General features: G+C 40.0%; 6 protein-coding genes across 12 annotated transcripts in view; 3 read left to right on the top strand and 3 right to left on the bottom strand.

The window, feature by feature from the left end:
• Positions 1-9,251, top strand: part of ldlrb (low density lipoprotein receptor b) — a 14,717-nt gene extending 5,466 nt beyond the window's left edge. Inside the window, exons 3-18 of one of the 2 annotated variants that reach the window (XM_036000236.1) lie at positions 1-118; positions 1,032-1,409; positions 1,675-1,797; positions 2,479-2,601; positions 2,881-3,003; positions 3,153-3,281; positions 3,420-3,591; positions 3,791-4,018; positions 4,134-4,252; positions 4,387-4,526; positions 5,003-5,144; positions 5,255-5,407; positions 5,510-5,698; positions 7,354-7,428; positions 7,566-7,726; positions 7,826-9,251. The exon at positions 1-118 is cut by the window's left edge and continues 5 nt beyond it. In XM_036000236.1, the coding sequence (XP_035856129.1) occupies positions 1-118; positions 1,032-1,409; positions 1,675-1,797; positions 2,479-2,601; positions 2,881-3,003; positions 3,153-3,281; positions 3,420-3,591; positions 3,791-4,018; positions 4,134-4,252; positions 4,387-4,526; positions 5,003-5,144; positions 5,255-5,407; positions 5,510-5,698; positions 7,354-7,428; positions 7,566-7,726; positions 7,826-7,864 (2,412 nt within the window). In that variant the 3' untranslated portion in view covers positions 7,865-9,251. Of the gene's footprint in view, positions 119-1,031; positions 1,410-1,674; positions 1,798-2,478; positions 2,602-2,880; positions 3,004-3,152; positions 3,282-3,419; positions 3,592-3,790; positions 4,019-4,133; positions 4,253-4,386; positions 4,527-5,002; positions 5,145-5,254; positions 5,408-5,506; positions 5,699-7,353; positions 7,429-7,565; positions 7,727-7,825 lie in introns of both variants that reach the window. The other variant, XM_036000235.1, reaches the window with a different exon arrangement.
• A 4,788-nt stretch (positions 9,252-14,039) lies between these two features.
• On the top strand, positions 14,040-19,590 carry ap1m2 (adaptor related protein complex 1 subunit mu 2). Its single transcript, XM_031285961.2, has 12 exons — positions 14,040-14,284; positions 15,594-15,750; positions 15,931-15,998; positions 16,181-16,311; positions 16,423-16,570; positions 17,399-17,525; positions 17,642-17,784; positions 18,085-18,156; positions 18,370-18,528; positions 18,682-18,807; positions 19,142-19,217; positions 19,353-19,590. The coding sequence occupies exons 1-12, from the start codon at positions 14,243-14,245 to the stop codon at positions 19,376-19,378; spliced, it is 1,275 nt and encodes a 424-aa protein (XP_031141821.1). The 5' UTR covers positions 14,040-14,242; the 3' UTR covers positions 19,379-19,590.
• Positions 19,591-19,750: 160 nt separating this feature from the next.
• cdkn2d (cyclin-dependent kinase inhibitor 2D (p19, inhibits CDK4)) lies at positions 19,751-22,246 on the top strand. 2 transcript variants are annotated; one of them, XM_031285962.2, is made up of 3 exons: positions 19,751-20,142; positions 20,536-20,691; positions 21,297-22,246. In XM_031285962.2, exons 2-3 carry the CDS (start codon positions 20,551-20,553, stop codon positions 21,648-21,650), a joined length of 495 nt encoding a protein of 164 aa, XP_031141822.1. In that variant the 5' UTR covers positions 19,751-20,142; positions 20,536-20,550; the 3' UTR covers positions 21,651-22,246. The 2 variants fall into 2 exon arrangements, with proteins under 2 accessions (XP_031141822.1, XP_031141823.1); XM_031285963.2 differs by having other exon boundaries at positions 20,540-20,691; positions 21,297-21,650.
• Positions 22,247-26,425: 4,179 nt separating this feature from the next.
• Positions 26,426-35,401, bottom strand: si:zfos-323e3.4 (volume-regulated anion channel subunit LRRC8C). Of its 3 annotated transcripts, XM_031286005.2 has the most exons (4): positions 35,088-35,401; positions 32,856-33,014; positions 26,609-28,950; positions 26,426-26,545 (listed from the first exon to the last, which is right to left on the bottom strand). In XM_031286005.2, the coding sequence occupies exons 1-3, from the start codon at positions 35,193-35,195 to the stop codon at positions 26,656-26,658; spliced, it is 2,562 nt and encodes an 853-aa protein (XP_031141865.1). In that variant the 5' UTR covers positions 35,196-35,401; the 3' UTR covers positions 26,426-26,545; positions 26,609-26,655. The 3 variants fall into 3 exon arrangements, with proteins under 3 accessions (XP_031141865.1, XP_031141864.1, XP_031141866.1); XM_031286004.2 differs by having other exon boundaries at positions 26,426-28,950; XM_031286006.2 differs by having other exon boundaries at positions 26,426-28,950; positions 32,926-33,014; positions 35,088-35,157.
• A 2,279-nt stretch (positions 35,402-37,680) lies between these two features.
• On the bottom strand, positions 37,681-54,293 carry keap1b (kelch-like ECH-associated protein 1b). 3 transcript variants are annotated; one of them, XM_036000234.1, is made up of 8 exons: positions 54,097-54,223; positions 49,826-50,467; positions 49,315-49,794; positions 47,910-48,155; positions 45,115-45,791; positions 43,577-43,782; positions 41,728-41,904; positions 37,681-40,620 (listed from the first exon to the last, which is right to left on the bottom strand). In XM_036000234.1, exons 3-8 carry the CDS (start codon positions 49,618-49,620, stop codon positions 40,349-40,351), a joined length of 1,884 nt encoding a protein of 627 aa, XP_035856127.1. In that variant the 5' UTR covers positions 49,621-49,794; positions 49,826-50,467; positions 54,097-54,223; the 3' UTR covers positions 37,681-40,348. The 3 variants fall into 3 exon arrangements, with proteins under 3 accessions (XP_035856127.1, XP_031141681.1, XP_031141680.1); XM_031285821.2 differs by having other exon boundaries at positions 49,315-50,467; positions 54,175-54,293; XM_031285820.2 differs by having other exon boundaries at positions 49,315-50,467.
• Positions 54,294-57,414: 3,121 nt separating this feature from the next.
• s1pr5b (sphingosine-1-phosphate receptor 5b) lies at positions 57,415-61,268 on the bottom strand. The gene is made up of 2 exons (XM_031286025.2): positions 61,146-61,268; positions 57,415-59,806 (listed from the first exon to the last, which is right to left on the bottom strand). The coding sequence occupies exon 2, from the start codon at positions 59,551-59,553 to the stop codon at positions 58,324-58,326; it is 1,230 nt and encodes a 409-aa protein (XP_031141885.1). The 5' UTR covers positions 59,554-59,806; positions 61,146-61,268; the 3' UTR covers positions 57,415-58,323.
• Positions 61,269-70,474: the final 9,206 nt, after the last annotated feature.

Here is a 70,474-nt window from a genome sequence, read left to right as displayed (position 1 = left end):
AAAACATGTCTGCAGTCAGAGTACAACTGCGGCGCTCCCACCAACCAGTGTATACCAGGAGCCTGGCACTGTGACGGCAAAGCTGAATGTGACAACGGAGCTGACGAGAAAAACTGCAGTAAGTTTTATAATTATTTCACCCTTTTTACAACATGCTTAAATATCACAAACAATAAAAACTTAATAGCCAAAAACAAATTGACTTCCTGATTTTGCTTACAGAAGTAGGGTGTTATCTATAGTTAAATTAAGATAAGATAAGATACAAGTTATTGATCCTACACAGGGAAATGGAAGTGTCACAGCAGCAAAACAAAGTACAATAACAGATACATAGTGTAGATAAGTAAAGAAGAAGAATACATACTTTTAATGATGATGATTTGGAAATTACATTTTTACACTCTTGTTGTGACATTACACACAGGCAAAAATGCACACACGGGACCTAATACATGCAGGTTACCCATTAAAGGTGCCTCAAGCAGTTTGGGGGTTCGGTGCCTTGCTTAAGGGTACCTCAGCAGTGGCCAGGAGGTGAACAGGCCTCTCCAGCTACCAGTCCACACCTGTACTTGGTCCGTTCAGGGACTTGAACAGGCAACCCTCTGGTTACCAAGCCAAGTCCCTACGGACTGAGCCCCATACATTATGAGCATTTACTATACAATATAGATATTAATACACTATGTATGAATAGTTACTACTAAGTGCATAGAGATAAATATTTACAAATAAAGTGAGGAGATAAGGAAGTTTAAATAAGGTGCATGATAGTCCCACTGCAGCAGTGTTTGCAGAATTAAATACATTTATTTCACATATTGCAGCAAAAGAAACACACAAACAAACGGAAACAAATCCTGATATACAGATAATGTTTGTAAATTTGGTATTTAGAAACAAATACAAGGTTATTATAACAATAAAATAACTCCACTGTTGTTTTTGGTGTGAATTTCACATCTGATCCATTTCTAGCCTTAACATCACATTAAAGCCTCTCTTCTCCCTCTGCTGCCTCACCACAGCCTCCAAACAATGCAGAGCTGGCGAGTTTCGCTGCACCAACGGCCAGTGTGTATCCCCCACCTACGTTTGCGACGGTGACAACGACTGTTCAGACGGCTCAGATGAGGCTTCCTGCCCCAAACCCACCTGCAGCGCTCGTTCCTTTCAGTGTAACAACTCAGCGTGTGTGCTGGCCCAGTGGAGGTGCGATGGAGACAAGGACTGTGCCGATGGGTCGGACGAGTGGCCACAGAACTGTGTGGGACGGCAGCCGGAGAAGACAGCTGTGCACTGCAGCGTCCACGACTTCCAGTGTGAAGATGGGGAGTGTATCCACAGCAGCTGGAGGTGTGACGGAGGCATTGATTGCCAGGATCGATCAGACGAGGTCAACTGCAGTGAGTTGGCTTTCATGGAGTGTTCTCTTCTGCAAACCCATATTTAGTTTTTTACTTTAATAGAAAACTGAGCCTAACAGATGTAGCATATTCATGCTTGAGCATACATAATGTCCTGTTGCCATCCAGGGCCAAGATCCCCATCAAATCATGTCAGCAAGGAGTTTCTCCTTATTCTATGTAATCTTATTCCTTTTCCCATTTCTCTCGGTCTCATTTCAACGTCTCTTTCCCTTGTGTTTATCCATTTGTCTTCTTTTTCTAGGTCGTCCTACTTGTCGCCCAGATGAGTTCCAGTGTAATGACGGTGCCTGTATCCATGGCAGCCGCCAATGTGACAAAGAGCCCGACTGCAGGGACCTCAGTGATGAGATTGGCTGCCACATAGGTGACTGTTCACCCACACACTTATTGGTATACAGATTAGGGGTTTTGTGATATACCGGTTTTGACGATAACCTTGACATTTAAAAATGAAATATTGATATCATGTTAACAATACACATGCATTAATTTTGTGTAAATATTCCATTTCTTTCCGTTCTCGCTTCCTCTGCCTCCCTTAGTTCATGTGGTTGCCTTTGCACTATAGGCGATTTAATATACAACATCAAAGTAATCTATTTATTATTTTCGAATATCTCTGGAATTCTGTGTGCGTAAAAGTGCTGATCTCTGAGCCACAGGCAAGGGAATAACATGGCATTCACCCCATCCTACCAGTAGATGTGTGCTGTTTGGGTAGCAACCACCATATTAAGTAGAAAATTGTCAGTGTAATAAATAATGTGTAGATTATCCTTCACTAAACAAAGTTAAATATGAATTTGAATTTCCATAGATATTATAATAATATAATATATAATAAAATATATTGTGATTGTGAATTCTTTTGGCCACGATAATGGCGTAGTGAAAATCTGATATCGTGCCAGCCCTACAGCCCATACAGATGCTAACATATTTTCCTTAAGACCCATGGAAAAGTCGTAATGTCTTGCATGACTGCAAAGCAGTCTCCTACCATTAAATCACAGATACATTCTCACTATCTTGTTCTTCTTCACAGTAAATGTGTGTGAAGGCCCCACCAAGTTCAAGTGTCGCAGCGGAGAGTGTATCAGCATGGAGAAAGTGTGCGACAAACAGAGAGACTGCATGGACTGGTCTGATGAACCTGTCAAAGAGTGCAGTAAGTGAGGTCTTATTTTAATACTTTAAAAAGTTTCAGACCAGGAAGTGTATCAAAGTTTAGGTATACACTCAGTCTCCATTGCTGCCCGTAGAAAAAGAAAACGTGAAACCACATTAGTCTGGAAAATATGATTGGAACAGCTAGCCAAGCAGCCTCGGCTGAGTGGCCTAGATAGTTTGTGGTTTGAATGAGCTAGTTCACTGTGGACTTGAGCTACCACTAGGAAAATTGTTGTCATGAATACTGTGTAAGCTCTGTGTATCTGCATCCCCACAGACAACAATGAGTGTTTGACTGAAAATGGTGGATGCTCCCATTCCTGCAACGACCTGCAGGTTGGCTACAATTGCTCCTGCCCTGCTGGATACAGCCTGCAGCTGGACAAGAAAACTTGTAAAGGTGAGAAGAGGGAGTCTGACAATTCAAATTTAGTCTATTTTAGATGTCAGCTGTGATCAGTTTTGGATTATGGACATGTATTTTAAGAAAACAGTGAATTAGAAACGTGACTTTATTTGCCCCATGACCTTCTGCTCCTCCACCTGCAGACATTGATGAATGTGCTGAGCCGGACACTTGCAGTCAGATCTGCATCAACCTGCCCGGCAGCTACAAGTGTGATTGTGAGAAGGGCTACAAGATCAACCCTGTGAGCAAGACATGCAAGGCTGAATCAGGTAATGTTTGAAAGAAAGCCTGTCCTTACTCAGTGTACTTACTCAAGAGTAGTGTCATCTGACAACTGACAGATTTGCATGACCTAAGGTTTGTAGTGCTATCTGAATTTTTTTTCCTTTCTTTTCTGTGTCCTCCAGGCACTGTACCCACCCTCTACTTCACCATTAGACACGAGGTGAGGACGATGACGGTGGACCGCAACGAGTATGTCCGTCTGATCCCCCAGCTGAAGAACGTGGTGGCTTTAGACATTGACATGCCTAACAAGATGATCTTCTGGTCTGACCAATCTCTGAAGAAAATCTACAGGTTAGAAAGACTCTGAAACTTTATTGATCTGTTTCTCTGTCTCTGTTAAGGATGTTGTAGTAGAGGGGAGACCTCTGGTTTAAGTAAGATCTGATCATTAGGTGCTGCACCAGAAAGCCTGTAGCTATAACTGTATTTGATTTGAAAGCGATATCTGTCTCTAAAGTGAAACTCTCCACCCTTGTTTGCTTCCCGACAGCTCCAAGATAGACGTGGCCGGTAACTCCTCTTACCACACTGTAGTAATTGACAGTGGGATTGAGGCCCCAGAGGGCATTGCGGTGGATTGGATCCATGGCAATATCTACTGGACTGACAGCGTTTTGAAGACTATCTCTGTGGCAACGACAGATGGCAGCAAGAGGAAGACCCTGATCACAAATAACCTGGATAAGCCAAGAGCCATCACAGTCGACCCTGTAAATAAGTAAGTGAAAGTTTCAGACAGGTTGCAGATTAGTGAAATTGCTGAAATGTATTTTTTAAGTTTTGGATCAACTGGAGCTTTTTGTTCTCAATTTTCTATTCTGTGTCCTCTTTAGCTTTATGTACTGGACAGACTGGGGTGAGGAGGCCAAGATAGAGAAGAGTGGGTTGAATGGAGCGGATCGCGTTGCCTTGGTAACAGATAACATTGTGTGGCCCAATGGCATCACCCTGGGTAAGCAGAAAGTCATGGATGCATTGATTGGAAACCAATAACTTATATTCAAACTGCATAATGAGCACACAGTTATATTAACCAGTCAAATATTTATAATATGTCTTGGTGTGTTTCCTGCTCCCTGTGGACAGACATGGTCAACCAGCGTCTCTACTGGGTGGACGCCAAGATGCACACTCTGTCCAGCATTGATGTGAACGGGGGGACACGACACAGCCTCATTTTCAGCGAGGAAAAGCTCTCCCACCCCCTCTCTCTGACTGTCTTTGAGGTTAGTGATGAAGTCAATGTATCTCCTAATGGAAATTAAGTCATTGGAGGTTAAAAGTGTTTAAGGCTGCTGACGTTAACATATGATCTGCCTCAAATGACAAAATAATTCAAAGGAAAGGAAGGTCTGCCATATAAATATCATATAAATATAATTCTCAACTAAAATGAAATGTATCCCTCCCTGGTTTAATAATCTTAAAACACAAAATGACCATTTTTTTCAAACCAGTCAGTTTTGAAAAAAGTCATTAATCCAGTTCATGCATGGTGAGCATTATCCGGCTTAAATTGTTTAGAAGTATAAAGCCAGAGCTGAGTGTGCACTTTATTATATAGATATAAGTTTGCATCAGTGGTGCTGATTATTAATCAGTCTTTATCATTAATCCGTTTGTGTTTTTTGGAAACTAGCAAATGATGAATTAAATAAAGTAATGTTGTTAAATAATAGTATTGCATTTCTCTTTTAAACAGGAGAAAGTGTTTTGGACAGACATGACCAACAGTGCTGTTTTTAGTGCCAACCGCCTGACAGGGAAGAACATCACTCAGCTGGCGACGGACCTGGTCCAGCCAGAGGACATCGTAGTGTACCACAACCTCAAGCAGCCAATTGGTACAGAAACATCACTCGACCTTGAGAGCTATCATAACAAACAAACAAATAAACTGTTAAGGCCATATAATGATCTCTAATGCTTCTTGTACCCAACTTTCTCTCTTTAGGTACAAACTGGTGCAGAGAGAGTAACAGTATGAATGGAGGATGTGAGTTTCTGTGCCTCCCTGCCCCTCTGGTCAACCAGCACTCTCCTAAATACACCTGCGTCTGTCCTGACCACATGGCCATGGGAGCTGACATGAGGAAATGTGTGACAGGTAGGTGTCTCCTGCACATGGCACTACAGATAAATGGAAATGTAACATCAAATCATGAAAGTAATATATATATATATATATATATATTTACTTTTCCAGCAGTCTCAGTTGCCCCTCCTACCAAAAACAAAACTGGTGCACCGCTCGCACCCAAAGCTCCCACCAAGCCTGCTCCATCCAGGCTGCCTGTCCCCACCACTACTACAACTACAACCACCAGAGCTACCGAAAAACTCACAACTACCTCGTCTAGCCAGCAGAGCACAGAGGAGCCTGCCGCCACCGCTCAAGGTACAGGAAGGGGCAGTGGTGTAGTCTAATGTATTGTAGTGGGTATACATATATTGGCCAGAATCTGCCTTTGGGGTAGGGGGGCCCATATCATAGTGGGGGGTCTGGGTGTCCTCCCCCAGGGAAGTTTTGAGCATCAACGACTTCATTTCCTGTATTCAGATAAACTTTTATGCACCTATTTACGGTGAAAATACCTTTATTTAGCCTATGTGAAGAAGAAAAACACAGATGACAATTCAAAATATATAAAAAATATAATGGAAAGTATGTTGTTGTGTGTCATTGGGCATTTTTAAGTGGGTATATGGAAAGCCTGGAGCTTTTTTTAGTGTGTATACTGCGTATACCTACACCACTGAGAAGGGGTTCTGGATAACTGCAAAATTTCGAGAATTTGATTGCTTAATCGACCTTATTCTCTGGCTACTTATCAATGGTAAAAAGGGAAGTGGAGTTGAATGTGTTTTTTATCCATGCTAGTGGTGTGGCTCGAGCAAAGACACATGCTGTATTCAAAACCACCTACTACATACTCCAGACGAACATTTTTGCGATTTATTATGCAATATGCTAGGACAGGCTTAGGTTTCCGGTTTTGGAAAGCGGAGGTAAACATGTTGCTGTCTGCTATTTCAACAATGACTGGTTGTTGTGACCATTCCAGCTCTTTGCATTGTGGGACACAGTAGGCGAGGTAGATGTTTTTCCAAATCATTACAAAATTCTAGTATTTTTGGCATAGCCTACTGCCTATTTTGCTTTTGTTTGCATGTTGCATACTACATGCTACATTTTTCCCAAATTAGGCTACATACTGCTAGTGTAGTAGGCGGTTTAAAATACGTCTAATGTGTTTTGTATATGTTGAATGTTAGCATTTAGCTCAAAGCATCACTGTACCTGAGTACAGTCTCAAAGAGTAGCTAGCACAGCTGTAGTCTTATTTGAAGATTGTTTGTAGCCAGGTAATCCATAATTGATGGATTCACCAGTGAGGTAACTGGTACAATGTACTGTGAGGCATACATTTGTTGTTATGGTTACCTGCAGTTTATTTTACTTAGCATAAGGATTTCAAATTGTGGTTAAACTGTTGACAAACTATGTTCCTCACATAAACCGACACTTCCCAGCATCAGAAGTGATTACTTTAGGGCCAGTGAAATGATCATTGAACTGCTTTAAATTAAAGTGTTGCTGTACATTACATAATAAATAATAAAACAGAAAAAATTAACATTTTGGCAAATATGCCTATTCACTTTCTTGCTAAGAGTTATATGAGAGGATTAATGTCACTCTCATATATGTACAGTAGGCAAAAGGCCAACAACCGGTTATCTTAAAGACTGAAAACAGGGGGGAACTCTCTGTCCAAACAATATCAGCCTGTCAGCACCTCTAAAGCTCACAAATGAACATGTAATGTCTCAATGAGAGTGTAACAACGACAAGTTGTGGTTTTGTGTGGGACATTTTCTTGGCTTGATGCAGTGACTTCCTGTATTCTCCACTGTTTGCTAAGCTAAGCTAACCATCTTCTGGCAGTGGCTTCATACAGTATTTACCATACAGACAAGAATGGATTTGATCTTCTCATCTAACTTTAAGGAATTATATAAAGAAAACAATGTATTCTCTGTTTTTTTCAGGTAACAGATTGGCAGCCTTTCCCAAAGAAGCCCCTTCATCCCACCCTATTGCTCTCTACATCGTGTTGCCAATACGTAAGTTCCACATTTTCAGCTCTTTATGGCTCTCTGTCGAATACTCACTTACACATGCAACCTGTTTATTCTGCAATCATTTTCACTACTTTCCCTGATCTCACCAAGTGACCTTCAACTCCTCTTTTGCTCTGCAGTGGTCATGTCCCTGCTGATCTTTGGAGCAGTGTTGCTTTGGAGAAACTGGCGTTTGAAGAACACCAACACCATCCACTTTGACAATCCAGTTTACCAGAAAACCACAGAGGATGAGCTACACATCTGCAGGAACAGCTCTGAGGGCTACGTTTACCCTCAGGTATCATCACTTTGATACTTCAAAGTCACTTTATTGTTAATATAGACTGTAAGTATGTCGTTTTACACCTTGGCTTATTCAGTGTTACTCTTTTTGCAGAGGCAAATGCTAAGCATGGAGGATGTGGAGGTTGCGTGACCCAAAGATGAAGAAGACACTAGCTTTGTTTAAAGTGAATTTTTTCTGATCCAAAATGAAGCAACAAAGGCCAGTTTTTCTACTGCTGCTGATTAACCCCCCCACCCCCCCACCCCCCCACTTCTGCCCCTGTGAGCTCATTTTGTGGCTTATGCTTCTGACCTCAGCACTGTGCCGTCTAATTTGAAGAAAGAAAAAGAAGAAAAAAACTTTGAGTATGTCAATACAGAGCAGAACTGCAGGAAGCCATTTAGTCAGACCACAAAATGGTTTCAAACTGAAGAACTAATGCATGATTTCAGCAGCCAGAGCCTTGACTCATTTGAAGCTATCTGAAAAATGTCTTACTTTGCTACCAACACATCCCTCAGTATGTTGATACACACCTAACAAAAGTAACAAGTTCTGCAAGTTCAACTTGAAAAGCCTGACCTACACTGTCTTAACACTTGTGTGTGCCTTCCATCCACACTCTGGTAATTTAGCAAAGTTTATTGGATGTACATAAATGCCTTAGTGACCCTACTACCTTCCAAACCAGTTTCCGTGGTAGTTAATGTTAGAGCTTTAGCCCCAGCCAGTTATGGCCTTTATGGTTATATTGCGGCCTTCTCTTCTCCTGCGTAAAGAGTTACACATTCACTTGGCTCCCATATCAGAGCCATTTGTCTTTATCATCCATTATGTCTCAAATGTCTGAAAATGTTCTCTTATGTTATTTTTATTTTTTCATTTTGTGACCCATCTATCTACTGTAAGTGTGGAGAGTAACAGATGGTTTACATTGTAAATGAAAAAGCTGCTGATTTATTTGAAGTCAACCAAAATGAAGAAAAATGTTCTATTTTAAATGAAGACAGTTAAGTAAACAGTGATTTTAAGTGATTATTGATGTATCATAACACTGTAAATAATGTCTGTAAATATTTTGTAAACCTCTCTGAAGTTCCCTCTGTTGTTGCCTTTTTACATTTGTAAATTGTAATCAAGAAATGTATATGTGAGAGATTCTTTAATTTATTCATGGAAATATATAAGGGGAGGTTTTTGATTTTTTTTGTCATGGCTGTACAGTGATACTGTATGTTAGCACCTACCACTGTGTATTGTTTTTGTTCCAGCTAAGCCAGTCTAACCATTACATTGTACAGCTGTTATTTAAGTTATGTTATGTTTACGAAACTTGTGTGTGCAACAGTATGAGTCACTGCAGTAGGGTAGTGCTGTATGTTACAAAGAAGCTCTCTTTGTTTCTTACACGTTTCTTTTTCAGCGATAAATTACATAATTTATTTTCTGTTTCTGTGACTTTTTGCTTTCACTGTGGGATTAAGGCACATACTATAGTGTGCAAAGCACCGTCACAGCAAAATGTATGTATGGACAAGGATTGATGAGCAACATCCTGCTTGTTAATGCACATTGTTTTGTTCGCTTTTGGTTGTGTTGGTCTTTTTTTAAATAAAAGAAAAAGTCTCTTTAACACTTGTCTTTCTCTTCAATGAGGGTCGGTTCTACTATCGGGAAAAGTTGAATCATGACTGAGCTAAACTGGGGCATGTAAGAAAAAACACTGTCTCATAATCCGATCCAAGCCTGATGATTAGATTATATTACAACACAAGACATAAACTGATCTCAGCACTGAATGACAAGGCTGATTATTCTTGTTTATCATCATGTTGCCTGGAAACGTTCCCATCACTCTCCATCTACGACACAATACAAACGAAGAGTGGGTGAGTGTCATGTGTCACCATCAGACTCTCTGCTTTTGTCTAAAGAGCAGATTTGTTACAATGGATACACAATGGGTAATTTGATGTTCTTGTGCCTGAGACGACATAAACAAATGTTTGTTTTTTCTAATTTGAATCATAAACAAATGTGTTTCTTCTAATTTGAATGACCTGCTGGTTTGACTTGTTGGTTTTGTTTAAAGAGAAATACACTGAGTTTAGTTGCATTGATGTCTTGACTTTTATATCAATTCCAAATGAATAAACTCCCATGCTCCTCCTTTCATTACTAGAAACAGAGACAGTCATTTGGCTCAGTTATAGAAGCAAATGATGACTGTGCACACTGTAAAGTTATTCATTGGGAAGTATCAAGAATGACTATCCTATTTCTGCAGATTAAAGGGGAAAGATTTTGCAATTAAGACATGATTTGGTGGTTTTCATTCTGGTCATGTCATTTTAAATGACATAAACTGACCAGTTTCTTTTATATCTTTTCTTTTCATAATCCCTGACTGGAATCTCCACCTAGCATTTCATTATGTTTCTCCATTGGATGAAGAGAAATTAAACTCTAATGTAGAATTCATCACAAGTCATGCAAGAAAGAGAGATACAAGGATACTGTTTGAATAGTCCGAGATGGCCTGACACACCCATTACAGCAGAACCAGCAAACCCCTCTCACTAATGTAATAAACGTCTTCCATAATTCATGTTTAATAATGGTTCCTCTCTCTAGAATGACAGCCCCAGCAGTGCTGTCTGCCACAGTGCATCAGTGTTAAGTGAGGGCGGTCACAGAGGATGCAGTGGTGTAACATCAAGAGCAACTGGGTAGTGAATTATCAACAAGACACGCCCCCTCCTAACAGAAAAGGGAAGGTGAAACCAGTAACAAAGAGTCATTACGAAAAGCTGTTAAGTAATAATAACAAAAACTTCAGGATATAAATAATGTAAATTGATGCTTAGGTGAGTGCATGCATGAGAGAAAGACTAGAGGAACAGGATTTTGTTTGCCAGAGGTCATGGTGTGGGAAATGTTTCACCTCAAGAGAATGATCATTATCAACGTTTCTGAAAGCTCTGCTCTGATGACCCAAACTGAACTCTAAAGGACTTGTTCAAATACTTTAGAATTTAATTTTATTGCTCAAACAATGGCGATGGATAGAGTTCACTTTACTAACTTCATAATGTTTTAGAAATACATCTGTAGCTTACAGAATAAAAGCATCTTTCTTTAAAGTTACAACATAGTAGCTGAGATGACTGCAGGTAAGTCGTTTTACAATTGTTTACAACAATTTTAATATATTTTAATTCAAAATCTCTAATGACGCACACTTGGTTTTGAATAACAATGAATGAATTAAATAAGTGACTGAATGACTTAAGGATCTGTGTGTGTGACAGAGAGAGGGCTGGGTTCAGGGCCAGGCCCTGTTCAGGGACACGTTTCACTGCCATCAGCTTATTTCACTGGGAAGCTGTAGTATGTTGTCTTTCAGGGACTGGGATCCACATTCCAGCGTAAAGGACTCCACCCAACAGCATCACATCTGATGAAGGAGGAATGGTGTCTGTAGTTTTGTGCATCCACTTTACTTTTGACTGTGTTCGACATCATAATTTCAACCACTAATGGGGCTAATTGCATCTCTCCATCACTACTAGCAGCTCCATGACATGACAGTTTGCTATTCAAAACAAATTAGCCTGAGTATCATTGTGTGATATGCCCATGAGGCAAATATGCAGATACACCTGAGGCTCTGGTGATACATGACACCTGTGCCCTGCTATGCTCTCTGTCATCCGTATCCTCTCCTCACCTCACTATTTACAAATGTTCGCTGTCTTCCTATTGGCCAGCTGGCAGCCAAAGGGTGGAGTTACATCTCACACCACCGACTCGTAAGCGAAGGGGAGTGTCCTCGAAAATTGACAGGGGGGGAGAGGGTAGGAGAGAATAGATATTCCCATGTCAGGTTACCAAACAGGGCACCAACTGTCCTGATGATAAGGTAACAACAACAGGCCGGTCTCTGTCTGACAACCTGAGTGCCAAACAAGCTGAAACACACCAAGGCCGCAGGAGGCAGGAGGATATAACTGATACTTGTATTGTAAAATATCTAGCTGAGGATCTACTGTATTAGTGAAATGTTGTGAAAGTCATGAGCTCTGTTGGGTTTCCAGTATCAATTCCAAAACTAGCACTGACAGCCGTTATCGAGGCACGCATCACAGGAAATCTCATTAATATCTTTTTCGCTCCTCTGAGCCACCATGCTGAGCTCAACTGCTCTGACCCTGGCTGTATCTTTCCAATTTCAACAATAGAGTCCTTAAGTGGTACTCAGTGACTAACCAGAGGAGGTTACATAGTACAGTTCATAGCTGCCTTTCCCATGACACCACATACAGTAAGGCCATCTTTGTGTTCAGATGTTTTAAGAAACCCAGTTCACCTCAACTAAGCCGTTCTCACCCTTATAAACTCAAAGTCAAAGATAGTGCAATGTCGTTCAGTTGGAGCTGCAGCAGTAAAGAAAAGAAAAGTCACGTTATGTCTTCTGGGCTGTCTTTGAAGTGTTTCCATATATTTCTGTTGGACCTCAGCCACTATGGGGGATCCTCTATAATACAGATCATGAGCCATTAAGGGAGAGTTAAACAAATGCTCTTCCTGTAACTTCAGATTGATTTGGGCAGAGCCCTTGAAGAGATTTGGGCTGAGGTTGACATTTAAAACCCAAATATTTGTAGATACAAACCTTGACTGGAAAAAAAGCAACAAAATGCTGACAAACTGGGAAATGGGTCAAATGTCTTGTCTTTTATAAACTGTGTCAAATAAAGGGACTTCATGCAGCACATCTGTTTTAAATGATCCTTTAGAAATATAAAAGGTCTTTATGATAGTCTTACTATGGCTCATATCCTGTGTGAACACGACATGTTTAAGGTGTAGTTATCTCATTTATAGCTCAGATATAGTCATGCCTCATTAGAGTCCAGATAAGGAGAAGCAAACCTATATAGACAAAAGGAGCGGGATATTGGAAAAGACTGATCTCCATCTAGCCCTCGGAGACACACATTCACACGCCTCTGTTATTCTTAGTCACTGCCTTCAAACACATGGCTGATAAGAAGCAGATGGAGGAATATGAATGGAGGCTGGGTTTTAGGGCATAATACCACACAGAGAGGCCCAAAGGGGGGCTGGTGGAGATCTTGTAGAGCAAGATTTATGGCTTAAGAAATACACCAAGCATGTGATCAGTAAGTGCTTCTGTATCCCTGAGGCCAGAGGTCACACATTCTCAGATAAAAGTAAAATATGTACATGTGAAAGAATACGCATGAGAAGAAACACATCAATATTTGTTCTAGAGAGACATGATGAAGACATGATCAAAGAGGGAATAAGTAATAATAAAGTCATGCTGAAAAAACAACAATATTACCTGTTTTTGTTTTTTTCTTCCTTTTCTGTCAATTTGAATTGTCTTTTTTGACTATTGACCATGTGGACAAACCAATTAAGGAAGTCTTTAATGGTGTGACAAGGTAGGGCTCCAGTCCAGCCAGAAGCTACTTCACAAGGTCTTTGTCAGGGTTCAGAAATGTGCACAATAGCTATATTCTAAATATAATTGCTAAAAGCCAGTAAACAGTGAGATATAATGGGCTACAGTTTCAGATGACAAATACATTCCTAATGTGTAGAGGTTTTATAGTAAATGTATGACTCCTTTGTAGGTACACAATATTGTTCTTAAGGATTAAATGAATTAGTAATTAAAAGTAAATGTTGAGGTACTTGAGTATTTTCATTTTATTCTACTTTACACTTGTACTCAGCATTTAGAAAGCCAATATTGTACTTTTTACTCCACTGCATTTATTTGACAGCATCAGTTACTACATAGTTGCTATGCCAATTCAGATTGTTTATACAAAATATAAATCAACTAATAAATTAAGAGGCATTAGTATGGATTAAGCTATCTAGCAGTATATAAAGTAGGTGAAATTAGCGCCTTTACCAGCTGCAACATTAGTGATGGACACATTAATAATTATAATCCAGTGATATAATATTCTGAAATAATGAGGTCTGCATAATGACAACTTTTACTTTTAAGTAGCCTACATTTGATGCTGACACTTCTGTCAGCTACTTTTCTGTAAGGGTATTTTTACACAGTGGTATTGCTACTTTTACTTAAGGAAAATATCTGAGTACTTCTTCCACCACTGGAGAAATAAAGACATGATACATTCTGGAAGAAGAAAAAAAAACTTCATAAACAGTTTTTTCATGAACAGTTTTTGTCCCTGCCATGATCTGTGTGTCTGTGGCGCCCTCTAGCGGATAAATCCAGCAGCACCTCGGACCCCGCTCAGGTGATCTGTGGTGAATGTTTTACCTGCATACGATGACGTCACGAGACCTTCATGAAAAAGAAACGGAGGAGTCCATGATCACCTCAGGCTGATGAAAAGCTCTAGTTTGGATGGCGAAACGAAATTCAAAGCAGTGAAGTACTCGGTTTGAACTTTAATCTGAGTTTGTGTGCTTTGTAGAGTCGCGTGCTGTTCTCCTGTGGGTACAACCACCATGTCTGCCTCCGCTATATTTGTGCTGGATCTGAAGGGAAAGGTAAGGTTAATGCTGGAGCAGATTGTGGAAACTGATAATTGCTTATTTCCAGCGACACGAGTTATAAAAAAAATCCCCACATTTAATCATTCCATTGGCTGTTTAGTTGACATTTTGAACTGTTGCTTTAACTGTTATACATTAACGGCGCTGGCGTCGTTAAAATTTAATAAAGAGCTTGCGACACACTCATTCATTGGCCTTTTCCTGCTTTACTTCCGGAAACATGTCTGTCACTGGAGTAACTTCAGTAAAAGTGGCCATTTGTGTTTGCGCACCTGTGTAGGCCTACCCGTACCTGTACCTTCAGTAATTGCATTTGTGTCAAAATGTTTTTGCTGTTACAGTGCATGGCACAAACATCCTTTTCTCTCCAGACAGGAAATGTAACCTGACACACGAGTTGGTGTTACTGAGAAATGGAAGTACACATGGTTCCAAGTGTTCTGTGTGTGATAAAAGGGCGTGTTCATTGGGGTATTTCATTTGACTCGATCCATGCAAGCTGCAGGAGGCTATAACATTAGGTTGTTGCATCTACAACAGCAACACACTAAGACAAATTCACGGCACGTTTTCTGATGATCATTTTCATTATTGATTTATCTGCTGATTATCTTCTCAATAAATCAATTAATTGTCTTGTCTATACAATGTCAGAAATTAGTAAAGGCCAAGATGATCTCACCAAATTGCTTGTTTTGTCACATAATCAGACAAAGAAGCCAAAGACATTTAATTTACTATCACATTAGAGAAATAAAAGCAGCAAATCCTCACAACAGAGAAGCTCGTACTTATGGTATTAGAAACTTTTTTTTTTTTGTTTTTTTGAAAAATTACTTAACAACAATTATTCAGTTATCAAAATTGCAAGTCCATTGACTTAACAATTAATGAACTCTGGTAAAGAGGTGGCAGTTAAATCAATAAGGGACTGTTCCTTTTACCTTGAGAAGAGTAAATACACTAACTAAACCTTTTTAGACATACAGTTAGATCAAATATTGATCCATCTTTGTTGGTAACAGCTTACCCTTTTAGTTCTGGTTGACAGCAGGTCGCACGTCAAACTGTTGGAAAAATGTATTGTGACAAAATGTTAATTCAAGATTTACAACATTATTTCTTGTCATTTCTGTAGGAGTATTTTTCTGTTTTACGTCACATTATTTCCATGTTGCATTGGCACACTACTAATGAGTATAGCTTGAAATCTAAAAGTCGTCCTCTTCTCTGTAACACGTAACCATATTTAGTTCAACCTACAGTTGTGTAATAACCGTGTGGCGTTATTCTCCCCACTCAGGTGTTGATTTGTCGGAACTACAAAGGCGATGTGGACATGGCGGAGATCGACCACTTCCTGCCTTTACTCATGCAGCATGAAGAGGAAGGGCTTCTCTGCCCTGTTTTGTCACATGGCAATGTCCACTTCATGTGGATCAAACACAGCAACCTGTACCGTATCCTTGTTCTAGATGCTGCTGCCATCTAATAGTTATTGGGTATAAAGAAATGTATAACATCACAGATTATTGAATTACCTCCTTAGAATGAAAATGTAGGGAAGTGAACAATAGCGGCAATCTTAACTGAACAAAACATTAATGTGTAGAATACTCCTTGACCTGATCTCTGCACAGTGGTGGCCACCACAAACAAGAACTCCAACGCCTCCCTTGTGTACTCATTTCTATACAAACTAGTTGAGGTGAGTCACACATACACTGCTTACTTATGGTGGAAATGTTTGTGGAAATATTTGTCGTACAGTTTCCAAGCATAAACTTGTGTTTGTGCGAAGAGCCAGTGGACGATGGCAGTCAGAGATAGTGATCCAAATCTAAAGTAAAACCACAGATACGGCTGACGTCTGTTGTGTGTATTATGCAGGTGTTCACAGAGTACTTCAAAGAGCTGGAGGAGGAAAGCATTCAGGATAATTTTGTGGTTGTCTACGAGCTGCTGGATGAGCTGATGGACTTTGGATTCCCTCAGACTACCGACAGCAAGATCCTACAGGAGTGAGACTTTACAAGATACACACATACTGTACAGACATGTTATAGATGTTATGCATATTGATAAAGAGCGTGGCGTTGAATCACGGAATCTTTTCATCTCATCTCTTGCAGATACATTACTCAGCAAGGTACCAAGCTCGAAGTAGCAAAGTCCAAGGTGCCGACCACCGTCACCAACGCTGTCTCCTGGAGGTCTGAGGGTATCAAATACAAGAAGAACGAGGTCTTTATTGATGTCATCGAGTCCATCAACGTATTGGTAAGATGGGCTAATTCTTATTATTTGTGCATATATTTGTATCATGTGTGCTCATATTACTGTTACATAGTCGGGTTTTATTTATTTGTTACACATAATCCATTTGCTGCTCCATATTTAACTATCTACAGCTGTGGTGGTATTGGAGGTACTGCATCAATCAATCACTCACTTAATTAATCAGTCAGACTTTATTTATATAGCACTTTTCATACATGTAAATGTAGCACAAAGTGCTTCATACAAACCCCCCACCCCCCCCCCACCCCCAAACACACACAGATATACACACATATCCCAATATCCCTCCCCCCCAACCCCATTCACCCACCTACCCACCCAACCCTAAATCGACAAAAATGAATTCATTACAAACAGGAACCGAGCTGAGGAAACGTCATCACCAAAAAACTTAAAACCAATAGATACTTAAAAATATAAATAAATAAAAGCTCTAAACTGTGGCTAGTAAGTACATAGACTGTAGATTTTTTTTTTTTAAACAATCCATAAAATACAGATACATAAATAAGTAGAATTAAAAAACAACTAATAAAATAAATTATAAAACAAACTACATATAAATAAATAAATAAATAAATAAATAAATAAATAAATACATAAATAGACCATAAGTAGATAGATCGATAAAGAAAATGAATACATTAATACAATTATGTCACAGTACAAGAAAAAGATTGTAAATTCATGCTTTCTGGGACACCCTCTTCCTGTTTAATTTTATTGACTCAATGAATTAGATTAGTTTGGTTTATTTAATTGAACAATGTATTCAGGTTTATTCACCACTGTGTATTGTTTGTTCAGGTGAATGCCAATGGAAATGTGATGAGCAGCGACATTGTGGGCAGCATCAAGCTGAAAACCATGCTCTCTGGGATGCCTGAACTGCGGCTGGGCCTCAACGACCGAGTGCTCTTCGCTCTCACTGGACGTACGTATACAGCAGCCATAACCATATCATCTGTTACTCCAGTTATCTAGCTGGATGTGTAGCTCATCTATCTGTTATATTAAATGAATGCCACTGATTGTACTGTTTGTGTTCAGGTGACAAAGGAAAGACAGTTGTGATGGAGGATGTGAAGTTCCACCAGTGTGTCCGACTCTCACGCTTTGAGAGTGATCGAACAATCTCTTTCATTCCTCCAGACGGGGAGTCTGAACTCATGTCCTACCGCATCAATACCCATGTTAGTCCAATACAATTCAGCACCTTGTATTCATACCAAAACATTTATATTTGTCACTTACACCATGTGCCATATTCAGACAGACAAACAGACAAACAGACAGACAGACACATGATTTGTTTGTTGTGCAAATGTATATTTGCAGAAATCTGCAGTCTAGTAGTGCAGCTCCTATGCATGTAAACACATGAATTAAATTAACAGATATATACTGAATAATATGCATATGTAACAACATTTTATGTTGTTTTAATTGTAAAATGGTTTGTATGATGACAGCCTATTCTTCATCTCTTACAGGTGAAGCCTCTGATATGGATTGAATCAGTCATAGAGAAATTCTCTCACAGTAGAGTGGAAATCATGGTTAAGGTACTGACTAACTTTATGTTAACTACACTGGCAACAAGATTACTTTTTTAGAAGTACTTTGTGTCACTGGTGATGTATAATTCAAGAAAACTGTTAAAGCATGAAAAGCACAAGAATAGAAGTACTGGTTGTTTCATACTTGTCTTCAGTTTGTGTTGACTGTCTATACAATGATACCATGTACTAACTTTACAGTTGTATTATGTTTTTTAGGCAAAGGGACAATTTAAAAAACAGTCTGTGGCAAATAATGTGGAGGTAAGGGTCCCCGTCCCCAGTGATGCTGACTCACCCAAGTTCAAAACCAGCACAGGCACTGCCAAATATGTGCCTGAGAAGAACATGGTGGTGTGGACCATCAAGTCTTTCCCTGTAAGACATTAACAACTAGTTGGCATTCTTATTAAAGACAGAAATATGTTTTCATTGTTTTGTATTTAACTCTCTCTGTGTCTTTCTGCTTGTCTGTCCATCGCTTTGTCTGTCTATTTATCTGTCTTTGCATTCATCTATCCATCCATGCAGGGAGGTAAAGAGTTTCTAATGAGAGCTCACTTTGGTCTACCCAGTGTGGAGAACAATGAGCTTGAGGGCAAACCCCCCATTACAGTCAAATTTGAAATCCCATACTTCACAGTCTCAGGAATACAGGTTTGTGCGTGTTTATGCTGAGGCTTTCCTTTTAACGTCAAGAAACCCATAGCCTGTGGTAGTATGAATCAAGTCCATCTGAGAGCAAAACACATTTATTCTGGAGCTGAATTCGTCACAGCTGGTGTATCTTGTTTATATCAATATGGACAATTATCTAACCATAATCTGAGAAGATCACAGCTTTGCATAGGGCGTCTACAGTTACAGCCCGGTCCTGTAAGGGCTGATATTGGCTGCTCAGACTGACAAACCGGATTAATTATGAATAGCTGATGCACAATAATGTTTCTTGCCTCAACACGTTTGTGTCTCACTCACTCTTTTTCACCAGGTGCGATATATGAAGATCATTGAGAAAAGTGGTTACCAGGCTTTACCGTGGGTCCGCTACATTACACAGAGTGGAGGTACATTAATTAGACTTCAATACAATATGACATACTGTTTTCGGAACGTATTCTATTTAAGCAAGGGGTCAGATGTAGAAATGTAATCACATTTAACTTTTATAATTTCTCTTTACATTTGTTCTCTTTATTTAGACTATCAGCTGAGGACCAATGTGTAAAGCCTGGGGGATTACTATATTCCTCACTAGGACCTCCAGAGGAGCATCAATGATCACTTAAACTGGACTGAAAGAGTGTCTTTAAATTCCACCTGCTCTATTTAATGTCAGCAATCTTGTTTTATGAAATCTGTTTGCAACTTGATTTTAATGTTTTTATTGTGGTACCACTGCAAATGATTTAAATGCATAATTAAATGATTAATTTAAAACAATTTGTCATAGTAAACTTTCTATATTTGTTGTGCCCCTTTGTTTTTCTCATGAGTTTGTCCTCATATTGTCATGCATTGTGCAATCACAGTCACTAAATTCCGCCTAAAATTAAAAAATTTACACCCGCCTTTTTTTCCAGTCTTGCCTCTGGAGAAAATACAACCAAAGGCCAGAAATGTGAATGAACTGCCTTTGAAGACATCAACGTATACGAATCGCCCGCTTTCTTCGCTACGTGTTTTGATTGGTCGACTGTTGCTGTTACCACAGTGATAGTGTAGTAACCAGAGTTGTAACCCCGCCTCTTTTATCATATTTGGAAGCGCAACGCCCTCTAAGCGAGCTGTGATTGGCCAGCGTGTGTTCTCTCCAATGTTTTGTAAATTGTAGTCTGGAGGAGACACCGCTGTGTTGATCTCAGCGCGCAAATGTATTTTCTAATGTTGATAAACTTTCCTTGTTTGGATTTTATTTAAAAAGTACTGGTCTTTAGAAGCAGCGGGATTGACCCTCATTGCGACGTTGTGGATTTTAAGGAACCGAACAAGGTATGCTTAAACGCTCTATAGTTTGTTCTTTTTTTAGTGTTGGCGCTTAGCCTGAATGCTAATTGTTTGTATGATTGAGTTGACGTGACTTGTCGCTCTCTCCTGTTACAACACATGTTTTACAGAGCTTTGTGGTTTAAACGTACGATTTGTAATGATGTAACATTAGGCTAGCACAGTCAGATAACATGGCGTCAACGGGGAATTGAAGCTTACGTTAGCCGGATGCTGTACGTTAGTAGCTAACGTTAGCTAGCGAAGGTAATATTCCTTAATCCTCACTGTAACGTTAGCTACTAACCTCGTTACTGTCCATTATACTTGCATTGGCATCATGAGGAGCCCGTGGTTGAGAGCCAGTGTAACTGTTGTTGTACATCTCCTACTGACCAGGCAGAAAGAGAGACTATGGTCCTTAGTCAGATGGATGCCGGTAAAGCTTTGACGGCGGCGGCAGCCAAAGGGAATACGAGCGAGGTGCAGAGGATCCTGGATGAATGCAGATTGCATCCTGATACTCTCAATGAATTTGGCAGGACTGCGCTACAGGTGAGGACCAAAACCCCAGACATTTTGATACATGTTTAATATTTACAGTGGTATTAACTGCACAAATAAACATACTGTAGAGCTATGTAAGTTCAAGTGTTCCTTCGGAGATATTGACTCGTCTCCTTTCCTCTTGGCATAACCGTAACGTTACATATGGCTGCCTTGGATTTTCTCCCACAGTTGCCTGCTATGAAAATGTTATAGCATCGTGTATTATTCAATAGTCTGTTTTTATGTTAGAATATATATTATGTAATAAATATTACCCAAATCTCATTGCCTTCAAACCAGGTAATCTCCAGCAAAATGTATTTATTTGATGTTTTGACTTGAAAATAGTTAAATTATATACACTCAGTTGCTAATTTATTAAGTACACTTTAATCAAATTGATGAACTAAACTAATTTTATTACATTCTTCCCCAAGTCCCCCAAGTGACTTTCAGGGCTAAAATGAAACATTTAATAGGGTTTAGTGATATTTGTGAAGATCCTTAACAAGAAACTATTTGAGAGAATCTAGGGTCACAACTTGCCATTTACACACAGCTGTTGAATTTACTGTGCGCTCTTTTCCCCTCTCCTCTGATATCTCCTACAGGTGATGATGATGGGGAACTCCAAAATCGCCTGTTTGCTATTGGAAAAAGGAGCAGACCCCAACGTCCAGGACAAACATGGAATAGCGCCTGTCCACGATGCAGCCCGAACAGGATTCTTGGACACTCTGCAGGTTCTGGTGGAGTACGGTGCTTCGGTAAACATCCCGGACCAGAATGGCGCCCTGCCTATCCACATTGCCATCCGAGAGGGCCACCTGGATGTTGTGGAGTTTCTGGCACCGCGGTCTGACCTGAAGCACGCCAACATCAGCGGTCAGACAGCGATAGACGTGGCCCGAGCTTCATGTATGCCTGCTATGATTGACTTGCTTTTCGCTCACATTCATAGTTAGTCTGAAGTCTGGGTGCCTTCTGGGTAACCCTAACTTTTTTTGCTTCAAACCTGGTGACTTGAATTCATTGCTGTGTAAAGGATTATTTTTTTTGTTAATAGTCGCTCAGCATTAATATGTGACACAGGACAAATTGTCCTGGCAGCTTGTTTTCAGTGGATGGGTGGCTATATACAGTAGACACCTCTTTTGCACAGTGCAATTTAGGCACCTTATATATCAGTTTCCCTTTTATTAAATGGGAGTGCACATTTGTAGATAGTTTCCCCAGTGTTTTGTAATTATTGCATTATTTCCATTGTGTAACAGTTGATACCTTGTATGTGTTTTTAAACACTTTTACAAAACTTGACATGGTGCATCCTGATTGCTTTTCATAGTTGTGTTTCTCTTAATTAGATGTACTTAGACTTGGAATTTAATGAATTTACTCTTATTTATTGTTGGAATAGGACTGCATATTCCTGTGACTTTGTAAATAGCAACATTAATTATGATTTGTTGAAATGTTATTTATATAAATACTTTTAAAACAAAAGTGAGATTATTCACTTTACTATTTGAAGAATAAAACACAAAATAAAGTGTTGAACTTGAAGTCTTAGAGTCATAGTTTTCATTGTTGTGTGTACTGATTTAGGCAACATAAAGTTGGCAAGACAGTGAGATAGCTATACATTTTTTCTGGGATTTGAGCTGAGTTTGTATGTTTAGACCTTTTGGTTAAAAAATGTGAAAGCTTTGAAACAGCATCACAAGGTAAATCTTTGGGGTTGCAAGATGTTTAACGAGATAAGAAAGATGACAAAAAAACAGTTTTTTTTCTGACCTCTCTCCTTGTGAAATACTGGAAGGTTTTACCTCTGGCCTATAATAATCATTTAAATGTAAATAATCTCTGGCTTCATTTTAAGGGTCGTAAGGCAAAGAAGGTCAGGAATCGCTGACTAACATATTTTGTATTTTAAAGTTTATTTTTAAGTACTTTTTTTAGCAACATGAACCAAACAAACGCTATTGAATCATAAAATCAATGATACTTTGGCCTTTGTTAAACCACATTAACAATATTTTCCTTTACATTCTTAATAATCTGATGTATTCTACCTTAAGAGACAAAACAGTGTGCTGTCTTTGTTACAACATGCATCCTCAAGTGTTCAGCACTTCCCAAAGGTGATTCATCAAGAGCATTTATAATAACTGCACACTGGAATGCACTGCGCAGTGAAAACCCTCTGAAAGGTCATACAGATAGCTGGATTGAAACTCCAAATGAATGAAGGCCCTGTTGTGTTGAGGCTTGTAGGTAACTGTGGCACAGTTTGCTGATGTTTGTGGGGGCTGCTATAGTACAATGGGTATTTTGTTTGCCTGTGTGCCACGGGCCAACTTCACCAGCCGAGAAAGGAGATACACTTTTAACTACTGTGTTGCCGTACCATTGTATGCAGCGTCATGAAATCACAGAGAGACCATGTATGCTACTTTGGTTTTTACATGTGCATTTCTTACGATATCAGCAGATGAAACACATTTAAAGGGCTGTTTGACGGCAAGGTAAAGCGGTGAAAATATTCTGAATATAGTGTTCACTTAAACCAATATAGAATTTTTTAAGTGGGCCTTTTTTTTGGTGGCTTAAATATGTTTAGCTGCTGCCCCCGTCCACAGCCGTACATTGCTTAGCTTCCATGTTGACTTCTGCCTGCTACTCCAAACCTGGGGCGTGCCGACCGCCATCTACTGTAATACACGGACTATGGATAAGTACCTCATACAACCCCACTTTAAAATATCTGAACTATCCCTTTAAATGCTTCCCTCAAGGGTACTCCAGCAGTAGTAGTAGTCATTTCCTTTCCCCACCCATATCCTCCTAGCTAGTGTTCCTTCTCCATTATTTGTGTAATAAAGACAGTCAACTAAAATTTATATTTCAATATTAACACAAAACAGTTGGAAACATGACAGAATTGCTTCACTGAGGGAGTTAGGTATAAGTCAAGTTCCTATTAGAGATGAGGGAATATGACAAAGGAATGAACTGTTTAACACACTTTTGACTGAGTGCATGTAAGTGGTGACAGTTTACACCTCTTTGTCTTTTAATCTTGGACCCCTCTTCCAAAAGTATGCCCGTAAAACTCTTTAGAGCTGCATGAATTGTCAGCAGTAGAACTATTTTGAAATTCTATTAATCGTTAATAAGTTAGCAACTTTTCCTCGTCTTCCATGATAGTAAAATGATTCTCTTTGGATGTTGGACCATTAGACAAACAAAACAAGACATTTGAAGACATCACCTTGGGCTTTGGGAATTTGTAATGGCATTTTTTGTTTTACTATTTGCGGGTGTATGAAATGGGGGACAAACTCCACAGTCCTTGATAGACATTACACTTCCCACACATCACATACATACACATCAAAAAATCCCAATCATTTAAGCTTCATAGAGTTCTCTTTCATGAGGGTTTAAAATAACACTGTCCTTTTAACTTGCAATACACCTTTGAGTCATTGTCATTATGTAAGAGATGATTTTGGATATGATTGTAACTTTAATTTTATTATGCAATATTTGTATGCAGTATTTGATGGAGTTGCTTGCTGTCCATTATGTCCATTGTGGAATGTCCATCTTTGACTGTAAGACTGATTGCCTGACAGCTCATGGTCCCTGGTTGGCCTCACCTGAGGAGGTGTTAACTATATCTATCTGGAATGTTCTTTGTTCCTCTGTTTCACCTGATGAAGGTCTGAGGACCAAAACATATTTCTCAATAAAATGTATTGCAAGTTAAAGGACAGTGTGGCTCATATGGACATTTACTCCTATGCAATTATGTGTAAGAACATGAAGGCGTGCATGAACCTTCACAGTCAATGTTTATCAACCAAGATAGTCACTTAGTGGTAAAATAATATAAAACCAGTTCTGAACTTTGACACCACATTAGTGTTATACTGAACAATTGTGGTCAAATCACAGATTGTGAGTCACTGTAAACTGTCTACACTTTAATTCAAACTCAGTTCATAAAGCTGCAGTGAATCACAGCCTGCAGGAACTGCATCCTGACATTTTAGACTTTTACACAGAAACTCATTACAGGAAGAAGCTTCCTAATCTGATTTTCATACTCAAATGTAAATATTGCATTAGTACAACCAGGAAGGAAGGCACACTCAACAAGTATGACTCTGGTAGTATTTCAGAGTCAAGTCAGTACATCACCTCTTGCTGAAGATATCACCCTGCCCTGACTTAAAGCAACTTTAAGCAACCCTCTCGGAGACATAACATGTTGTTACTTATTTCCAGCCAAGCCTTAGATGATAATAAATTATGCAGTCTCATCTGTTTTGGTCATTGCTGGTGACACACTTGACTGCCACCTTCCGAGAGGAGAAATAGGTAAATGATTGACAAAGCACTATAACATTAGCCATAAAATGTGCAGCTTCTTTGGTGTTGTTTGTTTGCTTCTTTTCATGACAACTTTCAGTGCTATACTCTGATCAAATCCATATGAATGATAAAATATTAACGAAAAAACAATGTAATTCTTTCTTACGACCTTAGGAGGTGTGTGGCAGCCTGGAAAGGTCATTAACAAGAATGCTTCATTGTTACTGAGCTGGGTCGTAAACTGACTTCACTGCAGTTCAGGCTGAAAATTGGAAGAGGCATACAAGTACACAGAGGGAACCTTGGGGGAAAGAAAGAAAGTGTGCACTTGTTTGTTTGAGAGAGACTGAACAGAGGAATTTCCAAACAACATGAATCCACTTGAAAGCATTTAAACACCTACTGTATCCTTCATCCTAAAACTAAACATGAGCAACTACAATGACCTTTATTTCCTTGTTTCAGTGTGTTCAAAAGGCACTTTGAATGTATATGCACTAGAGTATAATGTGTAAAATGCGCAATCAGATAAGCATATTTTTTAGGTCATTTTACATCTCACTACTCAAATTCTAACTGCTTAACAGGAAATCATTCCCAATATTTTACTGTAAAAGTAAAATTGTGCTAGGCAGTAAAAAATTAAACGGAGAAAAAAAAGAATGCATGTACAATGTATCATCCATCACCACACTCAATATATAACTCATCCAAAAGGCATTTTAAAGGCAGTAGTTTGATCTTCTTTATTTGTTTATTATCCTATGCACACTGAATATCATGCTGACTTGACTTCTGGCTCATAATCTCATGTATGCTTTCAGTCTTTCTTTTTGACTGAATATGTAAACAGAGAGATAAATACCTTTTCTTCTGCTACTGAAAAGCTTTTTCTCCCTCCACTTGTTCAGCGTCTGAAAGGAAGCAACATGAGCCACCGCACTGTGGGAAACACTTCTTCTTGCTGTATACTGTCCAACAGCATACAGTGCGGTTAGAAATACCTTGACTTGCGGCACTCTGAAGAACACACTAAATGTTCAGAAACAGTGAAGATGCTATGAATGTAATTTCCAATATGATGTCTAGAACAATTTGAAGGTCAATCCTTCCTTGCTGTTATTTTTGTAGAGTGTTGAGCCCTTGTCTCATCCACAGTATCAGTAATCTGAATTTTATGTTAATCTTTATATTACTGTGTGAACTATACCAGTAAAACCAACTACATAAAAATCCATTAAAAAGGAAAGCAAGATATTTACAGGACAACTATGAACTTAAAATATTTATTTATAAAAGGTATTTTTAAGAAAATGCAATAAAAAACATTTTGAAAAAAAACTTGCAAGTTGATTTTTCACTCATTTACACAGATTTGAACGCACATTTCATAATGACTGGTTTTATAAATATGTTTTTTTAGTGTTTGTTTATCCTTCTGTGGTCAGTTATGGTTTTGGTTCACCTTTTTTATGCTGATTTATATGACAAATTCCACCCAGTGGCATGGATTAATACTCTGTTAATACTCTGTTTTCTCCATGCAAGTCAGACCACCTAGACCTCCATGCTACACTGAGAAAGGATGAGTCAATGACAGCCTCTAGTCAACCTGCTTCGTACATCTGATGGCAGCAGATCCAGCAGGTTGTCCTCCACTATCAGCCCGCTGAGGTTCAGCAGGGGACAGTCCCCTATCTCCACAGGTAGAGATTCCAGACGGTTCCCTTTAATTTCCAGGCGGACCAGCTGGGCCAGGCTGGCCACTCTGGAGCTCAGATTCGACAGGCAGTTGTTTCCAAGAGCCAACTTCTTGAGCCTTTTACAAGAGAACAGCTCATCTGGCAGTGTCTCTAAAGAGTTGAAAGCAGCGGAGAAGAACTGGAGGCCCTGCGGGATGCCCACCTCAGGAGGAAGAGAGGTGAGATGGTTGTGGGAAACATCAAGGTGCCTGAGTTTGGTGCAATAAAACAACCGAGAGGGAAGCTTTCGTAGCTTGTTCCAGCTAATGTCCAGCGTCTCCAGGGTTTTCAGCTTACTGATATGATCAGGGATGTAAGTGATTTTGTTGTGCCACAGTTTTAGTGTCACTAAACGGCGGCAGTGCTGTAAGCTCAGGATCTCCTCCACAGTGGTAAGTTTGTTTTCCTTCAGGTCCAACTCCTGCAGATTGTTTAGGCTGAAGACAGCACTTGGGATGCGCTCCAACTTGCAGCCCACTAGCTCAAGCGAGGCTATGTTGGTTAACTTCTTCAGGCTGCTAAAAGCTTGGAGCTTGACATCGTTGTTATAGATGCACAACCGCTGCAGCTGCAACGCAACGTCCACTACGCTGGGCGGAATCTTAGTAAGGTTGGAGCGGAGAGTGAGGACTCTCAGAGCTCTAAGCTCTCGAAGTGAGTCAAGCGTGGCACTTCTGGACACGTCATTGGTTAAAGGACCATTCAGATGTAACTCCTCCAAGCTTTGCAGGATGTACATCCACATAGGCAACTCTTCTAAACTTTCGAAATGTAGACACAGGACCTTTAAATGTGCCTTGAGGTGGTTCAGGGCAGGCAGCTGGAGCTTTGCAGAGCAGAAGATCAGCGACAACTCACGAAGAGAGTCTAGCTTTGCCACACTAGCTGGGATGGTGACATTTTTAACTTGCTCCAGTTTGAGCGATTCCACTTCAGGAATCTCAAAGACTGTGTCAGGAAGCCCCGGCAGCATTAATAGGTGGAGTTCCAACCGGTTAGTTGTGTTCCTGGTGAGGCGGGTACGCAGCTTTTTGGCAGTCCACTCGTAGTTGAGGTTGACCTGATAGAGATGGCTCTCGCTGACCTCAGAGAGAAAGACAGCAAATCTTTTAGAGTACAGAGGATCATATTGGTCCACAAGGTGCAGGAGGAACGCAAAGTCATTCTTCACATCCGGTATGTCATTAATGCCAGTCTCCAGTCGGACCTGCTTAAAGGAGTACTTGTTCAGAGGTCTGTGAAACTGCCAGTAGAGGGTGTAGATGCACAGAAGTCCATACACTCCCACAAAGCAGATATAGCAGTAGGCAAGCTTGGAGAAAAGATGGGCTTTGTTGTGGTTACAGCAAAATATATCAAAACCAGTCAGCTCAGGAGGAACATAACAGCGCACTACTGTCTCAATGTTCCGTACCCACACTGCAGAGTAGATAATGATTAAAAAGAACTTGAAGACTTTCAGTGATGTTTGTAGCACATACATGACATACAAGATGTCTGCTTCCTCTACATGAGTTCTAAACTTCTTCACCTTTTCAAACAGAGCTTTGGCCTGCTCTCCTTCCTTCTTATCCAAGACATTGGGGGCCGACTGAGGCTCCGGGCTTTTCTTTTCTGGATTAGATTTGACAGAGCAGGAGTGGAGAAGCCCCACAGTCTCCACATCCTCTGCTTGTTGATCTGTGGACTCTTGTGACATGGTGTTCCTCCTCAAACTAACCAGTTTCTCCTCTCCTCTTTCCTCAGAAACCTCATTCAGGGCCCTCGTGGTCCAGGGCGAATCAAAGCACTTCCCAAGGATGGTAACAAAGAGGTGAATTTTTGAAGACGTCCCAGGAAACTTGAACCAAAAGCTGCTTGCTATCATGAAGATCATAGTGTGGATCAAAACAAGGTATGGGAAGTACTTTGCGTACCAGTGGACAAACCTCTCATAGCAATAGTGGTTGACAAACACGTACTGGTGGATGTCCAGGTTGTTCTTGAGACCAGAAATCTCCTGGGTGATGGGCTTTGCAGGTCTGACCAGTGTGTGCTGCGACGTCTTGTTCTCCCTCGAGGTCTGGATGTGGCTGCAGTCGATTGCTTCAGGTGTCAGGCTGCTGAAGTGGCTGGGCAGGCAAAAAATCTTGTCTTGGGTGAACTGTGGAAGATAGATGAATGAAAAAATAAATATTTGGCTACATACACAAAACAGTCTATTATTTGGCAAAAAACGTGACAAAAGTATATCTTAATGCACAACAATAAGATGTCCTTGTATTCATTTGTCTTTTAAAAAACAACCATTATTAATAAAGGAGTTTTAAAATAAACTCAAGTAAATGTATAGAAAATGTCAAAAAGTATAATTTCAACATTTTAATGTCTACTGAAAAACTACTATATAGAAAACAGGTGATAAAACTTGAATCACTGTCTGGGAGACAGAGTGTTAATGAAATAAGGAAATAAGTAACATAACTTATTTTATTGTGTGAATGCTGATTCAGTACTACAGTATTCACAGTATTGTTATCCGATTCCATACGACTTTCTTTCGCCTGCTACTTCTGCATACTTCCAGCTACAAAAAACGTTCAAATATCAAAACGTTCAGCTCTTAAGGGACTTTTGTGCTTGTATTCAATTTTTCTCCACCATTTATACTTTTTAAAATAATAAACTTTTTTCTTTTTTACATTGAAAACATGGAGCAATCTTAAAATCCTCTTCAGGCTTGTTCCACTTCTAAATGCTACTTCTCCCACGTACTGTCACCTACAGACTTCATTCAAAGTTTAAACTATTCACAAAACCTTCAGCTATTAGAAAATGATTCAGCTATTTGATATATATTTACAGTTACAAAGGGCTGCTCAGTGTGGGTGGAACATTGCTTAAAACATTCTCTTCAACTTCACAATTCTTACTTCTCATACAACATTTACATGTCAAAATGTAGATATTTCATTTTCTTTTAATTTAACCTTTATTTATCCAGCTAAGTCGATACAGAACAAATTCTCATTTGCAACGACGATCTGTCACATTCACACAGTTACACATTCATACGTGGAAGCTACCCAGTACAACCACAGTCTGATCTGCTGGACACTGAGCAACTCCACTGGAGCGGTTGGGGTTAAAGGCCTTGCTCAAGGGCACCTCAGGGTGGTAATGAGGGAGGGAGAAGCACTGCTCTTCCACTTTCCCCACCCAGATTTTATTCTGTCGGTCTGGAGAGTGAACCGACGACCTCCCGGTCACAAGCTCGCTTCTTTAACCTTTAGGCCACCACTGCCCCATAAATGTACTTGTCTACTTTCGGCAAATGTGCTCATTTAAGCAATAGGACTTTGCATATGGCTTAGTGAGCCTCCAAATGACAAGAGCCATGAGCATTCCTTCATTGACAGCCCTTGTTAAACATTCTCGACAGTTATGGACAAAAGCACAGAGTACCAGTCTTTCAAATCGCTTATGTGCCCACATTTTTTTACTTCAGCGATACAAATTATATAAATATCAATGTGTTTGCAAATGCTTTCTGGTACAACTTTATTCTACTATTTATACTTTTTAATCACTTTTTTTTACATACTATACTATGACTTTTTTTCGACATACTACAGTATGACTTTTTTTGATATACTATCCTTTAACTTTTTATGACTTTTCGACATACTATATTATGACTATTTTTAACATACTATTATATGACTTTTTATCACTTTTTTCAACATACTATACTACAACTTTTTTTGACATACTGTACTATGACTTTTTTATGACATTTTTCGACATACTATAGCATGACTTTTTTATTACTTTTCTCAACATACTATACTATGAATTTCTTATAACATACTATGACATTTTTCAAACTACTATACTGTGATTTTTTTAAACATTCTATATACAATGCTATGACTTTTTTTCGACATACTATACAATTACTTTTTTATGACTTGTTGAGACATACTATACTATGATTTTTTTTTTAACATTCTATACTATGACTTTTTCCAACAGACTGTACTATGACTTTTTTAATCAGTTTTTTTTGACATACTATGCTATTACTGATTTTAACAGAAATTATTTAGTGGCACACTGGCCCAGAGGTTATTACTGCAACCAGCAAGTAATCACTGGAGACTCTGACCCAGGTTTGATACCAAGTCCAGGCTTTATTAACATACTATACTATGACTTTTTGAGACATACAATACTATGACATTTTTTAACATTCTATACTATGACCTTTTCCAAAATACTATACTATGACTTTTTTTTAATCACTTTTTTGTATGTCTCAACTTTTTGCGACATACTACATTTTGACTTTTTAATGGATTTTTTCGACATTCTATACCATGAATTTTGAATCACTTTTTTTTGACATGCTATACTATGACTTTTTATGACTTTTTGAGACATACAATAAATACCATGACATTTTTTAATATTCTATACTATGACTTTTTCCGAAATACTATATGACTTTTTTTATCACTTTTTTCGAAATACTATGACTTTTTTTATCACTTTTTTCGACATACTATGCTATTATTGTTTTCAACATAAGGGCTTCAGTGGCATGCTGGCTCAGAGGTTATCGCTGCTGATGAGTAATCACTATAGACTCTGACCCAGGTTCACTACCCAGTCCTGGTGTTTTTAAACATATTATACTATGATTTTTTTAATGACTTTTTGAGACATACTATACTATGATTTTTTTATTTTTTTTTTCCAAAATTCTACACTATGACTTTTTTCACTTTTTTCGACATACTATGCTATTACGGTTTTCGACTTTAAATCTTTAGTGGCACACTGGCTCAGAGGTTATCACTGCTGCTAACAAGTATTCACTGCAGACTCTGAGCCAGGTTCAATACCTAGTCCAGGTAGCCTGGGTAAACCCTGACGAACTTCTGGCAAATTTGAGATTTGCTCTGCAAGTCACTGTTTTCAACATAAACTTTTCAGTGGCACACAGGCTCAGAGGTTAGCACCACTTCCAGAAGGCAACAAGCAAGTAATCACTGACTCTGACCCAGGTTCGATACCTAGTCCAGGCTTTGTTCGACATACTATACTATGACTTTTTCGATATACTATGAATTTTTTATGATTTTTTTCCCCGACATACTATACTATGACTTTTTTCTGGCATACTAAATTATGACTCTTATACTATGCTATGCCTTTTTTATTAGTTTTTTTTTTCTGACATACCATACTATGACTTTTTATTGGCATTTTTCAAAATGCTATACCAGACTTTTTATGATTTTTTTTTCGACATACTGTATAATTACTTTTTTTTATCACTTTTTTGACATGCTATACTATGATTTTTTTTATTACTATTTTGACATACTATACTATCACTTTTTATGACATGCTATACTATGACTTTTTTCGACATGCTATACTATGACTTTTCTTTTAAAAAAACCTTAAAATATTCCACTTTTGTTTAATACATTATTGCTATTATTCAACATTTCAATAAAATTCATACTATTTAAAACCATTCCCACTTTTCCAAGTATTCTCACTACTTCACCTTCTTCTTACGCAATTATAGCTGCAATCCAGTTTAGCTTTAGCAATTTAGCTTTTTAGCATTCACAAGCGTTTTCTGCAGGAAATGCATTTTCTAGTTATCACTGATTCCTTTCCTTGACTGCTTTCTTTCTATGCTATTTTTAATATGACACAGAAATGATAATCAAGTGGTGAGGGACAAATGAAGTAGCAAGTTAATGATCCGAAATTGGGAATAACTGGGTCAGGAGAGACAAGTAAATTCAGTTACACTGTCTGTGGTTTTGCCTGACTTGGAGGTCAAACAATGTAGGAATTAAACAGAGAGGATGGTGTGTGGGAACAAAATATTCCTCTGATATGCCACAATAGATACAAATTATGGCATCAGGCAGGTTAGATTAGGTTAGTATTATTTAGTATAAGTATAAGTAGTATAAGTTTCTAATTCAGTGTAAGGATTTAAGAGTTCATGATCACAAAGTGGCTGGTTTGAAGGTGCCTCACCTGCAAGGTGCACCCAAAGACTCCAATCATAAGCATAGCAACACACAGGTACTCTGAGAAAACATCCCACCACGGTTTCAGGACCCGATACTTTGTGTTCTGCTCAATGCCGAAGTTTCTGAATTCACCCACTGGGATCATCCTGGCTGCTGCTCCACACTGATGAAAGAAAAGAACGACTGTGAACACTGAGGCTAAAACTGGTTTTCAACACAGTGTAGTCTCTGTAGAACATCACAGGGTTTAAAGTTATATGGCACAAAGGGACAGATGATGTACCAACACTGAGTATACAGGACTATTTAGTTTCATCATACAGAGGGTGGTTGCATGCTTTAGGTATCTGGCCGTGAATGAATGAATGAATGAATGAATGAATGAGCAGTCTGCTCCTGCTATGGGTGGATTCAAATTGGATAAACTAGTTTGACAACAATGACAACAGAAAGTAAGTCCTTCAGGAACGAGTTGAGGTAACTTTTGAATAACTCTCCTGATAATTAAAGTTATGGGTCTGTGTAACACTTATCATTTCAATTTTCCAGAAAATAAATGAAAAGTAGAAAATTGAATTATATTTTTTGTTTGTCAGATCAATGTATAATTAAGATTTTGGATTAGTTTTCTCAATTTTTTCTAGTTTCATACCACTTACTGCTCATCTAGACCACTGAACTGAAAAACTCAGCAGTGAAACTGAAAAAATAGTTTGAACTTTCTTGACAGTGTCCACTGTTGTATAACCCTGACTGCAAGCTGTTTAATGCTGTTGTTAATTATTTGAATATGCTGTTACATATAGTGTGTGGAAGCATAGGTTCAGAACTAAACAACTTTACTACAAGACATACCCTTAGTTTGACATAAAATTATTGCAACATTAATCCATACTAGACTGGGCTTCATTTGCCTAAATCATCTTAAAGCTAAAATTATGTTAATGCATATAGTATGGGACTAAGATCATATCAGCCTTAAGATACTTTGGTCTGCGCACACACTCTGAAGACCAACCTTGTTAGTAACACTCACAAAAAGAAGGGAACTATCGCTCATAAACATTTATGTAAACTGAATCATATTAAGTATTTCTAATTTAACTTGTTACAATATGGATACAAAACAGCTGCTTTTGAACTAGGTTCAGAACAGATGAAAGAAGAGAGAGACTGGAGACATCATTGTATTTGTTATTATTATTTTTTAATTGTGAAAAACCTGTATAAAATCAAAAGGCTGTGTCTAACATAACAGTGTAACATACGTTAGAAAATTCAAACAAATCTAACGTTTGGACTCAAGTGTCTTACAGAGGCTGCGGCAACTGTTTTCAGTTAACTGCCTTAAGTAGGCTATTAAGGACAAAAGATGGGTCATTGGTTACGGGCTAAATGAGGACAAACTTGATGTGTAACATATGTATAAAGACAGTTTGAAATGCTGAGTGTTTGTTGCAGAGGAGTGCTGAAGGGATGTTGAGATCAGAGGTTCTGCAGGGAGCAGCTGCACAGCCAGGGAGGCGATATATATCTATGGGCGTGACGACAGGCGAGACAAGCAGCCCCAGCACACAGAGCCCGCCCTCTCAGGCAGCCCAAGACACAAATAGAAATAAAGACTCCGATTTTCTATTTTTTAAATTTCTATCCAACAATACACGAACAGAAAATCAGAAAAACGACTCCTAAATCTTGATTAGGCAACACATTGATCTGACGAACTGACGAAAATACTATTTTAATTCCAACTTTCTATTTTTCATTTTTTATATAAAAACATTGCACTGATGCGTTACACAGACCGTTAAGAGGTAAAAACAAAACAACAACAACAACAACCACAACAACAACACCACACGTCTCAGCCCTTTAATAATACCACTACATCCAAATTTGCCAATTAGCCTATTTGATTTCTGATGACATGTGACACTTGACATAATAAACAAACGGACAAAATTGCAGCAGGCTATGCCAAACTTTTTGTGGTATTTTAATCGTCTTTCTAAACAGCGTTTGTTTAAAAAATGCGTTTCAACATCACACTATGACAGGCTACTGCACGTCCTAGTTGTGAGATTACACATACTTTAAGAGTTACATGTTCATAACTTACCGTCCATCAAGGTTCATGTCTCCAAATAGTCTCAGTTTGTCTCTAAAGTATCAGCATAGGCCTATAGGCTACAGAAAAAAAAAATCTGTCGTTTTCAATCAGGTGAATTTCACTTACCTGCGTCCGAGGAGGATCGACTTGTGTCCGGCGGGACTCGGGAGCCTTTTTTTCATCTTTAGAGAAAAGCGCACCGGTGTCAAATTGGTAGGTAACAACAGAAGACATCCGGAGAAGATTTTCAAAATAAATCAATCCTCAACAAACAGGTTCAACACTCTTCAACTAACTTGACAAAGAAACGATACTGCTTGTTTTGTGCATGTTTTCTCCCACACAAATACAGTATGAAGAAACACAGACTGTAAGTGGCTACTGTTTATCCCCAAATCTCTTTTTACAGCTTATATGGGCTAGCTGTAATGTTATCGGTGTAACTCCTTCACTCTGTTACCCTTTAAAAACTTTATAAACACACTTTAAAAAGTTACAGCATCTTCTCTGTCTTTTTTCTTAGTATTTTATTCTATTTCAATCCCATTTTAATGTGTAATTTTGATAAGCTCTCTATGATAAAAATTAAAACAAACTGTCCCTTTTGGCTATTTGAAGAAAGTTTGACTGTGCAAATACAAAAGGGACAGAGTATTTCTTTAAGCATATTCATCCAAATGTAAGGTTTACACTCACAAAAAAACACCTCCAATGTCATAGAGACTTATAACAAATAGGAGATTGGGGTTTGGGGATTTTACTTTCATTGTTGAGTGATGTGGTGTTGCCTGCCGAATTAAGGTATATAGTTTTATAACATGAATTACTTGCATGAAATATTTAATGCCAAGCATCCATATGAATATATATTTCCCCTAATAGGGCATAATTACTACAGCTTAAACTGTTTTTACCCAAAGACCTTTCCTTTGTTGAGGGCTTTTGTGGTCTTAATGTTTGACAGGATTATATATTGATCCTCTTGTAAGCCCACATAATCAGGGAAGTGTTCCTCTTATAATATAATAATGGTCCCATGCACTTGCCAAGTTTAGCAAGGAAATGGGATGTGTTGGCAACAATCCTGGGTGGTCGATTAATGGCACACTTACCACAGGTTTAGGCTCACTAAAAGACAAAATAAAAACTAGAGAAACTTTTGACTATTGACACCTTTGGTGAAACCTAAGTTGGTAACACTAGCTTGCTTATGTATGATGATAATGTAATATAGTGAACAAGTAAAGGATTTGTTTAGTATAAAAGAGCTGTAGTGCCCTCTGGTGGCCACACTGCTGCTTTGAAAACCTGCATAAACTTAAGGGGTGATAGAATGATTATATAGGGTATTTCACACTGTTCCTTAAGGTCTCCTAATAGGGTATGTAATATTGGTTGGGCTGAAAATTGCCCGAACGCTATTTTATTAGGCCCTTAACTACCCTGTGAATATGGCTCTATTTGGAACAAGAGCTTTGCTCATGAATATTTAGATGAGCTGCGCGCTGATTGGTTTGAGCGAACCCACAGAAACACATTGGAGACGAGACAGCAGGTCTCATATTTCAGACACTGCAAAGTTATACATTGTTTGTCGGGCTACTTCGTTATTAAATTCACTTCTGAGACTTTAAGCGAGAAATCAACTATATAAAGCTCAAATATGGGACGTTTTACGAAAATTGATGGCTAATTGCAAATTTGGTAAGACGTGTCGCACTTCAGGAGCTCCACACAGTCTGACGAGAAAACGGCAACCTCCGTACCCAGTGAAAGTCACCATTTCTAGGTTACTGGACTACCGGGGCTCCGCGGAGCTGGCTGGCTGCCAGCTGCTGGCATAACTAGAGTATATTTACAGTTTGAATTTCGTCACGCCACTTATATAACATATACCCCAAGGTCTTATAAAGCTAACAATGGTGTCCGATTTCAATTTCATGCATTTTTGTGAACATTAGGGATTTCGTTAGCTGCTACTGTCCCTTCAATCCTATGGGTAAAGATTGCGGTTAGCTGCAGGCCCTGGAGCTCCATCAGGGCCTCGGCATTTTGTAGTCCAATAACCAGAAACGGTGACTTTGCGCGGGTACGGAGCCAGCTAGCTTACAGCGAGCCGGGGTCTATGAAGTAGGACATGCCGGGCGGCGAGGCAGCACCGGCCGCTGTCACGTAGCCTGCTGAGCTCCTGCTGAACTGCGACACAGTCGGACAAAATTTGCAATTAGCCATCAATTTTCGTAAAACTGCCCATATTTGACCTCTACATAGTTGATTTCTCGCATAAAAAAGTCTCAGAAGTGAATTTAGTAATTAAATAGCGGAACTCCTGAGATCTGCATGACCTAGCTAGATTCAGAAGACTAAGCTGACCTCAGGTCAGTGGTGTAGCCTATGCAAATGTTGGGACGTGACAAAGACTAGGAGTTGAGATGCTTACATCAACATCTAGCTTTGTTGAGATTCGCCCGTTTTCAGCGGCAGTTTCAAAATGTGAGATTTGCATAGTAAAGGGGTGTCAATGGGATTTTGAGCTTCTATGCATGTCCTATTTACCCACCGAACTGCCGTTATTCAACTATGACAAGGTAAAATCGGTTTTGCATTCTATCACCCCTTTAAATGTATGACCCAAATTTCTTTACACAACACATTAAGACAGACAGACAGATAGATATCTACAAATCAGAACTAACAAATCATTACATAACTGCAGCAGTACAATAAACATATATTTTACTTTACAATGAATTATTGTACAGGGTATTTTTTGCTGGAAAAGAAATGTACAAAGCAGACCTTAAATATTCTAATTTCCATTCCAACTACTGATGGACAGAAAAAAAAAGTCCCTTTCGAACTGAAGCAATTTTTTTTACAAACATCCAAAAATAGCATTAACAGGCATTTCTACTTAGTTACAATGCATGCTAGTTATTCAAAAACACAACACCAGAGTCCAATTCAATACAAAGCTGATGTCAGTTTAGAGGAACAAGAAAACCAAAAGAATCCTAAATAAATAAAAAAGTGAGCTCTGAAATTCTGTACAAGACTTCTTAGAATATCAATGTACAAAACATCACTTAAAAACCTTTGTAGCTTAAATTGCTGTTACAAATACACTTCTTCAAGCAAGTTGTCATTAGCGTACAATATCTGAACACTAATGCACAAACATGGTCACTTCTATTTCTGAGGTCTGGTGTAAGTGGGAACTCAAAAGCCAACTGTAGGGGGAGGTTCTCAATTGTGTCAGTAATTAGCGTTTTTATAAAAACACATACAGTGAGATGTTTGAATCAAAGTTTTTAAAATGCTACAGTATTCTGTTTCCTCTAAACATAGTCAAAACCCATATCTTTTCTCTTGGCACTCCGCACACCATTTATACTGGACCAGACTCTCCGACAGCCTTATAAGTAGCAACACTCAATCATTTGCCAATACCTTTCTCGAAAGAAATCACCCTTTTTCTGACCTTCCAGTGGCTATTAGTGAAAGAACACATTTGTTACAATGCAGTTATTACAAGGTCCTGCTTCTCTTGTACCAGCACTTGAATTTGAGACTATGGGCCTCATGCAAGAACCACTCTTATAAACAGATTCAATCTTAAATAGACATTACAGTGATTCAAGAGAATGTGTGGAAATTACCAATTTTTAAAAGTATGAACAAAAATCAGGGGTGGTCCAGGCATGTTATATAAGCCATGTACAGATATACGTGTTACTGAAATAAACAAATATTTTTAGTTGGGATTTCACGGACATATTTTGAAATGACAACTTACAATTCACAATACAATTCAGCTGTTGCTCTAAAAACCCTCCAACAGATGCCTCAGGGTCTTTATGCAGGTCACTTTTCAGGTGAACACCCAACAGTGTAACATCTTCTGTTTAAAGGAATATATACTCTCATCCATCTCTAGGAGTGTCTTGCTCCCCTGACCGCCACTTCTCATTTTAGGCATGGACTACTTTGCTTTTGGAGTTTAAATCTATATCAAACCGGGTCCACTAACACAACTAGAAACACTGCTAAATTTGTTATGTGATCGTCTGATTTCCAACATCAGGACATGAAACTCCACAGTGTGAAATTCTTTTTGTTTTACTCCTGGTGATGATTTTGTGAATGAAACTTTCCCACAAAAAGAGCGGAACAAGTAGCCTCATATAGCAATTTGGGTGCGTTGATTATGCTAGTTATTAAACCTCACAAATGAACAGGAGGTACTCATTCGTCTTTAAGTTTGTGCAGTTAAGAGAGTTTGCTGAATCTGACTTGGAACACATACAAGATAGTCTTGCATTGCCAGACTTACCTCCACAGCGCTGTGCCAGTGCTCGACTATAGTCTGGCTACACGCTTATCTATTCTGGGATAGGGCGAAAAAAATGCTCTGGCTTATTTGTATTTCTTTAAAACAATCACAACCATCCTGGGCGGTGCCAAGCCCCAGATGCAGCGCAGTGCCCTTGCAAAATTAATAGCAGAGAGGGAGGGACATCCCAGCAATGTACATCTGTTGAGCCAGACTACGTACAAGCAAAACGAGTACAAAAAGAGAGGTTTAGGATGAGGATACAGTAAACGTTCTTGCATGAGGCCCATTCTCATGTATAAGCTTCATCTTGTGGCTGTCTGGGTTAACTTTACCAATTTCTACACACCACACAGTGACTGTCAGTGCCTTTCCATCAAAGCACCCTTAAGTCAATATACTGATGAGAGTAATGCCCACAGGCATTGTAATGGCACTTTGAACTCTACTGCCTATGCTAAAAAATGCTACTTTTTTGGGTCTTTTTTAGTTATATAAATGGGATAATTTGAATTACCCCCCCCCCCTCCTGATTTAACTTTTGCTTGAAGTGTAAACAGCCCCTGATGGCTCTGTGAGCCAGTAAATGGCCCGTTTTAGTATGCAGCCCTTTCCTCCCATGGCTCAAACCTGGGAGATGATGGTCTGACTGATAACTTCAATTCCCAGATCTGAAAACACAGACCGGCGGAACACAATTTACCAAACAAATTAATCAAATTTCAGGTCTAGAAAAGTGGACTGTAGGATCTGGGGTTATACTTGATTTGGATAGTCCAATGCAGATACTCAAATTATTTTTTTGTCACCTTATAGATTACTATCAACACTGCACTTTTAAAATAAAGTGTTACTGATTTAGTTTTTTTGCTTTTACATCAAGTGTGATCTCTAGAACCAGTCAGGCAGCACGTGGTGTTTTAGCTCACCTCTGTCTATAATCAGTTTTGAGGGGCTTTCTTTTGATTTGGGAAGACAGAGTGGAGTTTTGGGGCACTCGTCTGTGTGTGTGTGTGTGTGTGTGTGTGAGAGAGACATGGTCAAGTGATGAGCTTCATGCGCCTTTGTCGAAGGGCCCTCCGTGCCGCTGATTGTGGTAAGAGCTAAAACCAGAGTTGGCGGACTGATAGGCTGAGGCTGGTGAGGCAGCACCGCTCTCACTCTCAGACTTGTGACACTGTGGCAGTTCTTTCTGGCACGGTTCCATGGTAACGGCCACACCCACGCCGCTACGCCCTGACGTCATGTGTGTCACCTCCGACCAGGTGTCCTTCTCAGGGTCATAACACTCCACACTGTCCAGGAAAGTGTTTCCATCGTAACCTCCTGTAATTATAACATCGACATTTTGTCTCATGAAAATATGTCTCATGTTTTGTTCAATGAAAAGAAAACTCCACCTTTAACATTATCAGAGTCATGATGGACAGTTTAAAAAAAAATATTAAGAATTAATGCAACAGCACCGTAACAACTGTCTTTTATTCCACACATTACTGTTTCTTGTCAAAACCTGGCACCTACATTACCCACAATGCAATTCATCAGAGGTTCAGTTGTGTTATGCTGACTTAGCCGCAACAGAGATGAGGAGCGGGCTACAGAGGTCTGTAAGTTCACTTCTTTCCAACTCCACAAACACTGATCTCTCTCTGTGTGTGTGTGTGTGTGTGTGTGTGTGTGTGAAGTCAAGCCAGCCAAAATCACCATGTGTTCTATTTTAAATGTGTTACATTTTTGTAAAGTATCCGGCTGCACTGTGGTCTTCCTGTATGCGATTACCTGCCTGGCTAGACACATATGCTTGCGTCTCGCGCAAGACATAGAGGAGTAAACTATCGCTGCAGTGTGCGGGCCGCTGCAGACGCTACGCGCCCGGTGTGAACGGACAGATTGGATAACATGGGAGCCAATTCTTTTTTTGGCTGCGCTACGCTGCTAAACGCGACGCTTACACGCCCGTTGTGTTTGGCTGTTAAGCTCCAACCAATGTGGGCTCAAGTGACATCACAACATTATTTTTTAATAAAATCTGCAAAATAGTCTTTTCATTCTTGGCTTTTATAATAGGTTTTCATTCTTGGCTTTTATAACAGGTTTTCATTCTTGGCTTTTATAATAGGTTTTCTAGTAGAGTTCAGTGCGAACTGAAAACAGATGTTAATACATCTTGTTTCATGAGCACATCTTTATCTCCACAAAATTAAACTGAAAAACAAAAGGCCTAGATAAGAATATCCTCATTAATATTAGGAACAGGTGTATGAAGTTAGTTGGACTAACATTTGTTAGTTGGCTACTACCCCAATGGCCAAAGCAAATGTGGACTAAAATGATCCATGTGATTTGTGGCCCTGACTGACAGAAAAAAGTGTAATTTATACATTATTTTAGTTTGGTGATTTTATTCTCAATAGTTACAATACTACTCACCCAATACATAGATGAGTCCATGTAATGCAGTGACTCCCAGAGCACTGCGTCGGTGCCTCATGGAGGCAGCAAAGGTCCACGTATCAGTTTCCACATCATAGCGCTCCACTGTGTTCAGCTGGTTAGTGCCATCGTAGCCGCCCATCACAAAGATTTGATTCCCCAGTGCGCACACACCTGAATAGGGTCAATGGTTAGTTTATTCAAGTGTTAGATTACTTCATCTAGATATGAGCAAACTAGTAAAAAGTCCTGCAAGCAAGTTCACTCCTGTTGAGTTCATGTAGTTTTAAATAAGTGAATCTCTGCACTGCTACAGTACGTTGATGCAGTAGCCATTTACAGAGATATGCTGGAGGATGTCCAAACTCAGTCTACATACTTATACAGAATATTAAATTAACCTGTCTACTGTATCTTTGTTGGAAAATAATCTAATTGCCATTTTTTTTCACCAATATTGTGATTGCGATTTAATATGCGATTATGTTTTTTATTTTTTCAAAGACAAGCAATAAATCATTGTATAGTATGAACAACACAAGATTAGACAGATTAAACAAACTGTTCTTTCCTGGAGGCCAGGCCTGTATGTGATGATGAAATTAGGTGATGCATGAATTTATATGAATTACATCTTTTATTTAACTACTTCAATCACAGTAGTACACTGAGCACTGACCAAGCCTGGTGTAAACATTCATATTAAAGTCAGAAACAAATCACACAAACTAAAGTGCAGATTGCAGAAATATAAAAACAAATGTGGCTTTACCGTATTTAGATTATTATAATAAACATATGTAAACATGTGGATTGCACTTTTTAAACACTGTCTTTGACCTTTACTAGACAGTTAATTAAGTAAAAATATAGTATATATTACTGATCTCCAGTCAGTAACAAAACAAAAATGCAGAAAATAAAAAGGAGAGAAATATCTGCCTGTACCTCTTTGAAAATATTTAGGTAACTCAAAGTTAAATGTAATCACTGTCTGAACATTAATATCTAAATATTAAATCGTAATTATCTGTAGTCAGTAACAGCAACAACACAGACTGAAGTGCAGTGAGTATGGCACTACCAGCCATAGTGATCCTGATCACACAGGAAGCAATTTCTCACCATTAGCAACTCCCGCTCCGATCCAGCTCCGGTCAGTGTACTTCATACTCGCATCAAATCTATCTATCTGGTGCTAAACAGACGCTCTGTGTAGCTGTGAACCCAGGCTTGGTGACCGTACTAAGGGGCATCATGTCTTTGGCGATAAACTCCGTTACTGCTTGAGTAATTTCCTCGTTCCGTTTTAAAATACGTTCATATGGAGTTAACGTTACGCTTTCAAACATTTCGGTGAGTGATGCCTGTCGGGTAGTATTTTGCTTACTTGACAAACTGGTGTTCGGCATTTTAGCCATGCAACTGTCGTAGATGGCTTTGTGTTGTTGTTTTTTTAAGTGCTGATACAGGTTCGTAGTGTTACCCCATGAGGTAGCAACATTAGCAAGACAGGTTTTGCACAATATCTGAAGCTGCGCATCATCTTCTTTTTTTAAACCAAAATAGTGAGGCCATTGTACAACAGGTCAAGGTACGGCGTAGCGTTAGCGTGCCAAGTTGATGCTTTCTCTGCGGAGTGCAGACTGCTTTGCTCTCGCGAGTCACGTGACCAAATCGCAGCCTTTTTGATTAGGAAATCGCGTTTTAACATATCGCGATATTATTGCAAATGCGATTAATCGTTCAGCCCTCTAATGTAATTAAGAATACATGAACACTCATTCTTAGCACCCCTGTGTACAAACTACAGAGAATGCTTATATGATGAATATCTCTTCCTTACCAGCTCCTGAGCGCACAGTGTTCATGGGGGCCATGGTCTTCCACTCGTCCCTCTCAGGGTTGTAGCACTCACAGGAGCTGAGCCGGTTGGCCCCATCGAACCCCCCTACGGCGTAAAGCAGCCGGTTGATGACCGCAACACCCACACCGATACGCCGTGTCAACATGGTGGCTACCAGGTGCCACTGGTCCCTTTCTGGATCATACCTGCAGATCAGGAAAAACACACATTGATTTGTTTTATTGTTATTATTCTTTAAGGATTTACTTCCCCATTTGTTCCCCCTCTCTGGAAAATCAAATTCCCTATGCACTGCTAATCTGTGTCACTGCTGGCCCAGTGAGGACTGCAGACAGAAACAGGATGTCGCCAACTGCCTCTTTTCACCTGCCATTGATGAACTTAACCGAGGGGGTGTAAGTTCATGCTATCCCCCAGTTTCATCCCTCTCTGTATAGGCACCCAACCAACATCTAGGAGTCACTAGTAGAGCAACAAGTACGAGAGCCCTTGCCTGGCCTCCTAAGTCCAAACACGGCTAATTTGTTTGCTAGGATGTTACTGGGAATTAAACCCAGTGTCTTTGTTACACAGATCCATGTTTAGCATCTGTAGTCTGTGATTCCACTACACTGAAAAGTCATATATTTTTTGCAGAGTTGTTACATGTGCATTCAGCCATGTTAGGAATGTTCCTTTTTCACTGTCATTGTGGTTAATATTTGCCATTTTTGTATTGGGTACATCTTCAACTGTGAATTAAGACTATACATATATCAAATTCACTGTATTATATATCAAATTCACTGGATTAAATCCTAACCTACCCAGGTGACTGATGGCGCCACAGGTTCCTCTCTGGGTTTGAGGCATGCCAACACAGCAGGACAAATACATTCAACACTTGGCGATAGATGAGCAATAAAAGGCAGGAGGATGTTTAGCACATCCTCCTGCCTTTTATTGCTCATTAACTGTACTGTATGTTGTTGCTGGCTCACTATCCAGACCAGCTGTCGAGAAGAAGCTGAACAAACAGGTAGAAGGTAGCCAAAGGTAGTTAACTCAAAGTTTTGTTTTGACCATATTTAGTAGGACAAGTAGTGCATATGACAGCTAAAGAGTTGGAACACACGCTGTGGGTGAGAAACTTTGCTATTCTATTTATAGCCACGACATAATTTACAGTTTAGTTTTATAACACAAAAAAATTTTGTTTAAAGCTTCCTCGTTGAAGCTTTGTGTGAACTAAAAATATATAACAGGAAGTGGAACAAAACAAATTAAGTTCCAGGACGTTACCTGATTCTTGCTCTTGGGCACTTATTGTCTAAATACAGTTAACAAACCAGAGCATATGCCTGTATTATACGGCAGGTGTTACATATATTTTATTATTATCAGCAATAAATAAGGCTGTGGCTACACTGATGATACTTGTTAGCAGAATAAATTCTGCATGGGCTTTGGTCTCTTCAGGGAATTGTTGAAGATAATAAAAAATATATAATACCATTAAAAAGCTCCATTCATCTTACCTTTCAACACTATTGTGATGAATGCACCCATGTGATCCACCAACTGCATATATCATGCCATCGATAACACCAACTCCGATTCGGTTCCTGGGAACGCTCATCGGTGCACACGGCAGCCAGCAGTTGTTCATAGGATTGTAGCAGTCCAATGCATTCGAGTCCATGTTGCCATCAGGCGCGTTGTTTCTTCCACCAACAGCGTAGAAAAGCCCACTGATCACACAGGCTGCTAGGCCACTGCGTGGTACCTGCAGGTCAGCCAGCCTCAGCCAGGCTCCTGTACAGGGATTATACGCCTCCAGGTAGCTGAGAGACTGACGGAAATAACCCCCTGCTGTGTAGATGAGCTGCGGCACCTTGGGTGTTCGGCAAGAAATGACTTTGGTGGGTTTATGGAGGGTGAGGTCCTGGAAGATCTGGGCCAGGTAGTCTTTACACTGGGGGTCCCAGTCCAGAGACTGGAGCTGGGCCTGCAGGAAGTTGGGGGTGAGGGAGTGGCAGCGGACAGCCTGGAGTAACGCCTGGACGTATGGTCGCCGGTTCTCCCGGTCGTAGCGCACCCAGGCCACACATGCCTGGAAGACTTCAGACTCACAGCGCACATTGAGCTCATCGCGGCTGATGAGGGTGACCAGCTGGCAGTGAGACAAGTTGAAGAACTCCTCTTGGGTTGCCACCTAGGGACAGGAGTACTTTTAATAACTTTTTATAAGACAAGCGCTCTGATCAATTAAATATAGACAAAGAATCCAAATAAATGTATACTCAAGTGTCTATTGCAAATAATAAATAAAACGGTGATGAGGAGAGCAGACTACAATTCAAGGGTGCAACTAAGGATTATTTTCATCATCAAATAAACGTACAATTTGTAATTTTTACTCATGTCATTCTGATGAAATAGCTGCAGTGCTTCCCACATAATTACCTAAGATTCTATTTGTGGTGGTGGCCGTGGTCAAAACAATCAATCAAAAAAAACAATTTTATGAGCATGTTGAACGTTGTTATCCACCAAGCATTAGCATGAGCCACTTGTCAAAATAGAACATTGTATTAAGCTTGATCGATATTAAAGTGTTCATATTATGCAAATTTTCAGGTTCATAATAGTATTTAGAGGTTATATCAGAATAGGTTTACATGGTTTCATTTTCAAAAAACACTATATATTTGTTGTACTGCACATTGCTGCAACTCCTCTTTCCACCCTGTGTGTTGAGCGCTCTGTTTTAGCTACAGAGTGAGGTATCACACTTCTGTACCATCTTTGTTGGGAGTCGCACATGCGCAGTAGCTAGGTAAGGACTGCTAGCCAGTCAGAAGCAGAGTATGAGGGCGTGCCACGCTAGCAGCTAGGCGAGTATTATAACGCGTGTTAGAAAGTGACGCACGTTTGTCTCTGAAGTAAAGGCTGGACTATAATAGAGCTGCTTGAAGCAGTTTGTGAACAGTGTTTTCTGTTGGAGATGGTAAGTCCTTTTGGGATGGACTTTGGGCTTTTTCACTTTGTAAATCTATAACATGCACAAAAAACATATATAACACAACAAAGGAAAGGGAAAAAAAAGCCAAAAAGCATAATATGAGCACTTTAAAATATTTTAATGAATTAGGTCTCTACTAATTAATTACTACTGTGTAGCAAAGTGGCATGTAATTAATGAAAAAATGATGTATTACTTTTACTAGGTATAATTCTGTGACATTGATTTACAATCACTATTTAACACATTATCTACTGTTTCCGGGCATTTCCCATGTTTTGCTGGAAGTTAAAGGAACTAGAGCGGTCAAAAGGTTATATGATACATTGACAGGCAACCAAATGACACGCTCCATGTTATTGATTCAAATTACAGATTTTTTCTGGGTTTGAACATTTGGGATAATGTAAATCTAAAAAAATATATATAACATAGGTATAGTTATTTTAATGCAGAAATATACATAATATCTAGATTGATCATTTGTTCTGTAAAATATCAGAAACTTCTGCAAAATGCCACTCTTTCCCTAAGCCCAAGGTGACATCTTCAGATAGCTTGTTTGGCTGAACAACACTCCAAAACCCAAAGATATTCAGTTCACTGTCACATGAGACCAAGAAAAACAGAAAAACCCTCATTAGTGAGAAGCCAGAACCAACATATTTTGGACATTTTTGCTTAAAATAGTTGCAGTAGTTCAATCAAATAAAACATGTGAAAGACTGCTATTAACTGACACATCTGTGAGTCAGTGAGCAACCTAACCTGCCTCTCTACTGTTTCTTTATCCACTTATCAGAGATCAATATTGAGAGTCTTCATTTCTTTTGTGTAAACCCACATACTACTCATCATGAATCATAGCTTGCATTCTTGACGTTCATTGCACAAAGGCACGAGCAAGTGGTTTGAAGCAGAAAAGTCAACCAGCAGAAACCCCAATGGAACAAGTGAAACAGAATTTACTCACACCACAACTAGACCCTTTTTAACACAAACCCGTGTGTAGAAATGACAAATATATAAAAAAAAATAATAAGAAAGCCCTATTTCCTTTTTCAGTCATGGGCTGTGCCGATGCAATTATGACATGTTCCCTGTTTTAGTAGTATAAATATGATTAATTATTCTATATCATACTAACGGCAATTTCCCCCAGCTGGGTCATACCCCCACTCTCTCCCCGCATTTCCTTTCTGTATCTACACTGTCAACTATCAAATGAAACCAAAAACAAAGCCAAAAGATAATCTGATAACAGACAAAACAAAGGTGGTTTTATCAGAAACTCCGCTGAAGCTTTACCTGGCTGAAGTTCATGTAGATATATTCACGGGCCTTCTGGTGGAGCTCCGTGCAAGCGATCTGCTCGGCAAAATTGGCGATGCCGATGGCGTTGCTGGGGTCAAGCTGCTGGACGAGGAAATCACAGCAGGCCTTGACAACACTGTCTATCTGGTACATGACAGCACCGTTCATCACGTGAATCACACACTTCTCCCCCACAGAGATGCTGGCTGTGTAGGCAAACTCTATCAGTCGGTCCATAACCTGAAGGAGGGAGGGAGGGAGGGAGGGAGGGAGGGAGGGAGAGAGAAAGAAAGAAAGAAAGAAAGAAAGGTTGTGGTAGAAAAGGGGGAAAGAAAAGGGATGAAGAGGGATAGGGTTGGGAGAGAGGGATGGAATAAGGCAGAAAAGAAAGTCAATGGGAAATAAAAAAGGAGGAAAAATAAGGCTCTGATGCAATTTATATCTGTGTCTATTCATTTTTCCAGACCGATTGGCATCTCATAAGCTAACAAGAGTTAGATACTCTGTCCATGTGTGTATCTACATGAGCTTTGTAAACATCCAGAGTAAGTAAAAGAGGTCAAACTAAGTGTACTCAAGTTTTACAGTGCGTGTATACATAAGGTCCACTTTGAAAAAAGGTGTTCATGTAGACTTGATTTTTTAAAAACAGTTTTCCATTTCTCAAATTTCAAAACATTCTGTCTATGTACAGTACATTATTGCATATTACTGTTAATTTATTCGGATAATTATACTGAGGTTTAATCGCTTGCCATGGCAAGAGACTGAAATCTATAACTTAAACACTGGTTAATGCTAGAATATTGGTTTTATTCCCGTTTAGTAGGGCTGGGTACCGACTAAATTGCCTCTAAAGTGTTGAGTTTCGAGTCATTCAATACCTAAGGCGTAAATCTCATCAGCGTCAGTGAGCCAATAAGCATGCTACCAAAATCTGATCATCTGTTGATTGGCAGTCTAATGTTACACGTCGTAGAGGCAGGTAGGAAAAACTCCACGTTAACGCACAGAGACGGGGCTCACGTAGCAGGAGCTGAAATGTGTACTGTTGCAATTTCTTTTTGTTTCATAAAATTGGTATCGAAAAAAGTATCGTTTAGGAACTGGTACTGAAGTCACGGTATCAAACTTTTTTGAACGATACCCAGCCATACTGCTTAGTACTGTAAAAACATTGTTTTGTGCTTGAAAGCAATATAGTAGATATTGTGTCATTACTGTCAAACAAATAAAATGCAATTATCTGATCTTTTTACGATAATGTTTGTGATGTCTCAAAATGTGTCACACCTTGCACATTTAACCTCAAATCATGTTTAATGATCTGTGAGTGGGATGGTGTGTCAAATCAAAAACAGCAAAGATTTCTGTCGAGAAAAGATGACATCTGACTCACCCTGGGATGGATCCCCTCGATGGGCACCGACTCCATACCGCACTCCTTCAGGCCGTTGGTGAACATGGCCCTGAAGACCGGGGACGAGGAGGCCAACACCACCTTGTGAGCCACAAAGTCCACCGCCTCCAGGTCTTTGTAGCGCACACGCAGCGTGACGTCGCACAGCTGACGCTCCAGGCGCAGCTCGTTCATGATGGCGAAGGCGGCCGCCGTGTGGCTCTCGAGCGTGTAGCTGAAGACACGGTGGCCGTTGCGCGTGGACGGAGTCACCAGCGCTTTGCATTCTGTCATGCATTCGGTCATTTCCTACCCCGTCTCCTCCTTCCTGGTCTCTTTCTCAAGAAAAGCAGGCGGTGTTATGGGGCATCCTTACACCATGCGCAGGCGTGGGTGAAATAAAAGATGAAGTTTGAACTGACACTTGGCAGACGGCTTAACAGAAAGCTCCGGGCTCTCCTGGGTACGCCTAATTTTTGTTTGTGTGGAAGAGTTCACGTTTAAGTCGGATTTATGTGGAAATGCGGATTTCCTTGCTCTGTTCAGTACTTGAGTCCAGACATACTGCTCATTATGGCATTACCAGAGACTTCTACGTGATCTGCCAGTCATAGCTGGTTGTACTCTTACATGTTGCAGTTCCAACATAATCAAAATGTCTTGAGTTCAGGATTCTTCTGGCTTTGGCGGAGGGGTTAATAATAAACAGAATAACAGGTACAGAATGTTTTTATGACCGTGCAAACTGAACAAGTGCAAGAGTCAAAGGAATTGAATTGAACATTAATCTAAATGCTTGCCAGATTCACCACAGGTGCTGGTCAGTCTTGCATATTGAGTACTCTAGAGAGGGAAAATAAGAGTCAGATTTACTGCTTCATTTTAAAAGAGGTAATCATTAAAGCTCCCTTCAGAGTGCTACACTGCAGATTCAGATACTCTAGATGAGGCAGGAGAAGGCTTGTCAACTCTGAAAGGACAAAAAAACAAAAACAGGATCGAGTGCCAAAAGTGTCGTAAGCGTAACTTGGAGCCCTTGGGAATGGGGGAGGTGTTCTGTGGCTTTCTCTGGAGACGCCTTCCTCGAGGTTGTCCAGCTATGGAATTTGTTTCCACCGCTGTGTTTACCAGGAAGCTTTGGCTCAACTGACAACTGAAAGGAAAGAGGGAGAGAGACAGTATGTATATACCGTACAGTGTCACAGTCACATACTTTGAAACAATTTATAACACAGTCAATTAATCCTGCCACTGTTAAAATCTGTGTACACATCGATGCACTCATCGGCTAAATGCTGACAAATACATCGTCTTAAGTGACAAGTGGCACAAGTCGGTCTCTGCCAACTTACACAGCAGTAAGTTTAGGTAAGCAAAAAGACTATCATCACGCCTTTCACACGCATGGCGTTTTCTTCCTGGAGCAGTTCAGTGGGGTCAAGGCTTCTTCCTTTTTACGATGAGCGCCCTTCTTTTAGTCATCATAGCTCATTTTAAGTTAACAGTTCCTTTCATCTTTGGTTAGAGGTGTCTGTGATGAGAAGATTTAATCACAATTTGTCACTTACACATCTTAACCTAAGTGTTGCACTACTAAAGAGTCTTCCCATTTTAGCAAACAAACATGTAAATGAAAGTGAGCATGTAAGGAATAGCGAGGCAGTAATGTCTGTTTTGAAGGACGACGGAGTGACTTAAATTAGGCTTGAATTTAGCTGGCCAAGCTTGACTGATTGACTGTTTTCCCTCTGTCCTGTGACCAGTCCAGCTGGAGGTTGAAACAGAGGGAACGGTTTGTTAACCAGCTAACAAAGCAAGGTACACCCTTACTGATTCTTACTCACAACAGGCACATGCAAACATTTTGAAACACAAACATATGACAATTTAAACAGCTTTTAGCCACAAAAAAAACAAAAACATCTTTCAATCAGAATCAAGAGCTTTACTTCAAGAAATCTCAAACAATCTACTGCAGCGGATGAGAAAACAACAGGAGATAGCTATGCATTCAGACCTGTTTGGAAATGAATACTTCTTTTAGGAATATGCGGGCTTAGGTTCATGGAGAGGAACACTTGCTCTCACACCATAAATGACCTAGAGGGATGCTGCCAAAAATAAATGCCTTTTTCTGTCAATCTAACTTCTTCTTTCCAGAATAACTGCACTGCCTGACAGTGACATACAGCACAAAGAGCAGCCGACAGTCGCTAATTGTCTGTCCGGTGTTACTCAGCAAAAATGCTGCCTTGAGTGTTCAGAGTTATATAACAAAGTACCCATTAAGTTGTGCACACACACAGCAATCATTACCTGAAGTTGTGATAAGGGGACACAGTGCACAGGCCACGCCAATGCTCTTTAATATCTTAAGAATAAGCAAACAAAATCTTTTTATATTATCCACATACTGTACGGTGACACGTCAGGACATGTGGTCCAACACACTGCGATTCTGACTTACTGTCGTGTTTTTCTCCCTCTATGTTTCTGGGTGAAATAGTTTCACAGGAGAACATGTTGATAAACTGGCAGACCGAAACTGCTCACTGACAAACAGGCTACCTGAGTCTACGTTAGTACCTGCTGCATATCTCTAATAATTCCTGCAATTAATATACTGTATACAGTAGCATTCTCAGGTATGACATTAAAGGCTGATTCTCTTTTGAAACAAGAGCAGATGTTCCCTCTTTTAATGCTAAGTTGAACAAACAAGCAGTGCCGCACAGGCTAGTTTGGTTTAAACTGCCCAAAGTAGAAGACATTTGTTGTTGAATAGACTCCATTAATACTCAAACAACCAGTCGATGTATTGCTTGTATTTGTATTGCGATGTATTTGTTTTGATAAATCATCATTCATTGTTTAAATCATTTTCCAATGAAAATCTTTCGAAATTAGCTAGTTTCATTTTCTCAAATGTGAAGATTAGCTGCTTTTTTGTTTTATAGGATGTAAAGTAGGACTGGGTGATAAGGCCAAAATCTTCTATCACGATATAGATCATTTTATATCTCGATATTGATATAGCAGTTTCTCCTCTAATTGTACGGGAAGCCTAGTCAAAAATAAGCCAAGTATTGATTGTGTTTCCCCTATATTCTTTCTGGAGTGGCACACCACCATAAACTGCAGCAACGCACTGGCCGGAGTCCATTAACGAGGCAACTGTCTGGTTAGTTCAAGTCAGGAACAGCAGGACAGTCGAGTGTCTTTCAAACTGTCAGGTACAGAGAATATTCGGGTTATACAAATCGATGATGCTGTTTTGCCCTCATTGTTCTCCGAAAAGTTTACTGGATGTAATGTAGCATTTTATGTGGAGTGATACCTGCGGTGGACTCTGTTTACAAAAAATAGCCTTTTAAAATGTTAAATCGCTTGTAATGAAATAACGCTAGTAACAGTCATACTAGCTTTTAAAGTGACATTTTCTTTTGTAATAAGTGCTGTGTGGTGGATCCAATTCATGCCGATGCGAAAAGTGGTTCATGTGGATTTTGAAAAAGTAACTGATAAATATTAAAGACATTTTAAAGGCTTAAATGCAAATTCTGACATTTCATAAGCCAACCACTAATGGTAATTTTTGGTATTGATTTATCTACAGGTTATTTTCTCTATCAAATCGAAAAATGTCCACAACAGTGTATTATTTTATTCAGTTTACAATGATATATGGGCCCTAATGATAAAAAACAGAGAAAACAGCATATCATCACAATTGAGAAGCTGGAAAGAAATGAGAAAACTATTTACTTAACATGACAATTATGTGATATATTTTCCAGGTAATTACTTTTGTCAATCAACTTATCGATTAATTGACTAATGTTTCAGCTCGGCTAATCGAGTTACAGCTCTAAACTTGATGCACATTTAGGTAACGTCAGCGTGTACGGTGAAACCTATGATACAAACATACAAGCTCATTCTCTCTCTCACACAGTGTTGAGCGATGATAGATAATAGTAATATGTAAATATATTATTGAACAATTTCTCAGTCCTTGGCGACTCTCTGTAACACCTTCAAGGACCCCTGGTAGACCCTGCTGCACCCTAGTTTGGGAACCACAGTTCAGGCCTGCGATTTTTGGATGCCGTTCAGCAGGGATTGCGCAATAACTGGAGTGTTTCAAACTTTGAAGTTACACGTAAAGTAAGAGTTACACACAATCGCGGGTGTTTAACTTGTTTCATCATGGGCATTTCGGCAAAGAGCTTTCCTCGGTGACTCATCCTGAACTCTTCACCGAGCAAACAGTGGAACTGGTTGTACCAAAATATGACCCAGAAGAGCAGTCAGTCCTTACATAAACCCAGATGGAATTAGATTTCCGCGCCATTCCTTTAACATTAAGAGCATTCACACAAAGCACCGTTTCCCCTTCGGTCCAACGGTGATCATTTCTGCGCTTGTTTTGATCAAAAATAATCCAGAGCGTTGGCATGAACCGAAAATAAGGGTAACACAGGTGAAGAACAGCCGATTAAATTCTCAGTTTGGTTTATGACGAAAAGTGAAACCAATGCATTCATGACAAACAGCCGGAGACACCACAAATGACAAGTTAAACGTTTCGGAAATAGAGCTGACAGCAAAATAGGCTCCTAATAATAGACAGCAGCATAACGGCGGCTGTGAGCCGTAGGCACAAGAATGCTAACAAAGCGCTATCGAAATATATTACTACAGCTAGCTTTCAAATGTGCCATCATTACACTTCGTATTAATCAATACTGATAGCTTAAATCTGTAATAAAATAAACTCACGTTGTCTAGTTCAGTTCCTCCATCGCGGTCTGCTGAGCTGTGCGCCACATAGGAAGGTGGGGGGAAAGCTGTACTCACCGTGACTAAGCATTGTACCGGCCTCCTCTCTCGCTTTCACAATAAGAGCCCGCCTCCAAATCGCTGGACCCGCCTCCGTTGACGAGTAATAGAAGTGATATCCGTCCCGAGGAAGGGGGGCTTTTATTGAGAAGGACTTCTCCGAGTGAAGGAAAAGCGAGGCCAATTATTGACTGGTTGCCAAAAACTGTAGCTTCGACGTCAATCAAGTCTGTTACAAATAATACATTCGTCACTTGTGTCCACTGTAGGCTACTTTGTAACAAGTTGGAAACGATATTGCGTAATGGAGAGTAAGAGTAGCCTAAATCTTAGTACAAGTAAGCTAAAAGAAAGATACGTTAATCAAATTCAGTAATGGTTATCAAGAGGCATGGCTATACGACCCTTAATTACCTCAACCCAAATTACTCCCTCTTTGTATGTGTTGCTCACCTTGCTTTGCTTATCAAGTCGTCCCCCCACCACCACCATGTTTTTGAATGGCTCCAACAGAACATATCAGCTTGAGAGAAATGTGCTCCAGGCAGGTGCTGACACACCAGTAATTTGTCCTCACTCTTGCAAAATACGTAATTCAGGTCAATACAGTAGTAGACTTAACAGCATAGGCCTACACTATTCTGGCAAACAGCCACAAGGTGGCACCAAAAGCCAACTGTGTCATTGCAGGACCCATTTCAAGTTACTGGCCCAAAAAGATCACAAAACTTTTTTTTAGTTTTAAATGAAGTTATAAAATGAAATTATAAATGAAGTGATAAAGTTTTAATCATGCGGAAGTGAGCTGCCAGTCATTATATGGTACACTAATATAAAGCTTTGTTGAGCCCCATAGCCAGAATTCACAGCTGATTATCTATAATAAATCATGCTTAGATCACATCTCTGCTCCCTCTGGGTCAGAAATTAATAATGAAGCATCAACACTAATGAAACGTCCTTAATATGATAGGAAAAGCCTCGAATCAGCCTTCACCAACAATTCCCCAGCTGAGCGATGACTCTGCCCTCTGTGTGTAGTCCCAGTCAGGGGAATCAGGTGAGGTTAGCCTTGGGGCATCAAATGGACATGCGTCAAGCTGCCTGTCTGCTCATCATGCATATAGGCTGTTTAAGCTGCAGGATCCGTTTTGTGATTTACTTTCATCTATGTGTTTTCCATTTATCAAGTTGACTACACACGTTACTACTCTGATTTTTCCCAAATCTCTGCTGGAGCAGGGAGCAGTACAGCATGTATCTGCACATCTGTAATACAAGTCTGTGATTGGGACTGTCCTTGGCGATCACAACAGATGACTTATGACCTCTACCTGTCCAGCTTGTTGTATGATTTCAGCAGCCGGGAGGAAGCTGGGGGCCAGGAAAGATTCCCTGACATGTTGACCTCTGTCAGCAGGCACAGTGCTGGTGGATACAGCAAACATCTGGAGGAACACCAGGACCCAAACAAATCGTTTCAAAGGTATCCCAGTGCCATGTGGTACCTTTTATTGTAGATAACTATGTCTTTGGATCACTGGGGGTTAAATCAAAAATGAAACAACTATATAAGTTGTCAGGATACCTGTTTGGTACCACTAGACTTTGCTAAGCATTAAGCAAACAAATGTCTTTGAGTTGCTTTTCGCATAATCATTTTCCTGTGAGAGGTGTGAAAAGTTAGCATATGTCCCCAAATAGATTACTGCACATACACTGTTAGCACATGCTAAATATCACTGCCACTTTTTCAGCCATCAGTAGGGAAATAGAAGAAGTTGAATTAACAGTCTGTTGAGTTGTTCCTGTCTACAGAAGGTGCTGCTTGCAGGGAGCAAAAGCCAGTTGCATGTTATCTATCTCTGTTTTAGCCAGGATAAGCGTGAACAGCGGGAGTGAGTGAGGTTGTGGCCAATCTCACCCACAGGTTGACAGAATTAAAAAAAAGTATTTAAAATAAAAGGCACATTGTGTGGTGCTTGAGCTGTCCTGAGACATGCAGAGCTTGGAGAAGAAGGCTGTATCTAGGCCAATGCCATTACCAGATGTGAGACAAGGGGGCTGACTTCCTGTGGTGCTTCTTCAAGAACAGTTCTTCCATTCACACAACCTCAGAAATATACACAGATACGCACAGTGAAAACAAACCAAAAACTCTTCTGAATACTTTAAGAAAACATTTTATTTCTTTTATGAAAAGAAAGGTAAAGTTGCCTTTTCTTGTAACAAAATAGATATAATTTACAATACAGATGATATGAAAAGTCTTCAGAAATACAAAAAGTTCACTACATGAATTACAGTATAAAAAAAGCACACTTCCTCATTCATGAATTAAGGTGTGGAAAGACTGCACTAAAAATCATCTTTATAAAAAGATGGATGTCATTTCCTAATAAGAAAAATGCAATACCTTAAACCAGAGATCTTTAACAGGGGGTCCGGGGCACCTAGGGTGTCCTCAGAGTGACTGCAGGGGGGCCACCAAATTATTGTTAATTTTTTGAAAGTTTTTCATTACAGAAACATACTTTGCACATCTATAACGTGAGACAGGTGCGTCGGAGGGGGATAAGTAAGTCAAAAGTTGCAAAGAAACTCCCGCACATTGCCTAACTCATTTCTTTGCAAAAGTTTTTTTCAAAAAATTTAAATGTGAAAAAAACCCAATGATGATAGGCTTGCTGGCCACGCTTACAGATCCAGTTAATCCTAAGGATTCACTGTGCAGCATAAAAACATGATTTATAAAATCATACCAACAATTATTTTAATAGCTTAGTATTCTATGCACTAAAAAGGTATGTATAAAGGCTTAAGGCTGCCCCAACGTTATTGTAGGCCCAGTTTAATATGCAACTTCATTTTATGCAATCTATGTAGTAGGGGGTCCCTGATCCTTCTCTCTTTCAGTTAAGAGGTCCTTGGCTTAAAAAACGTTGAAGACCCCTGCCTTAAACTATAACTGGAAATATTTTGTTAACAAGATGGATAGCGAAGGTATTGGATATTGGATTAATTGCACTGATTCCACATGATTTAGCTTACAAGTGCAGGCACGTTCTTGTCCTCAAACGTCCTGCAGCTTGATGATGATGATTAATTACATCTATAACTTTATTTGCAAGTTGAAATAATAATAATTTATTTGGCTTATAATTACAAGTGATGCAATTGCAGCTGATTTGGTTTCAGTTAAACTATCAGCATGTCATGGTGGAAAGAAAGACGTTTTTTGTTACATCTGTCAGTTAATCACATTATATGATGACATTTTGTTGTTTATGTTGCTGTTGCAGTTTTCATGCAGATGCCAGACTGACATTTAAAAAAATCGGACACCAAACCCCAACAACTTTCCACTTGTTATCAGATAGGTTAACCATCTGTCATTTCAAAACAGTGGGGGGATTTTAATGCTGCGCCTACCTCCCACAACTATGACACAGTCGTTCTTTACTCTCTCTTTCGTGTTTTCTTTCAGTTTCCACCTAACTCTCCCTGCATCATGTACACAGATATGTGTAGGGGTGCTCCGCGTGATTTTATCTTAACAAATCTAGCACAACTTGGGCCTTCGAACCAGCGAAACCCAGGTGTCTGCAGATGCACAGATTACCCTCCGCACATATTAGACCTGTTAGTGCTGTATTCAAAGCCCTTCAATAAGAAACTGCAAAAAAGGCAAAGCCAACCACACCATTAACCCAGAAAATGTAACATTTACATTTTATCAGTCATGAGTTTTTGGGTTTTCAGAAGTCTCCTTCCAAGCTTAGACACAAACTACAGAACCACAGGAACATTTAATCTGAGACTGTTTTTCCATTCATTGTGATATTTCAGTGCAAATTAGTTAAGGAGACTCATGTCTTGCATCTACTCATAAAAAGTACTGTATGTTTGCTTGTTCACATTTGAGTGGCATCCTTATAGCATTTAGTTTTTTTCATCTCACAATGAAGTTCAGCACTACTTCTAAATTGTCATGGTGATTTGTCTAAACGTGATTCTCTTGTGCCTTAAATATTTCATACGCCCTTTGTTCCTGGCTATACTCCAAATTGGAGAAAACCAGAACTTTTTCCTCTCTGGAGAAGATGTCCTCTGTTTAATGGGAAGCCCATTCACACACTTATGGACTCAATTAGTCAGTCTAAGTCCTTATGACTTGAAGAGTTTGGGGTAAAAAGCCTTAATAGGCGATGGGGTGGTGATAATGTTCCCAGAGGAAATAGTCGTCTCCGGTCCTCCCTCTAACTTCTGGGACGCCACCTCAGTTTTACTGAAACTGCACTCCAGGAATGGCATCCCAATCTTCTTCACCTGGCCATCTCTGGTCATCAGACACGGCCGACAGAGCAGCCTCAGAATAGCTCTCCTCATGTCCTTACTGGTCAGAGTATAGATGATGGGGTTGAGGAGCGAGTTGACCATAGCTACTCCCAGGAAGTAATCAGCCTTGTAGAGCAGGCGACAACTGCGGGTGGGGCAGAAAAAATCCAGGAGGAGGAGGACAAAGAGGGGCAGCCAACAGACGATGAAGACACCTAGCACAATGGTGACTGTCTTGAGGAGGGCGATGTACTTCTGCGACTTCCTCGCTAAGCCCTTCCTCATGCTACCTGACAGGCCCAGCCGCTGTCGCTGCGTGTTGGTGCGGACAATGCGAAAAACTCTGGCGTAAAGGACCACAATGGCCAGGAGCACAGCACTGAACACAGACACGCAGCAGAGGATGTAGCTCTTGGCATAAAGCGGGAGAACTATTGAGCACTGGTCCAGTCTGTGGATGCAATTCCACCCCAAAATTGGGAGGACCCCCAAAAATCCTGCCAGGGCCCAACTTGCACCAATCAATGCCAACATCCGTCCCCGCTTTGCCCCATGGTATGGCCTCATAGTCACCATAGTAACATGGCGTTCAATTGCAATGGCAAGCAGACTAATAATAGAGGCAGCCAGAGTGATGAAGACCCCTCCCTCCCTGAGGAACCATAGCAACGGCGTCAGTTTTAAAGTATTAGCTCCAGACATGATGATGTTGGCCATATATGTAATCCCAGCCAGAAGATCAGATAGGGTCAGGTTTCCCAGCAGGTAATACATGGGCAGGTGGAACTTCTTGTTCCTCCAAATGGCGATAAGAACCACAGCGTTCTCCAGGACAATGAGGAGACACACCACCAGGAACGCAATGCCCTCAGGTTTGAGTCCTTCGCGGTAGCGGTCTTTCTGCAGCTTGCCGGTGTAGTTGTAATGCTCCACAAGGACAGAATTGTCCTGGTACTCCCAGAAGAACTGCAAGTAGCCTGGAGAGGAGGGAGTAGGGGAGGTGGGGAATATGGGTGTAGCGGGGGGTGTCCCTGCATGAGCAGATCTTGAAGCCTCCATGCTTTGTTGCTTTTCTTCTATTCTGCATGCAGTCAGTGGCTATAAAGTCATTTTTGTTGACATGCTTTTCGCAGTTGGAGCTGTGAATAATTTGCCCAAGTACAAAAAAGATACACAAAAAATGTCTGTGTCCTTAAATAAAGGGAGGGATTACATGAACTTGATACAGTGTAATCCTCCAGAATCCCTAGATGATTCCTGCCAGGAGACGGTGCTCTTGAGCTCTGTTTGTCCTGGTTAGAGGGTCCAGACGCTGCAGAAAGACATGATAAAAACATGAAAACATTTGGAAAGAAAAGATGAAGACCCACTGATATCTGAAACCATAATCCTTAAAGATTAACTTGAAAACATCATACTTAATTCAATTAAAGGAAGTGAGTGAACATGTATACATTTTAAAAGGAGGAAGTTATTTTACACTGACATTAAAGACATTTAGCCAGATAAAATGCAATCGCAGGCCGGTGATGTGAATACTGAAACAGTCTACAGTATGTCTCACATGTCTACTTTTCTGTGACATTTGAGTAAAAATTGTGATGATATGAAACTGTTATGACCTCATGAATGTGATACTATCGTCCAAAAGGACAGAGGGATAATTTGAATGTCAAACAAACATTTAGTCTTTCCAATTGTGTTTAAAGTGTACATCAATCACTGTAAGGTTGTTAGACAAGAACAGTCACAACATATGCACTTAATTTGGCACACATGTAGCAGCTTTCCCCCCCAGCATCACCATTTCACTTTCACAGTACAAATGAAGTGTGTTGGAAGTCTCCCACACATGCAAATACACTTAAACAGCATGCCCAAAGTTTATGACATTTGGGAAACTGTAATCATGACTACACTGAAGGTTGTGGTTGAATTATTTTAGCTTACATTGTTATTGCTGAGAACAATCAGGGGTGATTAGGGTTGCATTCCTGAGTCTCTGTCGTGTGAGGGAATGTTTTTCTCGCTTCTATAGTCATATGTTAACATTTAACAAACGGTCTGGAGGCTTTAACTCATTCAGTCTGTTGCCAAGAATTTAGGAAATTAATATAACTTGTTCATGTTGGTGCAAACAGCTGAGCATAGAATGGATTGAAACTATGCCATGAATTAAGATATGAATGAGATCATGAATGAATACCTGTATCTCAATGTCAATTATCCATCATGCGAGAATATGTATGTTATAATCACGAGAATCAGCATTTGTGTTTAGAATAATGACGAGATTTTTCTTTAAAAAAATACTGACTTATTTAAACAATTTAAAACAAACTATTATTATATTATATTAGTTTATTTGTTGTGACCTTTGCACCATATACTGCTTATAGTACAATCTCCTATGAAGTTTAGCTTTAAAGTTTCTGCAGCCTTTCTTTTCCTCAGGTGTAAATAGTGTCATAAAGCAATAGATTAATTTGAACATTATGGTAAAATAAAAAACAATCACAAAAAATCCTCTAAAGTAAAAAATATTTGTTTCTCCTAACATTCTGTTCTGTATAAACATGACACAATGTAATCATATCTATTACATCTATCCCATATTGCATCACAATAAAAAATAATCACAAAGAAATTACCTTGAAATTGATGTAATGTTGCTCTTATCCTGCACTTCATCTGCTTTTCAGTGAGGAGAATCCAAACACGAGCACCAAGTGATTCACAGTCAAACTGACAAGGCAGCGGGAGTGAAGTAAGACCAGTTGAAACATGCTAAAGGGGGTTGGTCTTAACCCAAACTCTCTCTCCCACTCAAATTCTCTCTCTCTCTCTCTCTCTCTCTCTCTCTCTCTCTCTCTCTTGCATACATTAACACACATATATAGCAAAAGAAAATTCTCCTGGCTGCACACTTTAAGATCTTTTCATAGTGATTGACAGATGAGCTGCAGCGAGCACTACATTATCTCACTGATGCCCGTCAGTGTAATCAGTGGCTCTGATTACACTGCCACAACAGTTGCAGCCGTGACACTTCTTCACATTTCAAAGTTCACATAATGTCATTGGTCTGCAGGCTAACACAGCTGTGGCTCAGGTGGTCGTCCACCAATCGGAATGTCTGTGGTTCGATCCCTGGCCTAGTCCCATGTCGAAGTGTCTTTGGGAAAGACACTGAACCCCGAATTGCTCCCGATGCTGCGCCATCAGTGTTTAAATGTGTGTGAATGTTTATTTGATGAGCAGGCGGCACCTTGTAGGGCAGCTTCGGCCACAGTGCGTGAATGGTTCCTGTACTATGTGAAAGCACTTTGAGTAGTCATTCAGACTAGAAAAGCGCTTCATAAATACAGTCCATTTACCTTATCTGTGTACAAAGATAACATGAAAAGTAGTTGACTTTGCTTACACAGGCCCCCTCCTCAAACTTTCCCTACAGTTAGGTAAATGTGATATCTGCATGCAATATACAGTGTGTTAGCTATAAGAAGACTACAGGTGTTGCCATTGTCATCAGCTGCAAGACTGTAGAAACATCAGAAAGTGCACTGAGAACAATCCATATTACATCAAATTATTATATTAAGTGCCTTTCATTTTCAGGAGTTCATGTGTTAAAATAAACACCAGTTTCGAAAGAAAGAAATAAAAGCTGCTATTGTCCTGTTCAACCAGTTTTGGAAAGATACGGCTCAGTAACAATTCCCCAAACTCCCTGAGCCAACTGAAATACACACTAAGCTTTTGTTTTTCTCGAGTTTAGATTTATTGCTCCCACGATTATCTATTTTATAACCCCCTACTTATGCATCCAGGGAAGTGAAGCAAATCCGATTCACATGGTTTATGTCACAATGATGGCATCCCAATGAGCCTGTCAATGAGATTGCGGCGTGCTTTGACACGCTTCAGCGGCTCACCTGCTAAACCTCCCCTGCAGGGCGTGCAGAGGGTTTAGCAGCACAAAATAAAACAGGGGAGAGGTACGCTGTATAAACCTCAATTAAAACTTTTACTTGTATTTTGAATGTTTCAAAGCCAATGATTGATTGATGTTAACACACAAACCCACCTGGACACATCAGAAACATCAGTGACTTTGCATTTGCTGAGACACCTATTTACTTTCCTTACCCACAGTGTTTTGACAGTTGGAAATCCTGCTCTTTATCCGGCTGTTGCTCGGATACGTTACACTACACTACAGGGTCTGTTTGACTATTAAAATGATGGTTTCCCTCAACTAAACCTGTTTTCTGTTTGATTACCTGGTTTAGCTGAGGAATCCTCTGGCTCCTTTGTGTACATCTGTGTCTAAATGTGGAAAATACACAAGCATATTTCTTTCTTTCTTTCTTTCATATCACACCTCTTCTATATTTCACTCTGACTTTTACATTTGTGTCTGACAGGGTCAAGTGCCTGTTTTTCGGGCTCCTGATAACCTAAGTGTGACTGCTGACATACTGACACACATCAGCGAATCAACAGATCAAACATTACCGTCACATACCCCCGAGCCAACTTATTGAAAAGATGCTTGGAACTTTGCATCAAAACAGCAGTTAAAATGGGATCAGTCCGTTGGCTGGAATAAAAACATGAACTTCCTCATCACAAACGACGACTACGTCCTATTTGCATCACTGCATGCATGCGTATGTGTTTGAGAGGCGGGTAAAGGACTTGAAGTTGGTGGGTGAACGTTTCTTTTTTACCGCTCTGTTTGACTGTTTAAAGTGTGTGTGTGTGTGTGTGTGTGTGTGTGTGTGTGTGTGTGCTTGTTTTACTATATTCGTGGGGTCCAAAAAACGGGGAATACAGTATACTTGTGGGGTCTGCACAGCCTTGTGGGGCCCAAAATGCTGGTTAAAGGGCTGTTTGAGGGTTAAGACTTGGTTTTAGGATTAGAATTAGGTTATGGTTAGGGTGAGGGTAAGGGTTAATGTTAGGCATTTAGTTGTGATGGTTAAGGTTAGGGTAAGGGGCTAGGGAATGTATCATTATTATTATTATTATTATTATTAACATGTGTGTGTGTGTGTGTGTGTGTGTGTGTGTGTGTGTGTGTGTGTGTGTGTGTGTGTGTGTGTGTGTGTGTGTGTATATATGTTACATGTTTCATCCATACTTCCTGCTGTCTGCACCGCTGTGTGTAGGAGGGGAACCTATCAGTAGATCATTAAAGAGAAATATCTTGTCAGGGTGAACACAGAGGCCTCACATCAAAGCCTCAGAGAGAAACAACGGTCTGACAATGAGGATGCATAGTCTAACAGACAGATAGGACTCACACAACTCTGCACAGGAAGGAAAAGCTGTCCTCTTTCATCTTTTCTACTTGCTCATTCACGTGTTACTCAGTCTGTTTTTCTGTTACTGTTTCCTTCCTTCTTCTTTATCACACGTTTCATGATTGCTTTCATTCCTCACTCAAAGTTTCACCACACATTCACTCTTCTAAATGCTCCATTTTCTGTGCAGCAACACTGGAAACACACGTTCCATGTGGATTTTCCTCTCTGGTATTCTTAACGTATGTTTTTGGCCACACACACTGCTGTGATGCTGACTGCTTTTAGCTGAGCCTGCTCCTTTTTGGGTGTGGATGGAATGTTGACCTTGATGGACCAGTTATGTGACCGATAGGACCTGTTTGCAGGAAAGGTTTATTTTTTGGTTGACCACAGCCGCCCCGCTGATTTGATTCTTCTCGTTGGAGTGATGTTATGATGGCTTCTCTAAGCTAGCAGTGCTGGCAGCTACAAGTTTCAGCTGTAGTGTTAAATATTTTTACGGCCTTGATATTTTTCATCCTGTGTGGAGAGACATGGTTGTCAAAAGTATACAAGTCTAAAACTCAGGACCACCTACAGTTTGAGAGTTGGAAACATAACTCTAATGGCATCATTTAAAGGTGATTTTTGGCCTGCACATGAACCTGACCTGCACTTCCTCCCAGACGTTATTTCACAGCTTTAACTTTTGTCTTTTAGACATTGAGAAGAGTTGAGGTTTTGATTACCTAAGAGGCAAAGATATGAGAATGGCATATTGGGCCTCAAAACACCATCTAAATGGTCTTTGCCTGCCAAGTTCTCTCTAGTCATCTTCCTCATCACCTAAACACTTCAGGCTGGGGTCTTTCTAAGGCTATCTCACCGCTGCCCCTCCTGCAATCTATCACCACTCTGTCCTCTGTCCTAATCCACTGATAAGTCCCCAAAATCAGTCTAGCCAGACCAGCTCTGTGACGATAAGAAAACATTCCTGACTGCTTGCAATTGTATCTCTTTTTTGTCCATTTATTTCCATCACAGCAGCAGCAGCAGCAGCAGCAGCAGATCATTCCTCTCCTCTTTTACTTTATCCTCCCTTCTTCACATTGCCTCATTGAAGCGTGATGTTTACTTTCCAGTATGCGATCACTCGATGGGCTCATAGGGTTGCATTGCATGACCTAAGACAGTCCAACCCACTCATCAGTGCATTGTTTGTTTGGATTTTACAGCCGACTTGCCGCGGTTTGGGCTCCACTCAAGGGCGATTTATTGGGATCTGTGTTCTTTTGAAGTGCTTGCAGGACATGGTTTCTTCAGAAGGAGGGATGAGTTGAGGAATGAGTTCAGAGGAAAAGTCAAAGGAAGAGATGGGGCGGATTATGAGAAAGGAGTATAGGCGATCTGGTCTTCTTCTGATGAGTTGCTGCATGGTGCAATGAGTCATCCCAATTCGGCTCCTTTCTCGCAGGAAATGACCCCCTATTGCTCCAATTACAGTGATAACAGCAGATAACACCTTGGACTAAGAGAGACCAATGATTCTTTATTTACATCTGTTTTTTCGGTGTGTTTTTTCACAAAACGCAGATGGCAGACATCTAAACCTGTCTGCAGATTTCATGCAGGGGTTTCCATCCTCTACTAGGGGTGGTTCAGGTCACCGAGCACTCTATTGGTGATCCGGTCTATTTCTCCTGGCTTGGCGTCTCAGTGCTTTGTTGGGCAAGTGTGGTTGCAGTCTGGATGTGTTCACTCCAGCACTGGCAGACTACAGGTCTAATGAGATCCAGATTTGAGAACTTTCTTGGTTTAGAGTGTGACACCGACACCCCTCTCGGCTCCACAGGGCTGTTACTGTGTCACTCAACCCTCAGGATGATGTGTTCATTCCTGCTCCGCCAGAATTAACACACAACTCCAATCGAGGCTTGGTCCCTGAGGGTGTTTGTGCATGTGTGTGAGGGTTTGTCAGTTAGAGACTGTGCAAACGCTCACACTTTCACTCTTGTATACACGCTCTCTTTACATGAAAGGATAATTACTGACTTTGATGTAACTGCTCTGCCCTTGACCCACAGGTAATCTTCAGATATAAATCATGATAAATGAGCACTGTTCTAGTGTTGTCCTTTTTTCCTGACATGTGTTAAACCCAGAAGCTACAGTGGCCATCTCTCATGGAAGATGAATACAAAATTGTGTTCAGTTAACCATGGTAGATTAATGAAACTATATCAAACTATCCCTAAATCTTTATACGCATTATCAACAAAAAAAAACTCACTGTACTCATACACTCATACACATCTTTGCAAACACATGAACACACACGTATTCTTCCCTCATGGACCTCTCTAGAGACATGATGGTAATCAGAGGAGATGGGCAGACAAAGACATTTCAACCGCATGGCAGCCATACGGATCCCTGCGGGACGCTCACTCAGGGATTTTGTTGCTTGAACGATTCCTGCTCTGTTTCTTTTTGGCCTCTTGAAATTCCATCTTGCTCTCTGTTCTTGAGTGGAAAAAACAGAGTAGAAGAGGCACAGACCAGTAAGAATGTAAATGAATGCCAGATCTCCAAGTTTTGGCCCCTTTCAGCATCCCGAGATAATTTGTAAAAACGTGCAGCCAAGACGTTGATATGGTGAGAGTGAGGAGAAGGGCACGAGACAAGTTCGGGCCTGACATGTTTTTTTCTCCACTTTTTCTTCTTTCTTCACCTTTTTAGTCTCCCTTCTCATTTTCCATGTTTGACCTCTACTCAGTTTCTTTCTCAGTAACTCTCTCATGTTTCCATTCTGAAGGTGTTTTATAAAGAGAAAGGTGAAATGGGCCAGCTCAGTCAACCAGACGGTAAGGTTAGCGTGACTGGAAGTGATTTGAAACAAAGTCTGGTTTCTCCTTTTTTTTTATTCTTAAAGAGCATACCACTCAATAAATTGCTGACCTCAGCTGAACAATTAGGCCCTTACATCTCCTTCAAACCAAACCAAAGTGACGCTGCTGGCATTAATGGTTCAAAGAGCGGTATGGCCTGGCCGTTGGTCACTAAGAAATAGTTACAGCATGTAACTCCTTGTAAAAAATATGTAGTGAATCAGGAGAGACTAATACATTTTTGATCCTGTGTAAAATGAGACCATGAATTACACATATGATGTTTGTCAATTTAAAAGATAATTTAGCAAGTGAAGAAAGTCACAGTTAGCCATAGCTTTGTCTTAGTACCATTTAGTTTTGTGGGAAACAATTTACTTCACCTTGCTTGAATCTCAGCTTGCTTGCTAGCTAGCTAGCTTAGCTATGTACCACAACACATGTAACGTTATCTTACCTGATGTGTTTTATCCAGCAAAGTTTTATCAGCCAAGAAGTGAAGAAACGAGCAAGATCCATTGCTCTTGTGGGTAACTTGTCATGCCGGTACGAAACACAGAAGCATCGTAGCTTCAGCGAGACTTCACCCATGTGATTTTTGAAGTGTGTAGTCTTTCTAATTAGCTTACGTATTTTCTTATACTTCAACAGTTTAATGGCAAACTGAGTCTCTCTTGACTTGCAAAATGATCTTTTAAATTGACAAACATTATACTGTATGTGTTATCCATGGCTCAATTCAACATCGGGGGGGGGGGTGCGAGGCCCTGTGCGAACTTGACGTGCGAGGCACAGCTGATTGACATACACCGTGATGCACGCGCAAGAATCACTGTCAACCTGCGGGGACTGCTGTTATTCAGACAGCTATATAGTCATATTCTGCGTCTGTGTGTTAGTATGTGTGTGTGTGTGTGTGTGTTCTCATGTGCCTTGCTGACTGTGCACGTCTTAAATGTGGACGTATGCCCTCTGTCCATGTTGCTGAAATACGTGCCAAAATAGGTGATGAAAGGCATTGTCACAGAGATAGTTGTATTTGTATTTTGATATTAAGAGAGATAACAGACTATTTAGCTGTCAGAATAATAGGCAGTCTGACCTACAGCATGGCAGCTCAGCTGCATGTCACTTTATATTCTTTCTATAGCTCTATATAGCGTCCAACTTACCATGCTGGATAAAGTGAAAGTCACTTTCCTTCCTCAGCAATATCTTCATCAACAATCTTTTTAGTCCAGTGTTTGTGAAATTGGCCGCGCTCATGTGTAACTGACATTGTTTCTCCCGTCTCCACGCTACCGTAACCATGGTAACGGCGTAACATCTTAAATGAAAAAAAACTAATTCCGATTTTTTGACAAACAGGTATTTCACTTTAGATCACATCGAGTCAAGAACATCACCAAAAAAATATAGAATATAAAAGAAAGAAGAAAAAAGAAAGAGAAAAAAAAACTGCATGATTGCAAACCAGGCAGGCGCGAGGCCCCCAGAGGCGCGAGGCCCTGTGCAGTCGCATAGTCACCCATGCGACGGTTCTGGTCTCTCCCCATTCACTACCATACATAATTCTCCATGGACCACTGGAAGGGGAGGGACTCTTTATATGGATTAAACAAACAAGATACTATTGGGTTAATTAGTGAGCTTTAGAGGCGTTGGTAGGTGTAATTTTTTTTACTTTGGACAAAGCCAGGCTAGCTGTTTTCCCTTTTCTTAGCCTATGCTAAGCTAAGCTAATTGCCTCCTGGCTCTTGCTTCATTAGTGCACAGACATGAGATCTTCTCATCTTACTCTCAGCAAGAAAGTCAATATTCTCCAAAATGTTAAACCATTCCTTTAAAGTGACAAGCCCTTGAAACTGTTCTTTTGTTGTCTTACTAGGTCAACCTAAAAAAAATGTGGCCTTTTAGAATAGCATGGAAAGCGAGTTGCTCATTGGATTTGTTAACAGTTTGATTCCATCTTCAGTCCTGTTAACACAATCCTGTTCCTGTTGAGCACATCTTATAAAGTGTAAATTCTTTGACTGCACACACATAAAAAAAGTTCATGTAAAGCATCAAATACTTGCCAGAATCAAAGCCGCAGGATTCAGCAACAAGCTGAACACATCCAAGATCTGAGCTGTGTTGTTAACACATTTGGCATTCTGCCATGTGATATGTGTTGTTTTCCATAAATCATTTTGGCTGCTCTCCCATTCAAGCTTCAGTTTTACAATAGGATGTTTTATCAGAGCAGCAGCACATATTTCAACCTCTTGCTGTACCTGTAGTATCTGTTACATCTAACACCACTGCCTTGCCAACAGATGCCTGAAATGAGAAGTAAAGATAAACGCCAAGGGTAATTCTCATTGAAAGAACTCATAGTGTGCACAAAATGTTTTATATTGACTTTTAGAATATGAACGCCTGTATTGTATTGTGTGTAAAGCTGAATGTATGCTCTCTCTGATAGCCTATACTTTATTTTGAACGACACCCGGGGTATTTCAGCAAGCCCTTCAGTGGAAGTCAACGCTCTGATGTCATTCAAGTTCTGCAACCAATTACGTGCGGTTCAGAAAAATTCAAATGCTAAAACTTAATGTCTTCCTTGGTTTTTGAGCTTCCACGTCTATAGTGTCAGTCATCCGTCTCTTTGACTCCCCCAGCCCCACCCCAACCCCCCCAACCCCACCACCACCTCCCCTCCTCCTCAAACCACATTTCCAAGCTGCTTGTTCCATTGCAAGCAATTAGATGTCAGGTCAAAAGCACACCAGCAGCTGGGTCCTGTTTCAGTGTGCAGGTTTCAGTAAATTGAGTATCATGAGTACATCAGCAGATCGTGCACAGACACACACCAGCTGGCCTCTTCAGCTAATTTGATCCATGGTGAAAAGTGAAAGAAAAGGCAATTTTAATATAGTTTGAAAAGTGTTCTAAATGTGAACTGCAGGGTTCCACTCTTCCACCTTGCGAGATTGTAGCTGCAGAACAATCACATTGGCCTACACACTTACATGTATAGGCATGTACACGCCCACTGGGGAGTTGGGTAAATTCTTCCAAAGCCATGCTTGACTCCTCATTTTTCAAACAACCCCTTTCTTTGCCCTCATGGTTTAGTAGATCAGAAAAATAGACCCAGCTTACAGCGAGAAGGGACAGAAAAAATCTCCAGAGTCACAAAGGTCCCAGTCAAACATCTTTCTGTTAAAAAAAAAATCTGTCAGTTTCTCATGTTTTTAACTTTGTCTCAATAAGACTTCTGATTAAACAGGTTTCATTTAATTGCGACCCACAACCGCTTAACGGATCAAGTTGTGGTTTATTTTCAGACAAACCCAAATTGTAGTTGTTCGTTTGTCAGCAATGTGCAGTTGCAGTCAAAGCTGTCAAGTCTAAGGGGGTTCAAATCAAGCAGTGGTCCTGGGGTGCTTAAACCAAATATCCTGGCACTAAGGAGATTACTCATCAATCCCAAAAATGATTTGTACGGTGGCCGACACACTGCAACTTAATGAAACACATGCAAATAGACAAAACACAAGCAAATTAAGAAAACATCTTCATTAATTTGACAACACATGCGCAGCATTTAGCAAACATGCTGCAAATACACACAACACAACCATATACACAAACGCGCTGCTAATACAGAAACGATGCAAAAAGAAAAGCACACAATCCCCAAAAACAAATGCAACAAAAAAACGCTGCATCCAGATTACACAACGGAAGTTCTCTAGGCCTCTAGGGGGAGCGCTAAGTGGAACAGCTTGATTTGAGAGAGAGAGAGAGAGAGAG

The sequence above is a fragment of the Sander lucioperca genome, chromosome 4 (assembly GCF_008315115.2).
Source record: "Sander lucioperca isolate FBNREF2018 chromosome 4, SLUC_FBN_1.2, whole genome shotgun sequence".
NCBI classification, from domain to species: domain Eukaryota; kingdom Metazoa; phylum Chordata; class Actinopteri; order Perciformes; family Percidae; genus Sander; species Sander lucioperca.
Note: the sequence above shows the minus strand (reverse complement) of the source record. Positions and strands in the feature narration are given on the sequence as shown.

Coding starts and splice junctions, on each gene's coding strand:
- ap1m2 (XM_031285961.2), top strand. CDS start 14,243: ATGTCTGCCTCCGCTATATTTGTGCTGGATCTGAAGGGAAAG. Junction 15,751..15,930: donor CAAACACAGCAACCTGTACC/GTATCCTTGTTC, acceptor ATCTCTGCACAG/TGGTGGCCACCACAAACAAG. Junction 17,526..17,641: donor GCTCTTCGCTCTCACTGGAC/GTACGTATACAG, acceptor GTTTGTGTTCAG/GTGACAAAGGAAAGACAGTT.
- cdkn2d (XM_031285962.2), top strand. CDS start 20,551: ATGGTCCTTAGTCAGATGGATGCCGGTAAAGCTTTGACGGCGGCGGCA. Junction 20,692..21,296: donor TTGGCAGGACTGCGCTACAG/GTGAGGACCAAA, acceptor TATCTCCTACAG/GTGATGATGATGGGGAACTC.
- si:zfos-323e3.4 (XM_031286004.2), bottom strand. CDS start 35,195: ATGTCTTCTGTTGTTACCTACCAATTTGACACCGGTGCGCTTTTCTCT. Junction 33,015..35,087: donor TCGATCCTCCTCGGACGCAG/GTAAGTGAAATT, acceptor TTCTTTCATCAG/TGTGGAGCAGCAGCCAGGAT. Junction 28,951..32,855: donor TCTTTGGGTGCACCTTGCAG/GTGAGGCACCTT, acceptor TATCTTCCACAG/TTCACCCAAGACAAGATTTT.
- keap1b (XM_031285821.2), bottom strand. CDS start 49,620: ATGACCGAATGCATGACAGAATGCAAAGCGCTGGTGACTCCGTCCACG. Junction 43,783..45,114: donor CATCACAATAGTGTTGAAAG/GTAAGATGAATG, acceptor CCTGATCTGCAG/GTATGATCCAGAAAGGGACC. Junction 40,621..41,727: donor TGGACTCATCTATGTATTGG/GTGAGTAGTATT, acceptor TTATAATTACAG/GAGGTTACGATGGAAACACT.
- s1pr5b (XM_031286025.2), bottom strand. CDS start 59,553: ATGGAGGCTTCAAGATCTGCTCATGCAGGGACACCCCCCGCTACACCC.